Source organism: Lynx rufus, unplaced genomic scaffold (assembly GCF_022079265.1).
Source record: "Lynx rufus isolate CCGP_SWC_20201006 ecotype Redwood Valley unplaced genomic scaffold, mLynRuf1.p SCAF_3, whole genome shotgun sequence".
Taxonomy (NCBI): domain Eukaryota; kingdom Metazoa; phylum Chordata; class Mammalia; order Carnivora; family Felidae; genus Lynx; species Lynx rufus.
The window spans coordinates 93,239,723-93,311,811 of NW_025814845.1; the positions used below are offsets into that span (position 1 = coordinate 93,239,723).

General features: G+C 35.9%; 1 pseudogene; it reads left to right on the forward strand.

Moving 5' to 3' along the window:
- Positions 1–5,201: 5,201 nt before the first annotated feature.
- LOC124521126 (nucleolar protein 10-like) lies at positions 5,202–53,528 on the forward strand (annotated as a pseudogene).
- The last annotated feature ends 18,561 nt before the right edge of the window (positions 53,529–72,089 follow it).

Sequence of the window (72,089 nt, forward strand, 5' to 3'; positions counted from 1 at the left end):
TATACTGCTATGCATAAGCAATGCGGGGCATCATCCAAGCAGAATGCTGTCCCTAAAATATATGTATCATAAAGCTTTGAAAATGAAATTCAGGAGCACCTGGGCAGCTCAGTTGGTTAAGTGTCTGACTTTGGCTCAGGTCATGATCTCACAGTTCGTAAGTTCCAGCCCCAAATTGGGCTGTCTGCTGTCAGCACAGAGCCCACTTCAGATCCTCTGTCCTCCTCTCTCTCTCTCTGTCCCTCCCCTGCTCTCTCTCTCTCAAAAATAAATAAAAACATTAAAAGATGACATATTTAAAAAAAGGAAATGAAATTAAATTTAACAACTAAATTCTTGAGTGCTGTCTTCTTCCAAGAATAACTCTATGTTCTTAGTAAATAAAAAGGGATAAGCCACACTTTTATACATAAGAAGCCCAGTCTCATATAAGAAAATATGCATATATACTATTATTATACAAGTATATGCATATATACTATATTATACAAACTATGATTCATACTATAATTAAAGTTTTCAATTTACACATATAAATTATATGATATATATATATATATATACGTTCATTTATGATTCATATTTGAAGTTTAACATATTTCCAAGCCCAAAACCACTCTTATAAAAAATAGTAAGGGAATTCTAGGTCTAGATTAAGCAATAATGCAATTTACATATCATTAATGGCAGTGTATAATTGAGTAATAAAATTCTGGGTCACTCTCATTTTTTGATATTTTGATGAATGTTTCCTCGAAAGTGAGAAAGTTCTGTATGATAGGTCCTAGACTTTTTCTATTGGCTCATTGCCCAGACTGCTCAAAGATTTCAGGTAAAGTAGAAAATCTGGATGGAGACTGGGGTAAACATATGAAATGTGTAATTTTGCATAGAATTGAGAAGCATAGAGGGAAACATTCTTACAAAGTGAAGTAGACTTCTGGCAACCTGTTTGTTTTCTACAGAAAATGTCAAGTTTGGGCTAGTCAACAAGTCAACCACGACCTCATAGATAAAAGCATAGATGAGAAGAGCAGCTGTACCTGAATATGGTGCCATTTTCTTATTTAATTGTTTTTTCATGGTCATGATTGAAATATAGTCACACATTCTCCCAGCATGACTGTTAGTGGAAATGCCTTTCATTTTTTAATTCTGTTATATAAGATAGTTCTAAATGTCTATTTCTTTCTCCACCATATGTTGGTATTGTGTCTACCACAGCAAAACTTACATGTTTGTGAGAAACTCTGGAATCCTTCTATATATGGTGGTAGCAGAAAAGACATTCCATTCTCATTGCTTTGTACATGGGAAATGCCATTTTTAGAATTTTTTTAAAGTATGCCAAGAAACTGTGCTGTTTGGACTGAGAAAGCTCAGTGGCATGTATCTGCCAACTCCTGCTACTTTTGTGAGGTCATTACTAAGCTATCTTTTGAAATGTTTATGCCAACAGCTTTTACATGATGATGATTAATAGGCTTTTCCTGAGAAGTAAATTTAATACAGCTACTTTTCCATTTGATTTAGAATAAATTACATCTATAAACATAAATTAGTGTATTCTTTTAACCAAATATATATGGTTTATTTGTTCTAGACATTGCATAAACATAGAATTCAGACAGACTTTGAAAAATCATCTAGTATAATGCCTTTATTCAATAAAGCAACTAGTATGACCACTGCACACATTAGTACTATCTAGATTGGGGATGATTCAGGGCCCTAGGGTAGAAACCAAGGAACCAAAGTAATAGCGAAGCATTTGGGGAATTGTGAAGCCACTTTTTATCAGCCTGAATAGCTTGTACGTTTCACTATAGTTCCATATTTTATCAACTGGTACATACTAGCTGAATATCAGCCATGGTAATATGGAAACTGGAAAGCATGGAAAGCCTTACTCTTTTCTGAGACTCTAATACACATCTCTAATTGATCATGGCACCATTTCCTGCTGAGTCCAAATAAGGTCTCAAATTCTTTCTCAGATCTTCAGGGCCTAACTATCAATCAAAGCAAGTTGTCTATTTTGAGGGGGAAAAAAAACAACAACAATGACTCTTCATCTGTGATCTGCAAGAATTTTAAAGAGATGAGAATTCAAAACTTTAATTCCAGCTATTCTTCAAGATCAGTATTATCTTCCATATAATACTCCAATTCTATCCTCAAGGAAAAACCTTACCTAATTCCATGGGCTCACATTGATGTTCAAATATATCTTTCTCTGAAGTCTTACAGTATTTTCTGTGAATCACACATGTTAGTACTTGGTTACACAATAATTTCTATTACCTGCTAATTGTTTCATGTTTGGATGCCTTACTCCCTTTAGCAAAATGAGCAGCTACTATTTAATAAAAATATATGTAATAAAATATACATTTTATATATACAAATATATGGTTTGATATAAATATAATATATTATATATATTATATTATTTCTATTTCTTATATTTACCATAGATGTATCTACATATTATATATTGCTTATATTTGCTGTTACTACATATCTACTTTAATAGTTACTGTTAACTACAGTACTACAGCTACATGTAGCTGTTACTACATACTACTTTAATAAATTATCATGAACTTAGTGGCTTAAAGCAACACAATTATATTATTTACAGTCATATAGGCTTGAAATCCAACATGGATTTCACTGGCCCAAATCAAGGTGTTGGCAGGGCAGATTCCTTTTTTTTTAAATTTTTATAAGTTTATTAATTTTGAGAGAGACAGAGACAGCATGAGGAGGGGAGGGGAGGAGAGAAAAGGAGGGAGAGAAACCTAAGCAGGCACCACACTGCCAGCTCAGACCCTGATGTGGGGCCTGAACCCAGGAAACCATGAGATCATGACCTAAGCTGAAACCAAGAGTCAGATGCTCAACTAACTGAGCCACCCAGCCTCCTCCGCCCCCTCCTGGCAGATTCCTTTTTGGAAATTATAGCAGAGGTTTGTTTTTCTGCTTTTTCTAGCTTCTTGCTCTTATTAAAATTTAGGCAACAGATAAATCACTCTACTATTAAAAAAAAGGTTTCATTTTTTTTTTCATTTTGATTTCATAGACACTATGTTTTTGTGAGAATGATAGGACTTACTGTAAACATGTTGACTTTATATTGTTTTAGCCAATGAATATGGAAAGCAGCAAAAGAGGTGAACACTGCAGGCTCATGAGGAACTGCTATTGGCAAATTTATGTAAAATCTCTGATTATTTCATATGAAAACTAGATTTTTAAGATTATTCCCAATATTTTAAAAATAATTATTTAAAAACGCTTTGAATGTTTAGTAAATATAAAAGCCATTTTCAAAAAAAACATACAATACTGTGTGTATATATATATATAAGAGAGAAATAACATTCAGCCAGCAAATCAAACTTTGGAGTTTCTTTGGGTAACACATCACAGCTCTTGCATTCTCATTTTTGTGAATATTGTGTGAGAGGAGTATCAGTCTCAGTAGTATTTTACCATCACTTTGCACCTAAAAACAGTCTGTCAAATAAAAAAACAAAAACAAAAAACAGTTAACCACAGCATAATTCTTTAGGAAGACTTAATAATAATTGTCATTTCCTTCAATATTTGTTAATTATATAAATAATTGGGCCACCTTAATTCAAGTTTTACCAGTGGACTTTCACTGGGAATTTTGGACATCCTAAATTGTTCACATGTCAAAACTTTGGTCTTCTTACTAAAATTAGGAATCATTGCAGACCTGGCCAATTGGACTGATTCATCCTCACTGAGAAATGTGTTATACATGGCTATGAATTGAGCACTGTGGACATGACTCGCTGAGTTTCTACTGTGTAATTGGAAAGACCAGCATGATACCCTCTTTCTATAATGCTCACTGAGACCCTATTAATTAATGTTCTTTTTTTTTTTTTTTTGTCCTTTCCTGGGTTCCATTGATTTTAAAATTTTAAAAAAAAGAAAAAAGTAAGAGTTTTATAATTAAGCCAGTGTTCATAAGAAAGTGGCACAGACACAGCATTACACATACTATTGATGACATTTTGGTTTTTCTACAATATCAGAGACCAGTTTGCTACAGCTTAGGCCATTAAATTGACCATTGTGGGTATTTTTAACTAAGAGATAAACTTATGAGTACCTAATTTATTCCAGCACTTCGTTCAGGACTCAATAATACCTTTATTAATTTAATCCATTTCAGAAATTGTGCCCTTCTTCCCTAGTTTATTCTGTCTCCTTGTTGTATTATACTATATATGTCAATTTTTAAAAATACAAAGTAATTGATATTTACTGTATATTGCACTGCAAAAATAGTCAATGGATATATTTCACCTTTTCCTTGTTCTCTTGACTCTATCCTCAAACTGTTGCACACTAGATACAAAATGTGTATTTTCTTTCTGTGAAGCTAGGCAACATAGGAGTTTCATGGCATGCTACGCTTATGGTCATCCACTCTGCAGGTAAAACCCACAGACATTACAGCCCCTGCTGCCATGCTGCAGATGTAACGATTAAGTGTGTGTGAGAGTGTGGTTGGCAAACATATCTACCTTGTGATTTCCACAGTGAGGCAGCTGAGGTGCTTCCTGGTTAAAGTGTCACGAGAGTTTTGGTGTTTCCCAACGGCTTCCGGGCTTGAGGCACATGGGACAAAAGCTGTGTGGTGAACTTACTCAGGAGAACCGTCACATGCATTCCTTACCATTATCCCAGCACCTAGAAATCATGGCTTTCCCCAAAGTCATTTGTTTATGATGCCAGCTCCCTCACAAATGCTCCCTCACAAATGCTATTATTCCTGAGTGTAAAAAATTGACAAATTTCCTCATCATAAGCCTCTTGTCTTTCTGTTATCTTTTCCTTGTTTTTTTTTTTTTTTTGGTTCTCTCCTATTTTAGCAATAGTAACAACTACATTTATTGACTAACCCCCATGTGCCAAGCTTCAAGTTAAGCACTTGTGCATGATGATATTGAAGCAGCATCATAACTTCATAGTATAGATTATAGTGTCAACCCTCTGTTGTAGATGACAAAACTGAGGCTCAGAGAGGTTAAGTCACTTACTCCAGGTCTCACAGCTAGTAAGAGCTGTATCAAGGACTCTATGTTATAAGCAGTAATTATGTTACTTAAAGTGGACATTTTTTGATGATCAGTCTGGTGTGAACATGGAATAACACCATGGAGAGGCATAGGAAAATGAAAGAGATTTGTCCTAGAGCAGGAAAGTACCTGCATGCTGTGCAGGAGACCACACAGGAGGAGTACGATGAGAGTGGGGGCTCAGAGAAGCTGGTGGGAAACTGAGAGAGTGAAGATCTGTGGACAAGTACCTATATTGGAGGTCAGAGCGAAGTATACAAACAAAAGGGTGAGGGAATTTCACTGATGTATTTGAACACTAGGTCAGAGTCAGGGGAGGGCAAGAAGGGGAAGTGCGGCAGGGACCAACCTTACACTGCTGCACCTGGTCACTTAGGTGGGGTTCTCACAGCCTATTTGTGAGGATGCTGAGGCATCAGGAAAATATGAAGTTTTAAACATGTACCATTTAAGCTCTAACCCAAATGTGTCCAATTCCCAAGTGTCTCCTTAAAACCCTAAACTTTCCTGCTGCTTATTAAATTTCACTGGTCACAGATCTTTATAGTTATTTTTAAAATATATCGGGACACCTGGGTGGCTCAGTCGGTTAAGCGTCTAACTTCAGCTCAGGTCATGATCTCATGTCTCATGGGTTTGAGCCTTGTGTTGGGCTCTGTGCGGACAGCTCAGAGCCTGGGGCCTGCTTTGGATCCTGTGTCTCTTTCTCCCCCTCTGCCCCTCCCCCACTCATGTGCTCTCTCTCGCTCTCTCTCTCTCTCTCTCTCAAAAATAAGCGTGAAAAATTTTTTTAAAAATATATTAATATCTTCATTTCCATGATTTCTTGTCAGCTACTTCGGGTTAAATAATTCTAAAATCTTCAGGTGATATCTTTAAATACTGGTTGTTGTCTTACAATATGAATTTGAACAGATAAGTCATCACTAAATCTTTCCCAAATGACAAAAAATGTCTGATTGAACATGCACATTTTAGATAGCCTAAAATAGTTTTTAATCGAGAGAAAGGAAAGAAAGGTTTGTCTTTATTCATGGGAGAAATTTAAAGTGTTTCCAAATGTAAGTAACAAGGGTTATTAAAATAGCTCCCTCAGTTTTTACATCCAGTTTAGAATATGTAAATATGGATTTAAAAAGGCATTTTAACCAGGGTAACAAAATGTTCTTTGTGCATTATTGCACTCAAAGCAGAGAGCCCATTTTCCGTCAGGTATAATTTTATTACTATCACCCTTTTTCATTCTTAGTATCCCCCAAATTAAACCTTTTGTTTTCTCTCTTTCCTTTTCTTTCTTTTTTCTTTTCTTTTCTTTTTTCTTTTCTTTTCTTTCCTTTTCTTTTCTTTTCTTTTATTTTCTTTTCTTTTCCCTTCCTTTCCTTTCCTTCCTTCCTTCCTTCCTTCCTTCCTTCCTTCCTTCCTTCCTATCTATCTATCTATCTATCTATTTAAATTTAAATCCAAGTTAGTTAAATATAGTGTAATAATGATTTCAGGAATAGAATTGAGTGATTCATCACTTACATATAACACCCAGTGCTCATCCCAACAAGTGTCTTCCTTAATGCCCCTCAACCCTTTACCCTTATCCCCCCACCCAAAACCCCACCAGCAACCCTGTTTGTTCTCTGTATTTAAGAGTCTCTTATGGTTTGTCTCCCTGTCTGTTTTTATATTGTTTTTGCTTCCTTTTCCTTATGTTCATCTGTTTTGTTTCTTCGATTCCCCATAAGAGTGAAATCATATGATATTTGTCTTGCTCTAACTTATTTCACTTAGCATAATACACTCTAGTTCCATCCATGTTGTTGCAAGTGGCAGGATCTCATTCGTTTTCATTGTCAGGTAGTATTCCATTATATATATACACCACAGCTTCTTTATCCATTCATTCATCAGTTAATGGACATTTGGGCTTTTCCATAATTTGGTGATTGTCGATAGTGCTGCTTTGAACATTGGGGTGCTTATGCCCCTTTGAATCAGCATTTTCATATCCTTTGGATAAATACCTAGTAGTACAATTGCTGGGTCGTAGGGAAGTTCTATTTTTAATTTTTTGAGGAACCTCCATACTGTTTTCCAGAGTGGCTGAACCAGTTTGCATTCCAACTAAAAGTGCAAAGCGTTCCTCTTTCTCAGCATCCTTGCCAACATCTCTTGTTGCCTGAGTTGTCAATTTTAGCCATTCTGACAGGTGTGAGATGGTAACTCATGGTTTTGATTTGTATTTCCCTGATGATGAGTGATGTTGAGCATCTCTTTCTGTGTCTGTTAGCCATCTGGATGTCTTCTTTGAAAAAGTGTCTATTCTTGTATTTTGCCTATTTCTTCACTGGATTATTTGTTTTCTGGGTGTTGAGTTTGGTATGTTCTTTATAGATTTTTGATACTAACCCTTTATATTGATAGTTAATTTGCAAATATCTTCTCCCATTCTGTTGGTTGCCTTTTAGTTTTGCTGATTGTTTCCTTTGCTGTGCAGAAGCTTTTTATTTTGATGAGGTCCCAGTAGTTCATTTTTGCTTTTGTTTCCCTTGCCTCCGGAGACGTGAGTAAGAAGTTGCTGCGGGCAAGATCAAAGAGGTTTTTGCCTGCTTTCTCCTAGAGGATTTTGATGGCTTCCTGTCTTACATTGAGATCTTTCATCCATTTTGAGTTTATTTTTGTGTATGGCGTAAGAAAGTGGTCCAGGTTCATTCTTCTGCATGTCGCTGTCCAGTTTTCCAGCACCACTTGCAGAAGAGACTGTCTTTATTCCATTGGATATTCTTTCCTGCTTTGTCAAAGATTAGTTGGCCATACGTTTGTGGGTCCATTTCTGGGTTCTCTATTCTGTTCCATTGATCTGAGTGTCTGTTCTTGTGCCAGTACCATACTGTCTTGATGGTTACAGCTTTGTAGTGTAGCTTGAAGTCTGGGATTATGATGCCTCCTGCTTTGGTTTTCTTTTTCAAGATTGCTTTGGTTATTCATGGTCTTTTCTGGTTCCATACACATTTTAGGATTATTTGTTCTAGCTCTGTGAAGAATGCTGGTGTTATTTTGATAGGGATTGCATTGAATATGTAGATTGCTTTGGGTGGTATCAACATTTTAACAATATTTGTTCTTCCTATCCAGGAGCGTGGAATCTTTTTCTTTTTCTTTCTTGTGTGTGTGTGTGTGTGTGTCGTTTTCAATTTCTTTTATAAGGTTTCTATAGTTTTAAGCATATAGATTTTTCACCTCTTTGGTTAGATTTATTCCTAGGTATTTTATGGGTTTTTTGTGCAACTGTAAATGGGATCGATTCCTTGATTTCTCTTTCTGTCACTTCATTGTTGGTGTGTAGGAATGCAACCAATTCCTGTGCGTTGATTTTATATCCTGCAACTTTGCTGAATTCATGAATCAATTCTTTGGTGGAATCAAATTCTTTGGTGGAATTCTTTGGTGGAAGAATCAATTCTTTGGTGGAATTCTTTGGTGGAAGTTTTTTGGTGGAATCTTTTGGGTTTTCCATATAGAGTATCATGTCATCTGCGAAGAGTGAAAGTTTGACCTCCTCCTGGCCGATTTGGATGTCTTTTATTTCTTTGTGTTGTCTGATTGCTGAGGCTAAGACTTCCAATACTATGTTGAATAACTGTGGTGAGAGTGGACATCCCTGTCTTGTTCCTGACCTTAGGGGGAAAGCTTTTTATCTTGATGAGGTTCCAGTAGTTCACTTCTGCTTTTCTTTCCTTTGCCTTCTCCCTGTCAATGGTTTTGGGGAGCAGATTTCTTGTTAGTCCACTGAGAGTGTTTTCACTCTTTCTCTATCTTTCTCTCCAGCTACTTTAGGGAGGACTGCTTTTCTTACATGATTGCAGTACAACACTCTTCCCCTTTCCCTTTCTCTCTCTGTCTTCTCTCTGTGAAAATGGCTCCCTGCCCTCCGCCACTTTTCTCTTCCCCAGTTCACCTCTCCCTACCATGTACCTGCTGTGTTCTGTGGCTCAGGTAATGCAGATTGTTGTGTTAATCCTTAGATCAGTTTCCTAGGTGTTCAAAATGATTTGGTGCTGATCTAGCTGCGCTTCAGGGACGAGATAAGCTCAGGGTCTCCATGCTGCTCCATCATCTTTAATGTACTTTTGTTTCTGATTGAGTTAAAACACATAATATTAAATCTTGGGATAACATCAAGGTCATGAAACAAATCTCCTTTTTTTAGAGGTGAGAAAGGAAAGTCCCAATTCCACAATGATAAAATGTTTACATGTGCTTATGGTCACTCAGAATAATTTCTGGGGCTCCTTGTAGCTAAGTTATGTGTCATATGACTCCAGTCTTTGGAAGGGATGAAAACTGAAGTATATTATGATAGCTTCCAAAAACTTTCCCAAAGAGACAGCTGGAATGTCTCCTTTGCCCTCTTCTTTATTTTTTCCTATTTTACTACAGGAGCTTATAGGCACTCACTTAGGCCAAAAGAATGAAGGTTGTATCTCAGAAAGAGAGGAGAAAAGGAAACAAACTTTACCTTACTTAAACTGCTTCTATTTTTCTATAACTCACACAGACACTAATTCCAACTAGTATGCAACTGCATTGTCAGGAAGTAATCATAAATCTCTTCACTGTATACTCTACCATATCTACATCTGTACACAGAAGAACATGGAAATAAAGGAAATACATTATCCTCAAGCCAGTATAATCTATGCCCTGTGAATAGATTAGTGAATTGGTGACAGTAAACAAGAATATCTACAGCTTCACAACTGAAGAGTTTTTTAATTTTATTTTTAACAATTCCTTTGAGCTATACTTTATGTCAAATCAATGCATATATTTAAAGTATACAGTTTAATAGGTCTTGACACATGTATACATAAGGGCTGGTTGTATACTTAAATCTAGAGAGAGGTGAGTGAGGCACTCATCTTGGATGCATTATTTAAGGGAGCACCAAAACACACATTTATCAAGATAAATAATATTTTAAAAAATCAGTTGACAATCTATGACCTATGGGCTATCCATTTTGTAAGTAACGTTGTATTGAAACCAGAACTTGGAGTAGGGTGAGTTGAGTGAGATAGGGTCCTGCAACTTCAGTTGGATCTTGTCTTCATTTAAAATTTTGACGTTTGTTTTTCACATTAAAAAATAATTTGAATTTTAAGAAATGTATTATTTATCTTGATTACTGAGTGTTTGTCTTCTCTCACCCCCTCTTCTGATATCTTGCCAAGTATTAGGTGTAATCTAAGGAGAGTTTGCATTGCCTTAATAGAATGCTTACACTGGGAATCAGGTAGACCAGCTGTTTCTGACTGATCTTAGAGGAAGGTCACACTGCACAATAGTGTGCTAAACATTTTCCAGGGATGGCATGCTATTTATCACCAGCAGAAATTGTTTTGTACTATGATGTGTTGTAATATGGTTTCATTCTTATGTTGATGTTTATTAGGACTCAAGCAGAAAATTTACTGGAATTTGTACAAAACCACACATAGCCAAATCGTTAGTTAGAATTGCATCCTGGAGTTTTATAAAGTGTTAATTTTAAAATATGTTTGTGTAACAAGCATAAAACCAAGCTAAGTGAAGCAGATACAATGTAATCAGGAAATATCTGATTTAAGCTGCATATATAATAGACATAAATATGTATCAAAACCACACACAGATTTTCAGGCACTTCCTGACTTAGATTCATGAAGAATCATGTTTCTGAAATTCTTGGGCTGTTACTCATTTTAAAAAGAGTGTGTGTTGGAAAATGAGGGACATTAAGTTTGAATTACTGTTTTATATTAAGTGATATATTTGCTTTAAACATAATCATCTGAGAGTTAAACATTGATTTAAAGAGCTTAGTATCATGGGCTCTTCTGTTTCTGGAATAAATAGGGGTGTATTATGCTAACTGAAATAAATCAGACTCAGAAAGAAAAATACCATATGATTTGACTCATGTGGAATCTAAAAAACAAAACAAATGAATAAACAAACACACAAAAAGCAGAATCAGACCTATAAATAGAACAAACTGATAGTTGCCAGAGGAGAAGAGAGTGGGGGATGCAGGCAAAATGGGCAAAAGGAATGAGAGGTACAGGCTTCCAGTTATGGAATAAATAAGTCATGAGAATAAAAGCCATAGCATAAGAAACATAGTCAATGATATTGTAATAGGGTTGTATGCTGACAGGTAGTAGTCACACTTGTGGTGAGCATATCATAATGTATGGAGAAGTTGAACTATGTTGTACACCTGAAACTAATGAACATTGTGTGTTAACTATACTCAAATAAAAAAAAATTAAATATAAGTAGTAAATGCTAGGTTACATATTATTATATTAAGATTCATTTTCTTCAAAAATAAAGTTCAACAATCTTCAAAGATTGTGGAGAAGAATGTAAAGATGAGATTATTCCATTAATGTCTTATTTACTTGGAAAAATACATCAGCTTTGCTTTATAGCTATAACCTGTGTAGTGAGCTCCTTTTTCATTATTTCACTTAATTTTTTCATTAATGTTTTTTAATAAATGAAAATGGGTGGTAGAGAGGGTGAATAATCAGTTATGTCAGTTCCAGGGTTTAGTCATTGGTCTGGTCTTTTTTCTACCCTTCCCTTCTCTCTTTCCCTACCTTTCTTCCTTCCCATTTCTACCATTTGGTAGAAGAAGGCATCCAAAACCAAGGATAGAAAATAGGACAAAAGACACTGTTGTAGCTTTGACGTTGGTTACATCTCGTTTCGTTTTCTTTTGCTATTTTTTTGCAGCAAGAATTAATCTGCCAATAATCATCACTGAATCTGTATTGGTAAGATATATGTCACATGTGATCAATACTATGCAACCTACAGAACAATGGGGGAACAAATACTATTGCACCAGCCAAAATGAATCACTGCTTACTGACAGGTGAGCTGGACTTCCTCCCTAATCCTATACATGCCCTGAGGAGAGCCATCCAAGGTTAGTGACCCAGCAGTCAGAGGGTAGAGAGATGCCTGGAGCAAACAGCACAACTGCCTTGCATATAGATATCTCTCGCCATATTGCTTTTCCTCTCTCTACTCCAGATTGGACCTTATACAGAGGGGGGTTGTGGTGAAGCATCATCCTGGAAGCATTCTTTTTTTTTTTTTTTCAATATATGAAATTTATTGTTGGGGCGCCTGGGTGGCGCAGTCGGTTAAGCATCCGACTTCAGCCAGGTCACGATCTCGCGGTCCGTGAGTTCGAGCCCCGCGTCGGGCTCTGGGCTGATGGCTCAGAGCCTGGAGCCTGTTTCCAATTCTGTGTCTCCCTCTCTCTCTGCCCCTCCCCCGTTCATGCTTTGTCTCTCTGTGTCCCAAAAATAAATAAAAATGTTGAAAAAAAAATTTAAAAAAAAAAATTTATTGTCAAATTGGTTTCCATACAACACCCAGTGCTCATCCCAAAAGGTGCCCTCCTCAGTACCCATCACCCACCCTCCCCTCCCTCCCACCCCCCATCAACCCTCAGTTTGTTCTCAGTTTTTAACAGTCTCCTATGCTTTGGCTCTCTCCCACTCTAACCTCTTTCTTTTTTTTTTTTTTCCTTCCCCTCCCCCATGGGTTTCTGTTAAGTTTCTCATGATCCACATAAGAGTGAAACCATATGGTATCTGTCTTTCTCTGTATGGCTTATTTCACTTAGCATCACACTCTCCAGTTCCATCCACGTTGCTACAAAAGGCCATATTTCATTCTTTCTCATTGCCACGTAGTATTCCATTGTGTATATAAACCACAATTTCTTTTAGGCTCTACCTCTTGGTTGGCTCATTGCTCATCGAATTGTGTTTCTGTGTGTTAATTGCATCTTACTCAGGTTATTTTTATTTCTCAAAGAAGTCTCTGCCCAGGCTATCCTTATCCCTTGAAGATTGAGATGAGTACAGATGAATACTCATAATAATTTGATAGTTTCTTCAGGACTCATGGGTCTCTGTAAAGGCAATGGCCCTGGCAAGGCAAAACAATATGAATACGTCTATAAATATCTCTTCTTTTAGGCAGAGAATATCTGAAATCTTGGAAGAGAGAGGCATAGTAACTGCCTTGTATTTATAGTTCAGCCCACTGTGCTTTCACAAGTAATATCAATCTTAGCTAGTGTTTTATGATTCTAGACCTATCATCTGGTACTGGATCCAGAAAAAGAAGTAATATACATTCTCGTGTCTACTAACACTATGCTTTCTGTGCTTATCTTCCAGAACACTCATTCAGATTATACCTCCCAATATCTACCAATGAAACTGTGAACTCAAACAATAAGTGAAGTAAGTACAATAGCAGAAAAAAAAGTTAACATACAAAACCAATAGTCCATGAATATACAACAATAATGAGAAGATATAATGGAAAAGAAAACCATATTTACAAAAGCTGCAAAATAAAAGATTTACTACTTATGAATAAACTTAAGAAATATATGAAACCTATATGAGGAAAACTTTAAAACCCTCATGAAAAACGAAAAGTGGCCTACATCAAATGAAAAAAAAATCTGTTGTTCTAATTCAACATTATAAATATGCCCTGCATAATTATCTGCTTTAGATAATTTATAATTTATAAATGTCTGATCTCAATAAAAATGCCACCAGGTTATTTTTTACCTAGAACTAGACACGTTAACTCTACCGTACATTTGGATAATAAAGATACAATATTTATTTATAAAATCCTGAAGCAGAAGACCAATTGCAGTTGGTTATATTTATAGTTATTTAAATGTACTACAATTTTCCCATACTTAAAGCAGTGTGATACTGACCCATTAATAAACAGAAGACTAAAGGAAAAGAATATCAAAGTTAGACATACACTCACATTACATGGAAATTTAGTATATGATAAATATGGAACTTTAGACAGTGTTAAAAAACTGTTGGGAAAAATGATAGTCAGTGGGAAAAAGATTAAGCTTGAAACTCTACTTCACAGTGTTTAAAAAAATGAACTGCAAATAAACCAGAAAACTAATACAGATGCACTGGAAGAAAACATGCAAATGCCTTTATATTCTGGATATAAGGAATATCTTTGTATTATGCAAAATCAGAAGCAAAGGAAGAAAAGATAGGTAAATTCAACCACCTTTAAAAAAATACCTCTGCATGCCCTCTGCAACTCCAAACAACAACAAAAAAATTCAAAAGACAAATGATAAACTGGGAAGAAATATATGCAATACATGTCATAGAAAAGGACTAATATTATTAACAATAAACTTGAGAAAATTGATGCTAAAAAGGCTAAATATAAACGCTAGAAAAAGGGACAAAATACTCAAATAGATAATTTACAGAGATACAAAAGCCTAGAATACGTACAATTGAACTCCTTGAAGTAAAGGGAGGACCTAAAATATTTTTAAAGGTAAAAATGGCCACAAATATTCTGAATTTTATAAAAATTACAAAACCACATATCCAAGAAGCACAATAAAGCCCAAGAAAGGCACAACACAAAGAAAACCACACCAAAGTCCATTATACAAATTTCTGAAAATCAACGATGAGGAGAAAACATAAAAGTAACCAGGGGATGGGCTGGGAGAGGGAGTACATTACACATTGTTACAGGAAGATTATGTACTCCCCCACCCCCACCACCAAATTCATATGACAAAGATATAACCCCCAATGCCTAAGAATATGACTGTATTTGGAATTAGGGCCTTTAAAGAGGTAATTAAAATTAAATGAGGTCACATAGGTGGGCCCTAATGAAATCTGACTGGTGTCTTTGTAAGAAGAGGAAACTTGGACACAGAGAGACACCAAGGGCATGCACCTAGAGGAAAGACCATATAAGGACATAGCAAGAAGGTGGCCATCTGCAAGCCAAGGAGAGAGACCTCAAAAGAAATCAACCTGCCTACACCTTGATCTTGGAATTCTAACTTCTAGAACTATGAGAAATACATTACTTTTGTTTAAGTCACCCAGTCTGTGATATTTTGTTATGGCAGCTCTAGCAAACATAATACACACATTGTAAACAGAGAAACAAAGAAAGACTCCAGAACCAGCTCTTCATATTTACAAAGTATATAAAGGCACGTCTCAAACTTGTTGCTATTAATAGTATAGGACATTATGAGAACATGGAAAAAGATGAAAACAAATCATTGCTGGACCTTTTGGTATAAAAGAGATTTTTTAATCTTGCAACTGTAACTTGCCAGTATTTTCCACAGTATGATCCTCAGAATATTAATTCTATAGATCCCCATTCAGCTCTTGTTCTTTGTGAATAACTATTTGGAAATCAGATGGATTGATCATGAGTGATTGTCAGGGCAGGATTTGAGCTCCCTATGTTGTTTAGAGTTAATACCATCAAAAGGTATGAAAACATTACTTGATTTCTATGCTATTAACTTGCTTAATATTAATCAAGACTTTATTAAAGATTTGCAACAGAATGTGAATAGTTACATTTGTTTATCATCAGACTCTGGACCCCAGTTGAGTATGTAAAATATCTTAAAGTAGTTCTTGTGCTTGAGTATATGCATATTTTAAAGTGGCACAATGAAGGAATTCTTGATCATTTTCCATTCTCTATAGCTGTGCTTTACTTGTTAATTGATGCAAATCCAAAATATACCTCTTAATAAAAAAAAAATGCTATCTAATGCTCAGAGAGAAGGGTGCCTATTAGTGGCTCAAAGAACAGTTTATATGTTTGTAACATATATGTATGAGCCCATACAGTTTATATGGGCCAGAGATATAGTAAATGCTAAATGGAAAAGTAAACCAGGTAATTACAGCCTTTAGAGATTGGGACTTCTTGAATCTGCATGTTTCCTGGGTTTCAAACGTTTTAGATTGTACACAATTAACCAGGCTATATTATCCTTAAAAAATGAAATATGCTACATTACTGAAACTAATGGCATAAAGTTGGTGTCCATTGGTCAAAGACTACCTGTAACACAACTGTAGTCAAATGTGGGTTTATTTATGTTTGCTACAGCACAGGAGACATACCATGAGAACCATGGGGTGCCTCAGTAAGAAAGTAATAGGAAGGACTTTTTATAGTATTTGGGCTTATGGTAGGTGATTTAGGGGAGGGTTCAGACAGTCAGGAAGAAGTAATTCTATGATTGGATATCTTTTTTTTTTTTTAACTTTCTAACATTTATTTAGAGAGAGCGTGCGTGCATGTGTGCGTTCATGAGCAGGGGAGGGGCAGAGAGACAGAGAGAGGGAGTGAGATAGAATCTCAAGCAGACTTCACGCTGTCAGCACAGAGCCGGATTCAGGGCTGGAACCCACAAACCATGAGATCATGACCTGAGCTGAAATCAAGAGTCTGACACTTAATGGACTGAGCCACCCCGGTGCCCCCCATATCACTGATATGTTAATGAATTTCATCTCAAAAGCCAAAAGAATGAGGCTAAAGCTGTAATTAGTTTCACATTCAAAAAGTCACAGTCACTCATGTTAGCTGAGAAAGGGAGGGTATTTGGTCATTTTTAGGTTTTCACAGTGACCTAGTATATATCTGTGCTCAAACATGATTATAAACTGGTTTGGCTGTGTCTTGCTTTGCTGTGGTCACAGAGTGGACTTGTTGGATGTTGGTCATCTGTGGGATTATGTTCAACAGGAGAACATTGTGGCCTCATAAGTAGCAGGTCAGCTTTGGATAGCCTTTTGCCTTAGTCAGCTCAGGCTGTTGTAACAAAAACCTGTACAGGTAGCTTATACATAAGAGATTTTTTTTCATACTTCTTATGGCTTGAAGCTTGAGATCAGAGTGTCAGTGCTCAGGTGAGGGCCCTTGTCTGAGTTATAGACTGACATTTTAGTGTATCCTCACATGGCAGAGAGAGAGCTAGCTCTCGGACCTTCTCTTATAAGGGCTTTAATCTCATTCATGAGGGCTCCACCTTTATAACCTAGTTCCCTACCACAGGCTCTATTTCCAAATACCATTATATTGGGATTAGGATTTTGTTGTTGTTGTTGTTTTGTTTTATTTGAGAGAGAGACAGTGCAGGCACACACGGTGAGTGCATGAGTGGAGGTAGGGGCAGAGGGGGAGAGAGAGAGAATCTTAAGCAGGCTCCATGCTCAGCCCAGAGCATGATGAAGGGGCTGATATCACCCACAACCTTGGGATCATGACCTGAGCCAAAATCAAGAGGTGGATGCTTAACCAACTAAGCCACCCAGGCAACCTGGGATTAGGATTTTAACATAGGAATTTTGGAGGGATGCAAACATTCAGTCCTTTGTACCTTCATTCAAAGGATAGAGTAGAACAGGAGTCCAAATAGGAATAACTACTATTTCCTTCTAAGAAAAATATACTGAAGTTTGCTGTTTCTCCAGCTCAAGTTACAGGAAAATAAATGTTCTCTTTCAAAGTGGGAAAAGAGCTGCCGTGAATTCAATTTAACCAGGTTCTCAATAGAAAAGGCTGTTTTCTGTGGAATCCCTCCTCTTTTTTGTGAAACTACCTTTATAATCACTTTTTTCTACTCCTTAGACCAGGCAGTGTTCACAAACCGTAAGATCATTGTCTAAGGAAAATAATGGATATAATAGAGGTCTTCTGAAACATGTAAAAATACTCCATCTCATTAAGGTACTGTGGACTCAGTAATGTAATACACTAATATTCCCAAATCTTAGTAGATTTTTTTTGTAGTTTATTTTTAAATCTCTAAAACTGTAAGAATGAAATCAGTTTTGTCACATACAGTGTGTTTTACAATGCCTTCTGCTCTTTGTATTAGTTTGATACAAGCTCATGAATCCATGTAGATCAAGGTTTTATTTAGTTTAAGGACCAGTTTTTTCTGTCAAAATTCCATTTTTCAGGCTATTTGAAAAGTATTCTAATTTTTTTTTTTTTTTTTTTTTTTAGTTTTAAAAACCTTTAGCTAGAAATTCAAGAATAATAAAAAATAGGGGCACGTGGGTGGCTCAGTTGGTTACAAATCCAACTTCAGCTCAGGTCATGATTTCACAGTTCGTGGTTTCAAGCCCCACGTAGGGCTCTGTGCTGACAGCTTGGAGCCTGGAGCCTGCTTCTGATTCTGTTTCTCCCTCTCTCTCTCTGCCCCTTCCCTACTCATGATGTCTGTCTGCCTGTCTCTCTCTCTCTCTCTCTCTCTCTCTCTCTCTCTCTCTCAAAAATAAATAAAAACATTAAAAAAAAAGACTAATACAAAATGAAATGGTATTTTCCTGTATTTGGTTGAGCTGAATAGTGGACTGTTCTTTGTGACTTCAGATTACTTTTTTTAAGGGGCTCCTGGGTGGTTCAGTCAGTTAAGCATCAGATTTTGCTCAGGTCATGATCTTGTGGTTTGTGGGTTCAAGCCCTGCATCAGGCTCTGTGCTGACAGCTCAGAGCCTGGAATCTGCCTTGGATTCTATGTCTTCCTCTCTCTCTCTTCCCTTTCCCCGCTCGTGGTCTGTCTCTCTGTCTCTCTGTCTCTCAAAAATAAATAAACATTAAAAAAAATTTAACATTTTTTTTAAGATTTCCTTCACCCCAACCCCTTTATTTTAACAACTTAAAAAAAAATTTTAATGTTCATTTTTGAGAAAAAGAGAGATATGAGTGGGGGAGGGTCAGAGAGAGAGACACACAGAATCTGATGCAGGCCCCAGGCTCTGAGCTGTCAGCACACAGCCTGACAAGGGGCTGGAAGACATGGGCTCCTATTCACAAACCGTGAGATTATGACCTGAGCTGAAGTCAGACACTTAACCGACTGAGCCATCCAGGAGCCCCTATTTTAACAACTTTTAAGCAAGGTTTCATTCAAGTTGGTCAACTCCATTGTAGTACACCAGAATACCTTGTTCTTCCACTGAAATTTTGTTTAGATATCCATCTCTGATACTAGTCCTCCAATCTAAAAAACAAAATATTCTTTGCCATTATTTATAAAAGTAATATAAATGGTTTCTTAGCAATAGTCTATTTCACAACATGATTTGGAAAACTCTGACTACTATCATGTAATCATTTCACTGTGTTAAAGTTTTTCTTCTAATTATAGTTAATCTCTTTGCATGGTAGTAGGTAGAATTATTATCTGATTCATGCTAACCTAGTGGATTTACAGAGTCCAGATTCTGCAGATACAGAAAAATAATTTGTGTAAGGAAAATGAATTCTTCAGGTTCCTAGAGAGTCTGAGCTTTTTCTGAAACATTTCATTTTACTTTATGTTTGGTGTAATTTTTCACTTGATTATATAGTATTTTTCCCCCAATAGGAACACTAAATACTTAATAAAACTATTGAGTTTTAAGTTGCCCAAAGGGAGAGAGTATACCTAATATCTGCTAATTTGCTAGTGGTCTGAAAACACAACTATTCACTCACTGGTATATCATCAAAATGAATCTTTTAAGTTTCTTATAGGTAGTTTGTGCTATTTCTATTTCTACACTTGCATTTAACAAATTCAGATGATTGTGTGTGAAATTCAGCTTTAGTGAGCTTCAAGTATTTTCCAGACTTGGGAGTAATTTTATCTCATTCTATTCATGATTAACTGTGGAAAGTTTACATTTGGATACTTTCCAGTTTTTCCTTAGAACCATAATAGAATGATACGATCTTGATCACTTGCAGCTGCAATTATAAAGACATGCTGAGCTACTAGAGTCACAGATGACACAATTTTAAAAAAATTAAGAACCCTAAAATTCATCATAATTTATAGATATAACAACAGACCCAAGGAGAGAGTAAGCCATTTCTATTAGGTTTTAGGATAGGATTTAGAATGTGATCTAATTATCTCAGTTAAATTATGTTGTTTATTGATACAATGATCTTCATTACCTTTGACCCATTCTCCTTGAACAGGCAAAAAACATTATCTTTAAGGATTACTTGAAATAATCAAGTAATTATTAATGAAAGATACATCTATAACATTAGCATTACATTTTAACAATTAAAAGGATGTATTACAGGGACATAGTTTCTCATAAGTAATATTACCAGAGGCCAAAATGATAGTGGAAACAATGATATGCCGTACACACTGTAAAGGGCTTATGTAGTAAAATATAGACTGTAGTAATGAAAAAATAAAATATATCAGAAAATATGTATGGAATATCAGAGATAGTGAAATATTCACAACCACAAGAAAGGATATATAAAGGGTAAGTAGGAAAGATAAAGAAGGTGGACTGGCAGGAATCTACAAGTTAGTCCTTTGCTAGAGCAGAACAGATTTTATATGTGAGTGATGGGTCATTAAATTCTACTCCTGAAACCAATGCTACACTATATGTTAACTAACTTGAATTTAAAAAAAAAAAAAAAAAGAAAAGATATTCTATCACTATCAGTTACTTGAAGTAGACGTCTATTAGCTATAGGCCGGCCAGTCTCTGATTTATATTTCTGGTGTAATAGGAAGGTGGCTTCCTACTTACACCATTCAGGTATAGCCTCCCCGTACCTGGGGCTACTTAACCTCTACCTTCAGGTTCAGTTCTAACCCAACCTATTAGATGATTTGAGCGCATGGGCATAAAAAATATAAAGATCCATGGATTCATAGCTTGACAATTCAGTGTCAAATGGACTATATTGCTTTATTGCTAGAACCTAGCTCATTTTGCATCCCACTTCTGTTCAGTATATCTCTTTGCCTTGCTCTTTGTGGCTTGGCTTAGCCTTGTAACCTTTGTTCACTGATTGGTTTTGGTCTTACTGTTCATGAAATTAGCTTTCAGCTAAAAGTAACAGAAAATCCAACTGACACTATTTAAGCAGTAATGGGGATTTATTTGTTCCTGTTACTGAAAGATTTCAGGATAATTTGAGTTTCAGGAATTGTGTGCTTCAGCAGCTCAAAGATATCATCAGGGACCTAGTTGCTTTGCCATCTTTTCTATCTTCCTTGTGTCAGCTTAATTCCAAGGCAAGTAATTTAGTTAGCTGCTGCAGTTAGATAAATCTTGACTTCTTAGTGGCTTTACACAATAAAAATTAACTTTTGCTCACATCATCATCTAATGTGAGTGTTTCTGGTTGAGCTGCCTTCTATATTGCCATTTGGGGACCCAGACTGCTCCGAATTTTGTGGTTCCACTTTTTTCCAAATCCTCGGGGTTCTCTACAGTCAGTCAGAAGAAAACATGGGGGAGGCATACTTACTTCTTATGACTTTTCTCAGAAGCAACACAAACACTTCAGTATATGTTGCAGTGACCAGAATGTAGTCACATGGATATGTGATATCCTTAAGTTAGAGGGTGTAGAAAATGTGTCATAGCTCCAGGGAGGAATAGGAAACAGATTTTGGTGATCATATAGCATTCTCTGCTAGAATCAATTTCCCAATGGAAAGAAAAAATTGGGTGTAGTACTTCTAGGGTTCACATTCTATATACTACATCATCCCAAACTGGGAGAGTAGACTGATTTCTGGCAACCAAGTGAATGAGAATGAGAAAACTCTTTCCCCAAATCCCCAGCATGCCTCCACTTGCCTCTTACTAGCACAGATAGAGTCTTAAGTCAATTACTGAGATAGACACACTATGCTGGGAAAATGCCAGGTATTGCTTCATATTCATCAAGCAATGAAAAAAGAGATGGGACCACTTTAAGCTCCATCAATCCTATTTTAAGGAATGTGATTTTGAATTTGTTAGTATTCTCTATTTTTTATTTCATTTATTTCTGCCCTTGTCTTTATTTCCCACCCTCTTCTTTCCTTGAATTCACTTTTTTATTCTATTTGCAACTTCTTCAGTTGAATATTTAGTGCATTAGTCTTTCTTAACTCCTGATAAAAGTATTTAAGCATGTCAGTATTCTTAAAAGTATGGCTTTAGCTGTTTCCTAAAAATACTAACTTCATGTATCTTTTTCTGTAATGATAGTGTACCTATAGTAGTAGGCATACTACACCTACTTATCTATGTATCTATAATTTTTGCTTTATCAAGATTTAAATATATTTACATTTCCTTTACAATTTTCTAGCCTTGCCAAAAACTACTAAGCAACATGTTATTTAGCTTAGAAACAAACAGGTTTTTCTTAGCTTTTCTTTTTTATTTCTAATATTACTTCATTTTGGTAAAACAAAAAGGTCTATAAAATATTGTCTCTCTGGAATTTATTTAAACTTATTTTATGGCCTGATACATTATGTATTTTTTTTTAATGCTCTATGTGTTCTAGGAAACAATCTGTATTTAATGTCTGTTGAGTAAAGCAGGGTAGACAGATCGATGACAGATACAGATGCATACGAACTCAAAATTTTTCATTATGTTCTTTAAGTCTTTAATATCTATGTTTATTTTTGGCCCACCTATTCTGTCAGTTTCTGAGACAGGTGTTCCAAAAACCAACAACTGTAATGTTGATTTATACCTGTCTTCCTGCTGTTTAGCTATTGCTTTGATATATTTAGAGTTCATATTATTACATGGGCATATGTTTATGATAGATATGTCACCTTGTTCCATTATCCTCTTTTACAGGAACAATACCTTTATCATTATCTTTTTCTATTAAAGTTTTTTTTTTTCTCAGATATTGGTACTGTTTCCCTAGATTTCTTTTTAGTTATGTTTACCTGGTATATATCTTTCCATCCTTTTATTTTCACCATGTTTGGGTAGTTTTAATTAGATTACTTGTACAGAACATATTAGTGGATTCTGTTTCTGAATCCAATCTGAAAGTCTCAATTGCCAAATAATGTTTTTGCTCATTATCAGGCAAAGTTTCTGATCACAGTTTCATCTGTAAGCTGTAGAGAGAAATAAATCCCAACTTGGAGGTCTGGAATGGGAAGTAGTAAAAGAGCCTAGTAAAAGAGTAGTAGAAAGCCTAGACAATCTGTATGTGTTTCCATCACCTCAGCAGGGAATTTTCCCTCTGTGGTTATTATTCTATCAGAATCAACGTCAGCAGTGTAGAATGTTGCTGCCAATTTCCATTAATAAAAAGCAGGCAATAATTAGGCAAAGATAACAGAGGGAGAATAAAAAGCACCATTTTATAAATATGTTTCTTAATATTTTTCTTACCGCCATCATCAGTGGCTTATGCCATTTTAGCCATTTACCATCCAAATACAAACTAATTTAGGAATTACACTTTTACTATTGGATCTAAATATATATAAATAGACAACATAATTTAACTGAGATAATTAGATCCCATCCTAAATCCTATCTTAAAATCTAATAGAAATGGCTTACCCTCTCCTTGGGTCTGTTGTTATATCTATAAATTATGATTATAATATAAATTATAATTATGGATTCTGTAGATCTAAATTTTAGATCTCCTTCTTTCAAAAATAAACATTAAAAGGTTTTTTTTTTAAGTTGTTTCATTTTATACAATGGCATATCAGAAATATTCCACCACCCCTTTAGGTAATAATTTGGTCTATATATTGATTTCAATAAAATTTTAATTGTTTCTTCTCATCTTTACAGTATTAGCATTGAGTTATATGTCATCCATTGATGGATAGTATGATTCTATTACTTTTTTTCAAGATTTTTATAGCTTTCAATGTATTTTTCCTCAGAGATGAGTAGGATGGCTGATTACTCCTTAAAACTAAAGTGAATTTAAATAATATTTTACATCTGATAAAGTAAAAAGAGAAAATAGTCAAGGGAAGCACCCTGACTTAAGAAATTTTAAAATAGTTCTGGTATTTCTGAGACTTAACGTCATTGCTGAATGAATTAGTTAGCTGTTAGCTTTAAAAAAAATATTTAATTATCCTAGGTTATTTAGAAAAGAATACCATTATGAGATTAAGAGATAGGCTAAAAATGCCTTGCTGGAGCTTCTTGATTTTTAAATCTAATACTATACATCTACTAAATTGTAGATGAAAAAGGAAATTTGATTCCTGCAAAAAATTAATTGGTATCTGTAAATGAGTTTGGGTTTAAACAATGTAAGATACAAGCCAAATGATAATCTCCATAATAATTATATATTTTTATATAAACAAACAAATTTTAAGGCTTTACTACTGAAAACTTTTAAAGATTTTAGGTATATAAAAGAGTAGCTCATATAAGACAACAACCTGAATATTTTCTATAGATGCTTGTTAGAAATCTACCATGGGAATAAGGATGAATAGTTGTTAAAGTCTTTTTATCCTTTTCTGTGTAATTAGGTTTGTGACACAAGCCACTTTTGGCAGTTTTTGGCCCTGAACCGTGAATCTATCCTCAAATTTGCAGTGACCAATAATGATCAAATTGATGTGCACAAATCCAGGTTTTAGAGATGATGTATACTTCTGACATAAGAATTTATTCAAATCCTGGGAGATATTTCTAGTTGCATTTAGCTTCAAGCTGAGGTGAGGTGACCTCTCAGGAGACACCTATCCTTTGTAAAGGATGCTAGCCCAAGTCCCTCTGACTGTTTAGCCACAAAGTTCTGCATTTTATTTCCAGCATAAAAAAGTTGTTCTCTAAGTATTTTCCAGAGTCCTTAATCTTAAAGTCAGTGTTACACAATATCTATAGTAGAATAAAAAATAAACTTTTTTTAATGTTTATTTATTTTTGAAAGAGACAGAGACAGAATATGAGTGGGTTAGGGGCAGAGAGAGAGGGAGACACAGAATCTGAAGCAGGCTCCAGTCTGAGCTGTCAGCACAGAGCCCGATGCAGGGCTCGAACTCACGAGCTGTGAGATCATGACCTGAGCCCAAGTTGGTTGCTCAACCGACTGAGCCACCCAGCGCCCCTAAAAAAGAAACTTTATAAGAGAATTTCTCATAGAATATGCATCCAGTGTTATGGAACAAAGGATTTTTATGGAGTTTTTGCTGGATTTTTTTGCTTTGTTTTGCTTTAATTTTCTAATGAAAACAGTTTGAATACCTAAGGAGATTACAAATATGAATTCACATATGAAATATTGCCATAATTTTAGGGATTCATGGACTCTCCTAAAACCTAAGGCTGGCCCAGTAATTCCAGGCAAGGATACTTCCTACTCAAGGAACTTTCAAATATACTGCTAATTTATCAGAACTACACATGAATATTTTTAGTTCCCCATAATTTCCATTTGGTGAAAGTCATTAGCCTATATTCAGGTATTCTGTTTATTTCAGTAAGGATGCACTTAGGGACATTGCAATCAATCCTTTGCTCATCATCCTCTTCATAAATAACCAGGGCAGTACTTTCTGATCTAAGGAGAAATCCAGTGTTGTGTTTCCTCTAAACAGTAGGTACTTATCTTTTGGAATCTGAGTTGTGTAATTATGATTTTCTCTGGGAGTTTTTATCAGCAGCCCACTATTATCAAATAGATAAGCCTTAACAGCATTTATTTTGTGAATTTGCTTCATTGCTGACTTCATTTTACTTTGATTCTTGTTTTTCCTTTGTTATATTTTTCTCACTGCTTCTAAATTGAGTTATAGCACTGTATATTTAAACAATATACTAGATCTTTCCTAAAAATAAAAAAAATCATTTTTAATTAGAAGATGCTTTTGTACATTAAAGAAATTTGTTTTTAGTATTTACTTAATTTTGAGAGAGAGCACAAGCAGGGGAGGGGCAGAGAGGGAGGGAAACAGAATCTGAAGCAGGCTCCAACTCACTAATGGCAAGATCATGACCTGAGCTGAAGTCCAGTGCTTAACCAGCTGAACCACCCAGGCACCCCAGAAGTTGCTTTTGTACAGTCAAGGAAAATAAGTCAACTGATTAATTTTTCTCACTAAATTTCAAATGTAGTACTGACGTGGTGGCAGAAAATATGTAGGCTTTAGCATCAGACAGATCTGAGTTCAAATACTGGCTCTACTGCTTTCAATAATCTTGACAGCTTTTTGCAATTTCTATGGAGTAACGGTTTCCTAACCTTTAAATGGAGAAAATAAATATTGTTTTTCATACATCTTCCATATATCTTGTTTATATAAGATATATATTGTCAAGTTATTTTGACAACATAGGAGGAAGTTATTATTTACATCTTACAGTTGTAAATGTAAGTTGAAGCACAGAATGAGTAATACGCTTGCCCTAAATTAATACAGCTAGTAGATAGTACATCTTGAAATCCAGGTCCAATTAACTATAAAACCACATATACTCTTTCTTTTAAAGCATACAGAATTGTGAATACTAAACATGTAAAAATACATCCAGGGTAATAGAATATGCATCAGAATTAATGAGTAAAACTGACAACTGAGAATTTTATGTCTTAAGTTCAGAGACTCTCCAGCTGTTAAGGCCACCTCCTTCCTGGTACAATTACCACCACCATTTCTTATTGATACAAAACAAATATTAAGAGCAAAAAAAACATAGAACATTTTATAAAAATAAGCCTTTCCATCTGTCCATCTTCCTTTTGAATAGGTGACATGTTTTTTCTTCTGAAAACCAGTGTGGGAGGCCCAAAGAAAATCCCTTATAAATAGTTCAGGGTACCTGTGAAATGAGCGACCTACGTTTTGTTTTCTGGTTGCATATCTACTTAGCCATCAGATTTTCTGCTTCTTTGTTCTACAAATGCATGGGTGAAAACATTAGAGATGAGGTTTTGCTGGGATTTTGAGAGAAGAAAGAAAGAAAAACAGTGTATCTCAGTGTCTGATCCCACAGGTGTCTCTAGTCTGAGAACTCACAAGAGACTAGATAATACATGGAGCCATAGTTTTTTACAGGGGATTGTAAGAATATGGGTCAAATGTGTGTACTTTCCGGAGGAATGAAGTATGAAGCTGCTGGAAGGATGAAAGTGTGTGGCTTAATTTTGTGAGAGACTACCAATGCCCCTGTGAGTTGCATAGAAGTGAGCTTTTCACCTACAGGGTGAACAGATCAACATTAAGCCCACAGACAATAAGCAATTTGAGGAATTTGCACCGATTAAAGAGAGGACCATAGTTTTGTAATAGGAAGTCAAACAAGGAGACTGCCTTCCTACCCATTTACCCAACTCTAACTTTTATAGAAAGGCACAGAATAGAAAAAATGTGGGGCAGAGACTTGGAAACCAGAACATCCCTTCCCGCCCCCGCCACACACACTTCTAAACCTCCAAGCTGCTAGAGTTTAACCTTCTGGGGATGGGTTGAGTAGGAAAACCATAGTGATTGTTTAATAATAGAAAATTCTTGAAAATAAATTGTGCATGTGGATTGAGATAAAGTCATGGGAGAGGATTTCAAGATTAATGTGTTCCCTAGAGATGTTCAGTGATTAACCTGTCAACTGTGGGTGGAAGTGTACAACACAGCACACTTGAGGCGGCTGTGGAAAAAAAAAAACATATATATATATATATATATATATATATATATGTATATGTATATATATATATATGTATATGTTTATGTATATATATATTCATGTTCTTAATTAGCCTTGATGCTACTCTAGTGTTTAGTTAGTTCCCTGGGACATAAAAGATGATGATAAACAATACCTTCTTCTCTCCCAAACCACTGCCAATTCTCCAAGAGATTTTACAAATCAAAGTTTCAGGTGCAACTTTGTAAATTCAATATGTTCATTAAAAAGTAGGTATCAATAGTCTTCAGCATTTTTACTTATATGTATGGATCAAATAAATTCTCTTCAACAAATATATTTTGAGAGGTGCCTGGGTGGCTCAGTCCCTCGAGCATCTGACTTTGGCTCAGGTCATGATCTCACAGTTTGTGGGTTCGAGATCTGCGTTAGGCTATCCGCTGACAGCTTGCTTAGAGCCTGAAGCCTGCTTCAGATTCTGTGTCTCCTTCTCTCTCTCTCTGCCCCTCCCCCGCTCATGCTTTGTCTCTGTCTCTCAAAAATAAATAAATGTTAAAAAAAAATTTAAAAAACCAAATATATTTTAAGAGTCAAGTATGTACACATGGCCCCATTTGATAGTCTTTAGAAAGTAAAGTAGCCTTAAACTCCAGGTGAGTTCCTTGGGTTTCAAAAAGTTTTAAGATTATGGCGGGGGTGGGGGGGTGGTGAGTCTTGCTGTCTGCCACTATTACAATTAAATTCTGGCTAATTTAATTAATTAAGTTCAGATTTGAGATCTACCCATAAGTGTCCTAATACTTGACCACTAATAGAAGAGTACTCAATTTTTAAAGTTCTACTAAATGCCAACCAACATCCTTATAGAAATTAACTTTTAATTCTTACAACAACACAAAGGGTAGGGTTAAATGAGATGACAAATACTAAAATGAATTAGAGACTTAGAAAAGTTGATTTCTAAGAAAAGTTATTTAAGGTATAATTAGTAGTAATGATGGCAGTAATAGTAGTAATATAGTTGTGGCAATGTGTGGCTTGTCCACAGTAACAAAGGTGCTAAGCTGCTAAATGTTCAAGGTTAGATACATAGTTCCTTGTCTCTCTTCAAAGCTTTTGTTCTTTTCTCCATATCATACATCTTCTCACAGAAACTGAAATGTCTGGTTGGTTCACCTTTCCTCACATCTTCCTTAAGCTTCTGCAACCAAGTCTACCTTTCATAACTAGCCAAAACCCTATTCTTATTTAATTCCAAGTTCCAATTAGGTCTCAAAACTCCCTTTGTTATTAAAAACAGCTCATCATTCTTCACCTACCAAATGTGATCTGCAGGTCAAGGTCTTGACTTGTTAAAAATTCATCTGGAGTGGCTTGCTGATGCTAGTTAAATGTCTTGCCTCCAAGGAATATGTTCTCTATTGGCTCTCAAGCATATACAAAGGCAGAGAAGGTTTAGTAAAATATTTTTCTCCATCCCAGACTGATCTCAAAGGACCATTTTTAAAAATAATCATTAATCCTTTGGTGAACTGATGCACAGCTGAGCCAGAGAAATAAAACTTGTTAGCATTTGATGATCTAAGGGGAGCTTAAGGACAGAAAAAATATTTTTAGTCTGCAAGATTAGAAAGCACCCAGTAATGTAAAAGTATTCCTATCACTGCTTCAAGCAACTTTAGGTTCTTAAATGCATCATAAATACATTTGTTTCTAGCTTTGGAACAGATCATACAATACCAGTAAGAACAAAGTACAGTGTTAAATTTTGCCAGACATTGACAAATCATTTTGTAGATGGACCCCAAAAAATCTCATTTGTAAATGAATAATTATACACCCAACTAGACAGTTCTGGGTAAAAATAATTACGCCTAAAGAAGAGTGCCTATTCTTTAACTTGTCAAGTTCCAATGCTATTTTATAATTGATCACATAGATAATAGATGTAATAAATGAAAGAGTCTTCTGTGTTTGGGAATTAAAGCTTGCCTAGTGTGTTTGAAATCCTTATAGTGCAAAAGGTAGGCCTTTTATATTTGCTTACTCAAGTAGGAAAAGTCTTATTCCAGGTAATGGAATGTTTTGCTTATGATGGAATATTTTGCATTCTCTCATGTATGCACTTTTTAAATAAAGAACTTTTAAAACCTAAAGTTTATACAAGCCTAAAAGTTGTTTAGTTACTATAAACGCTTTATTCTTAGATACTATATTTAAACATAAATGTAGAAGAGGGAGTTTTGAGTAAAGTACAAAAAGAAAATTAAATAGGCCTATTAGTTGTTGTATTATAAATAACTCATATGATTATGACTAATCATAGATTAGGTTTTAGACTTATTATTTTACCTTTGGTATTTTTCTGGTGGACCACTCTTTTAAGCATAGTTTTTGTTTGTTTTCTTTTTTGGGTTTTTTTTTATTTTTTATTTTTTTAGCTTGAGTGAAAACCAGGCACTTATGTGCATGCATGGTGTTAACTGTAGAAACTACTTTGCTCAATTTGGACAACCTGGAGACTGGGAAATCAAAAACAGAAAAATCACTGTTCTTTTGTGAATGTTCATGTAAATTTTCGAATTGTAAATTATTATTATGAGATTAAATATTTGAGTGGTCAGAATACTAGGGAATACTAGGTCACCTCAGTCAACTGAGGTGACTGGGGACGAGAACATTCCTCAGTAGCAGCCAAGAAAACAATAAAAACAAGTAGTAAAAGTGTTTTCACTGTAAAAAATAAAGCAGAGAGTTCTTTCACTGATTCATTCAATCAAATGTGCAACCAATTTTATAACCACAATCCTACCAGCTGGAAATTAGTAAGAAATGAACAAAGTAATTATGAAAATGAAGAACTATTAAAATCTTAATGGATGACATCCTAGTAAGTGACACAGCTCCCCAGAAATATTTCAGTCTGCTCTAAATCAATAAAATTATAGTTATTTGGCAATAATTCTGATAATTTCTTATTTTATGTTATATATTTTTTTCTCTTTTAATCTCCCAATTTTCAGGTTTTTTTTCTCTAGAGACAGAGTGCAAGCTACTAGAGCAGTAATAGTGACAAACTAAGATTGAAACACAGCAAGTGAACAAAAAATATTAGTTGATGGTGCTGCTGATAGGGAATATAAAGAAAGCTCTTAGCAAAATAATGATGAACATAGGTTTTTGTTTGTTTTATTTTAGAAATTAAAGTAAAAACCATTTAACCAAGAGTTGATGACTCCACATGTACCCAAGCTGCTTTAAAATAGTCTGTGAGAAAGGGATTATTCTAAAGAAAAACTAGGCTGTGGTTAATACTATTTTCATGACTGTTTCAATGCCAAACATGTGTTATAATGCCCAGGTGGCATTTACTTGTGAAGAGCACTGTGTGGTTCGTTCATGCATCCTTTCAATTAATACTTGTTGAGAGCCTGCTATATGCCAGTCACCGCAATGCAAAGTGAGCAAAACAAAGTCCTTTTCTCATGGACTTTACAGTCCAGTGGAAGTTCACAAACTCAAAATAAATCTTAAGAAATACATAACATGTTTGACGTGCCTGGGTGGCTCAGTCAGTTAAGTGTCTGACTCAGGTCTGATTTTGGCTCAGGTCATGATCTCACAGTTCGTGAGTTAGAGACCCACGTCTGGCTCTATGCTGACGGAGCAGAGCCTGCTTGGGATTCTCTGTCTCTCCCTCTCTCTGCTCCTACCCCCACTTGTGCTCTCTCTCTCTCTCACTCTCTCTCTCTCAAAAATAAACAAAATTTTAAATTTTTTTTTAAAAAGAAATACATAGCATGTAGTAGTAATAAGTGCAATCCAAAGAAAAATGAGGCGGGATAAATGATTAGAGATTGGTGGTAGTGATGGGGTGGTATTTTACATAGTCAGGGAAGATCTCTCTGATAAGATGACATTTGAGAAGAAATCAAAGGAAATGACTAAGGGAGCCAGTGGATATGTGGGGTAGGGATTGCACACAGAGGGGAAGAGAAGCAAAGATCCTGAAACAGCATACTTGGCCTATTGGAGAAACCATGAGAAGTTCAGTGGGGCTGGGGTCAAGTGAGTGAGGAGACAGTACAGAAGGTGAGATAGAGCAGTGGGGGAGGGGTGGGCAGATCCAGGAGGAATGAATGTGGGCCTTTGCAAGGACCTTAGCTTTTACTATGCATGAGACATTAAAAGGTAATCATTGGATGGTTTTGAACAGGAGAGTGAAGTCATCTACCACTTCTTAGGAGAATTGCTGTACTTACTGTGTTGAAAATAAACTACAATTGCACAAAGACTAAAGGGAGGTGAGGAGACTTGCCTCAGGGGCGGGAGGAAGATCACTTGTTCTACAGGGTGGTTGTAGCAGTGGAGGTGATAAGTGATAAGATACTGAATAGATTTTGAAGGGTGAGCTGACAGGATTTGCTGATAGATTAAATGTGGGATATGAGAGAAGGAATCAAAGATGAGTCCGAGATTTTTTTGCCTCCAAATTGGAAGAAAGAAGTAGTCTTTCACTAAGAAAAGGAGGATTGGGCTTTAGGGGTAGAATTGGGGATCAGAATTCAGATTTGAGCTTATCAGGTTTGAGATGCTTTTTTAATATCTAAGAGGAAATGTTGAGTACACAGTGAGGTATAGATTAGGAATTAAACAGCAGTAATGGAGAAGACATTGTCAAATGGTTACTGGCTATTGGGAAGGCAAAAGACAAAAAAATAACTTAGAGGTTTTCTTTATGAAAAGATCTCCATGGCTTGTAAGAGAAACTTGTATCAAAAATGTAAAAGTTAACCTCCAAAAATTATGAAGGTTAAGAATCTCTAAGAAGGTAAAAAAATGAAAATCCTATGTTGTGCCTGAAATCATTAGTTTACTAGTTTCTCTAACTCCATATATATATAAAGTTTACATAAATGAATATAATGCTTTGTAAGTCAATGCACAAATCAAATTAAATCACCGTGTCAGAAATCATTTCCCTTTTTTTGGAACGTGTATAAGATTTTACCTGAACATTTTCACAAAGTGAAGAGAGCCAGTTTTACAAAGTAATCCAACTGAGGGCAATTGAAGGAAAATATTTTTCTTTTAAATATGAAAGAACCTAATGTTAGAACCACCACGATAGCCTGTCCAAAATTCTGTGAAGTAATATTTATAGAAGAGGGGATACCAATTTTTGCCTAAAAGAAGCATGGTAAAATAATTATGTGGATGTATCTGAGATTTCTTTGCTACTGAAAAGGAAGAGAAATTTAAGAAAGAAGTTTCAAGTTGCTGGCTCTCTGCACAAATAATCAAGTATGTCAGAAAGGTCCAAGAACATGGAAATATGATCTTTTTTTAAATGAAGCATTCTTTTTGGAGATAGGGTTAGAAAATAGTTTTAAATGGATTAAGAATGAGGGTTAAATAAAGCTTTAACATGTAGAATAAATAACATAAATTCTCTGTTAAAATTATGAGCAAGCCCTTCTCCTATAGCAACAAATGAAATCAAACATAAAAGAGACATCTCTGTTTCAATATGAATATTTTGTCTTAAACTGTCCAATGCAATTGCCAATACTTATTTAGCTACAAATACTGATGTAAGTAATTGTTAGTGTGTCTCTCATGTATGCTTGCATATATACATTCATCTTAGGCTGTATGTAATTTACCTGTAGAGAAAGATTTAGAAAGCATGTTAGCACTAACTAGGAACAAATCCTTACTGTTGGGCAAAATATGTATCTCATCCTATGCACAAAGAAGCAAGCATCCCAACATGTTATATACATAATGACTCATTTTAAGCTCACTTTACATAAATATCAGTGGGTGCTTCTGGAATATAAACATAGACATCTGTTGAATCAGAAGAATATAAATCATTTGAATAACCCAGTGACATTTTGTTGTTTCCAAAAGTCTATGAGTCCCCACTATTTACCAGGCAGGAATAAACATATATTTATATATCTAGTAGCTGAATATATTTCATAAGTTCTTTGGAGACCTATAAGAAAGTGCTGTTGAAAAATCTCTAAAAGTTCCAATTGTGAAAGACACATCCCCATCCTTTCCATCTTATCTTCATCAGGAGCTAATCCAAGCAAAGCTGTATAAGCAAGAATGCATTATGGTTTCCTGTAATTAGTACCTTATTCTGTCTCTATATTTGAGACATTTTTGCTAACTTGTAGCACATTCTGAATTCACTTTTCTGATCTCCTCTCTAATGGAGTAGCATCACTAGACCCATTCTAGATGGAAATGGTATTTTGTAGTTGCATCAGGTAAGGTACAGAATCCTTTTCATGTGTAAACATTTTGGTGCATCCCCACAATGTCCTGCAATCTGCAGATTGGCAGATGATACAAGTATGATGTATGGAACATAACTAGTTGGTAAATAATACCATTGAAAATTTTCAGGAAGACTGGACTTGAAGAGTTGGCTTCAAATTGAGGAAAATGCTTGTCTTTGCCAAATACTTTGATTGTGAAAAACAAAAAGGAAGGTGAGTGGGGGAACAGAACACAGGTATTTACTACCCCATTTTCTTCCATAATGAATCTTTTGTTGTAAGCATAATGATAAATTCAGCAAATTTTCCAATACTAAGTCACCGATCCAGCCGTTTTAAGTGGTTCTGAACTATTTGAAGAAAGGGATGATGGAATGTTAACCTGATTACAAGAAATTATTCTTCTTGGTAAAGAAAAAGAAATTATTCTTCTGGGTCGACATCATTAAAAAGCATACTTGAAAGAAACATATCTCGGCTTCAATGACATCACGCAAGACAAAGGAAGAAACTTCTTTTAACATTTTCAAAAGGCTTCTCTCCTTGCAACCACAGATGGCTTGTATCAGGATAAAGAAATCATTCTCTGCATGTTATATGCTATCATCACAGGTCAACAACACAGTCTGTTTTCATTCTTTTCTTTTGCTTACTTTACCTCGGTAGTCTTTTAATCCTCCTAATTTTGAAAATCAAAACAAAATAACCCATGGAATTGTTTTGTTTTCCAATGAGTATCAGGAATGAAGAACTTTCCTGCTGACTGAAGTAAAAGTGAAGGGCATGGAGAGGTGTAGTGTTCAGTGGTTTCAGTGGCCAGAAGAAGCTTGGAGGAAGGTGGGGAAATGGAGCATCTGGCAGGGAGAGCTGAGTGGCCCAGAAGGACAATAGACATGCAGGGATACTCAGATGTGAAATAATCCCCCCAGTCCTGAGAAAACAATCAGTCTCTTTGAAGTTAAAACTATCACTCTTGGCACTATTTGAAAACCTGGGCTTATCCTCTACCAATTGTCATCTGGCTTTTTAATGTTACAGAACAGAGCAGAGTTGTCCTTATATCTGATCTTTGCCCTTTTCACCTCTGTTTTTCCTCAATTCCTATTCGCAAGTGGAGCTCTCACACAGATGCTTTCCTTTCCCTTCCACTTTTAATTTGAAATCTATGAGTAATGCAGAGTTAAAATTTTTTTTTTTTAATATTTATTTCCTTTTCAGAGAGAGAGACAGAGAGACAGAGCATGAGCAGGGGAAGGGCAGAGAGAAAGGGAAACAGAATCCGAAGCAGGCTCCAGACTCTGAGCCATCATCACAGAGCCTGACGTGGGGCTTGAACTCACAAACCACGAGATCATGACCTGAGCCGAAGTCAGATGCTTAACCAATGGAGCCACTCAGGCGCCCCAATAGTGTATATTTTAAGGTATATAATTTATATCTTTCTCAGAAAGCAACTGAAGCAAAAGAAGCAGTGTCAATGGTTCCCATATGAACTATCACCTTGTAACTAGGCATAACAAATTTTGGGGAAAATATGGTAAAGCCAGTTTCTCCAGGGTGCATTTTTATCAACTATATCACCTGCATGGAAGACATACTTAACGGTTACCTTGGTTTTACAGTAATTTCTGTTTGCTGAATAAAACATCCACTTCTTCCACTTTTTTGAATGAAATCATGATTTTGATTGTGCTTGTACCAAGTGTTCTTATTTCCCTACTGCTGAATATAATAATATAAATATGAATAAAGAGAAAACATGATCCAAGGTTAACCTTTCATGTTTCCTTACCATAAACAAAAGTAAATGACATTAAACCCACACTAAATATGCAGATTTACCCAGAGCACTATCTGTTGAACACTTAGGATATTTCAGGTACTGTGCCAAGTGCTTTAAATGGGCTATCTTATTTAATCCTCACATTGTCCACAAGAGAGAGATGTCCTTGCCTCCATTTCACAGGTGGGGAGACTGACACCCAGCAAAGTTAAAGAACTTGTCAAAAGTCAACCACTGGAAAGTAGTGGAACTGAGATTTGAATAAAGGTCTATTTCAGAATGTTTGCTCTCAACAGCTGCGTTTAATTATTTTCAACAAAGTAGTTGAGGAAATTCTAAATGTCACAAAATCCTACTAAGTTGTATAAAATGAAACAGTCAGAAGGAACAATCTTATCTGCCTGGCTTGATCTCTAGCTTCTACTTTAAAAAGGATTTTTTCATTCATTTTGATATTTTACTGAATCTAAAACTACTTTCCAACTATAATAATGGAGATTTACTTATATGTAATCCTGTGTTGACCTTATATTATTCTTAGATTGGTAAAAATTCTCGATTTTTATTTACTCTTCTAATCCTGACTTTGTTAGTCATCTCCATCCCAGATTGAAGACCATTAATTTGCCTTAATCTCAGAAGATGATCCCTACCTATCCATTCCTGAATATTTAAAAAATATATTTTATTTTTTAAATGTAACATATTTGAACAGATTTCAAATATATTTAAATAGCAAAAATGTATTTTTATCCTTTACGTTTTCCACAATTCAATTACACAAGAAATCCCTGATATACAAATTGATTTTGTTCTAAAAAGTTTATTTGTAGGTCAGTTAGACACTTGGAACAAGTAATTAATCCTTATAAACAAAGTTAAAAACAGAGTTTAGGTTCCCAGGCCAGTCATAAAACCTTAAAAATCCATAATGAATGCTGAAGTACAGTACTTGTAATATTACCATAAGTTCCCAATCTTCAAAACAAGTCATTAGTGATTCAGAAAAGCTAACGTGGAGGAGAAAGATTCAATTTAACACAAATATTTAATAGAAACTCTCTATTTAAAATAATAAATAAAACATAAAAAAGCACCCTCTAAGAATATTTCAGGGTTTTTTTTTTGTTGTTGTGAAACACTGATTAATATGAAACTCTGATTAGTATGATAAAATGGTTGAGTAAATAAATGTAGACCTCTGCTTCTGATATAACACCTCTGAGACAGATGGATCAGAGAGGAGCTCAAGAATTGAGAAATGAATTTAGTGAGAAGACTGCCCCCTATTCTCACCTCCTGGCAACCTATAACCAGTATAATATGCATGCTCAGTTCCACAGATGCTTTATATATCCTAATGGTCTCCACAGTGGAGTGTGCACTTCCCAGGAAGTATGCGAAGCAATCCATTGAGGTAAAAGAAGAAATTCTCATTATGTTTTATGTGCATGTATATTTGGATATAAGATAGAAAGGAATTAAGCTCTCTTGATATTTCATACTCAGTTAAACCTGGAATCCTCATCTGGTTCAGATACTTTTCTGCCATGTTTAGTGTTTGAGGGTACTGAGGGAACAGTGGGAGTTAACAGTGATGGTGTTTTTCTTCTCCTTGTTTTTTTTTTTTTTTTAAAGTAACTCTTTGTGGAGATAACGTAAAGTACACAAATCATAAGCATACAGATTGGCGAATTTTTACAGAGTGAACACACGCAGATTGATAATGGAATATCACCGGCAGGTCAGAAACCTCTTCAGGTGCCTTCTCATTCATCTTTCCCCTCCTTTAAAACACTAATTCTGACTTCGATTACCATAGCTTAGTTTTGCCTGCTTTTGAATTTTATACACATGGAATCATGCAGTCCATACTTCTTTGTGTCTAATTTCTTTTGCTCAACATTATGTTTGTGAGATTTCTTCCAAGTTATTCAAAAGACTTTGTTCACTTTAGTGACTGTGTATTACTCCATTGTATAAATATGTCATTTGTTTTCATGTATTGCAATTTATTAATTTATTGTAATGCTAATGGAAATTTATAATATTTCAATTTTGGGTTTTTTAGAATGATGCTGTTCTAAACACTTTTGTAAGTATCTTTTGGTGAATATATGTACACATTTCTGGTAAGTGTATATCAAGAGATGGGATTGCTGGTTTATAGGACATGTTCTTTTGTTTTCCAAAGTGATCGTTGCAACTTTCACTCCTGCCTGCAGATCATGAATTGCTTCATATTCTCAACAAAATCATTGTTATTTTCTTTTATTTTAGCCATTTTGATGGATATTCAGCAATATATAACTGTGATTTTAAATTGTATTTCTTTGATTACAAATGAAATTGATAATTTCTTCATATATGTGTTGACCATTTGGGAACCATTTTTTTTAAACATCTTTTAGGTCTTTTTCCCATTTAGATTATCTTTTTTTCTCACTTTTTAATCATTCCTTATTTATTCTTGATATGAGGTCTTTGTCAGTCCTTTTTCAGATAAATATATTATAAATACCTTCTCCCACTCTGTGACTTGCCTTTTTCACTTTCTTACTGGAATCTTTTGATAAACAAGTTCTTAATATTAGTCAAGTCCAATTTATCAGTTTTTTCTTTTATGGTTAGTGCTTTTTGTGCGAATCTGTTTAATAAATTTTCGCCTATTTTCATGATGGTGAAGATACTCTCATGTTATCATCTAAAATATTTATGGTTTTATTTTCAGATTTATATCTACTTGAAATTAATTTTATATATGGTCATACTTTGTCTTTTTTCATGGGGCTATCTGGTAGACCCAGCATCATTGATTGAAAAGATCATTCATGTTCCCAAGGGATTTTCTTTTTTGTGGATTTGCTTTCACCATTTTGAGACAGATTACAGTTTACATGTTCCCAATAAAAAGAATTTATGGATTCATTTTTTAAAGAGTAGGATAGGCAATATTTCATCCTAAGATGTAGATGATCAGGAAGATCTTTGGTATTTATAGAAGTTTACTATTTCATGTCAAAGGACTTAAAGACGAGCCAAATCGACTTATTTTACAAAAAAAGATGAGTTGCAAATTTCTTTTACTTTTTCTTTCTTTCTTTCTTTCTTTCTTTCTTTCTTTCTTTCTTCTCTCTCTCTCTCTCTCTCTCTCTCTTTGTGTGTGTGTGTGTGTGAGAGAGAGAGAGAGAGAGAATCACTGACTAGCAGTGGTATACTCTAAGAAATTACTTTCAATTACAAACAATAAAAACTTAAAATTTCCCTTCAAAATTAAGATGAATTTAAACAGAGCAGACTAAGCAAATGCTCTTCAAGCAAAAGTACAGAGATAGCAAATGGATATGCATATTAAGAAATACTTAACATTATATAATTTTTGCTATTAAAAATGTCAGAGATTTTAAAAATGTAAAAAACTTGGCAAGAGAATTTTCTAAGCTGTTTAAAAATCTTATAAATGAAGAATTTTAGTTAATTTTGAACATATTTATTACAAATACAAGAAATATGATGTCTATTCATTAATTCAAGGATAACTGACTAACATTAGGAAATATAAAACTTGCTACCTGAATTTCAGCAAAAGCCTTTGCATAATGGATGGATTGGAGCAAAAAATAAGTATAATTATTTAGCAAGTTCAGCCAGAACTTATATATCTTTGTGAGATATCTTTATTATCTATTAAAGGCAAGTTTCAAAATAAACTAAACTCAACCAGATCTTCTAATCTTTAAAGGACAAAATGTGAAATCAAGTTTTAAAAAATAAAGTGGCATTCAATCACATTGTTCTAAAAATGTCATCAATATAGTTTCTTAATGAAAATGTATTAGTTATCTATTGATACACAGCAAATTACCACAATTTTAATGGCTTCAAACAACACTCATGTGTTAGCATTCAGTTGTGTAGGTCAGAAGTCCAGCACAGTGTGGCTGAGTTCTTCACTCAGAGTATCACAAGGCTGATATCAAGATGTTGGCAGAATTGAGTTCTCACCTGGAGACTGAGGAAAAATTGCTTCCAATTTCATTTTCTTGGAGGTGGGGGTTATTGGATGGAGGTCCTCATCTTCTTGTTTTCTGTCAGTTGGGGTTCTCACTCCAGAGGCAGCCTTCATTCCTTGTTATGTGGCCTCATCCATCTAGAAGTTGATAATGATACAAAAAATTCTTCTCATGCTTTGATTCTTTCTGACTTCCTCTTTCACCAGCCCTCAGCTTTTAAAGGAATCATATGATTATATCAGGTCCATGCAAATAATCTGCCTATTATCTGTCAGCTGATTTTGGGTCTTAATTACATTTGCAAAATCCCTTCCCAGCAATATTTCAATTAGTGTTTGTTTGAATGCAATAACTGGAAGCCACTGGTACATACACCAGGGGCTAAGAATTTAGGGGGCTTAGAATTCTGCCTACCACAGGGACAAAAATGTTACATGAATATCTTGATTATTACAGAATAGTGATTTTGCTGTATGTAAGACAAGAAATAAATTTTATGGGAAAAACATAACATCACTTACAAATTATTAACATTTCATTTATTACTCAAACATTGCTGTCTCATCAATAGAACAACAGTGAGAAATAATAATTGATTTAGTTATCTTTGATTTTTTTTGTGTGCCAACTTTCAGTAACAGAAAAGCAAGGATTTTATTGGTGCCTAAGTGGCTCAGTCAGTTAAGCATCCAACTTTGGCTCAGGTCATGATCTCGCGGTTCACGAGTTTGAGCTTCTTGTCAGGCTCTGTGCTGACAGCTTAGAGCCTGGAACCTGCTTCAGATTCTGTCTCCCTCTCTCTGCCCCTCCCCCACTCATGCTCTGTCTCTCTCTCTCTCTCTCTCTCTCTCTCTCTCTCTCAAAAATAACTAAACATTAAAAAAACAAGGATTTTACACATATTTTAATTTTTTAATTAAGAAGATATATTTATCTAGAGGGAAATATTTGTATTAATAGTTTATTATTCTAATGTATAACTTTTACATGTTTAAATATATTGTATATGAGATGGCCTTATATACACCGTATATGGCATATAAGGATGAGCCTACTCTTTTCCCAGTTAATAAGTCTTTCTTTTTTTTTGTTGTTAGGCTTAAGTGATTCAGGTGCTTACTAATATTTGCATGTGTGGGACTGTCATAGAGGACCAAGACAATTTGTTCATCAGTATTCCTTGATTCCCCTAGCTACTCACAGGGTCTTTGGGCCTGCCAAATCACAGATAAGGTATATAAGGAACAATCCTATAGCAACTCCTAGTCACTGTCTTCTGTTATACCACTGAACATCCCTATTCTGGACTGCAGAATAAATAAAATGCTCCTGAAGCAAACTAGTTTTCCAACTGATTTGATTTCCCACCCTTATGTTTAACAATCCCAGTGCTCCCATGGTTTAGATGATATGTGCAAGGTCTTTGTAAAAGGACAATTTAGTTAAAATAATTTCCACACTTATTGTACTGATCATTTTAGCCTTCTGAGAAGATTTCCTATGATGAAAAAGAAAAGTTTCTTTTTTTTAATTTTTTTTGATGTTTATTTATTTTTGAGAGAGAGACAGAATGTGAGTGGGTTGGGGCAGAGAGAGAGGGAGGCACAGAATCTGAAGAAGGCTGCAGACTCCGAGCTGTCAGCACAGAACCTGACGCGGGGCTGGAACTCACAAGCTGTGAGATCATGACCTGAGCCGAAGTCGGACGTTCAACCGACTGAGCCACCCAGGCACCCCAAGAAAAGTTTCTTTTGCCCACTAACGTTCTATTGGTAGTATCTCAAGCATTGTCATGAAGTGATGTGAATATATAAGGCTGTGAGAGGTAATTTGAGGCAGTGTTTCTGCCACAAATTTGCCTGAGGTAGCTTCCCTAAGCTAATTTTTTCCTCCCCAATAATCTATCAGCAGGAACAACAATTGGGATTTGTATGGATGGGTTCCTTATATGTTCTTGACCACATATAAGGAACTCATTCATACAACATCAAATCTTAACTGCTCAGTATTCAAGGTGAGTGCAACATGACATATATTCAATGATAGTCCTAGGATCTTTATGTGAGACACTGAAGTTGTGGTTTTGGGCCAACCAGACTTCTGAAAATAATTAGTGTAACATAAGATGACTAATGAGGAAACACACATGGAGGCCAAGGACTGGATCAGGGACACATGGTCACAGGAAAGTTCAATAGCTTGGCCGCTGCCTTCAAGACATACTGATAGTTCAAATTAGTGATTCTCAGATGGCATTGTTTTCCAATCTGGTTGGAAAACCTGGTTGCTGAGTACTTTAGGCACAAATAATCCACAGCTAAACCTCTGATGTATTTCTTTTTTTCAGCAGCTCCCTAGAATCTTGCAAAATCTTGGTTGTGTTTTATTTACTCTAGGACTCCAACTAGAGTTAGAGCTCAAACTAGAATCTGTACATCCACTGCTCATTACATTAGTGATAATGCCTCAACTCGATTAACAGAGTTCTCATCTCCAAATAGAGTATTTCTTACTTGGTTGTACTAAGTTTTCCTATTTAACTAAATCACATCTCTGAATGAAGGTAATTTCTAATCTTGATTGCATATTCAAAATGTAATTACCTGGGGAAGAGGAAGGAAATAATACAAACAAAGACCTTATATTTGTCCTAATGATGACATGGTGAGAAGCTGGGAGCTATTTAAATTTGATACCCATTGTGAATTCACAGAAGAGGACTGAAGGTTAGTACAAGGATCTCTAATTCATGGAACTATTTGATGCTTCCATGAGCAAGTATGGATATCTATGCACTCCTGTTCCTTAGAAGGCGATGGGGATGTACTTTTGTTATAACTGTGTTTTATTTCCCAAATTGGACATTATCATTCCCAAAGACTCTGTGAATCCAAGAAAAATATACCATATAAGCATGTACAACATATGTAAAGAATAAACAAGTGGATTTCCTTTTCTCAGGAGCACGGTCATAACCTGGCTATACATGAGGACTGAATGAACTCAGAAGGCATTTAAACTTTATTTTGTCTTAAGTCCAAGAAAGAAAATGAGGAAAAAATGTGTTTATATTACTAAACTGTTTTCCATTTTAGCTAGCCAGAATACTGGGATATGCCATTCCCAAATGTTGCAATAATGGCTTACATTTTAATGTGTACCTGGACAATGTAAAAGAAAAGGGAAAAAAGGAAAATCGTACTATACACTAGCACTATTCAATAGAATTTCCTGAGATGTTGGAAATGTTCTAAATCTGCACTGTTAAATATGTTAGCCCTTGGTCAAATGCAGCTGTTGAGAATTTGAAATATGGCTCATGTGACTAAGGAACATTTTAATTTTATTTAATCATAATTAATTTAAATTTATATTCAAATAACCATATATGGTTAGTGGCTGCCATATTAGACAGTTAGTACAGCAATAGACACAAAAATAACAGGTTCAGTTCCAAATAGAGACATACTCAAAGATACCAAGAATTTCAAACTCTTATTCTATTTTCTAATTCCTGGGAGAGAACTAATCCTTGTGTTGCAATTTTAGTACGGTCCTTCAATTTATTCTAGTTAATGATTAATAATACCTAGACTGCACTTCTCTAATAGATTGTAAAAGCTCCCAGAGAGAAATAATATGATCTCAAAATGTAACTCTAATGTACTGTAACCTACCTTAGACATTTAAATATTTATTACAACAATTTGCTTAGGAAGAGCACAATGAATGCCTTTAACAGATAAGGATAATTTAGACCAGTAAAATATCTAAATGTGCATATTATAAAAATAGGGCAATGATTTAGAGCACAGCCTGAATATTCTTTATGAAGTCCTTGTGTGTGTGTGTGTGTGTGTGTGTGTGTGTGTACATGCATGTGTGTGGTTAACTGTGTAAATCTCAAGCAGTAGACACTTTCCAGAGTACCCCAGATTGTTGTCTTTTGTCTAGTTTTTGGTAAAGCTATATGACTGTAAAGTGGCCACTAAAAAAAAGGGGGAGCTTTACAACAACCTCAGACTTCTGAAGTAATCTTGAACAAATCAGTAAAACACTTAAGTGAAGTTAATAAAATAAAGTGTGGTCATAAAGTCTATTTATTATAGCTCAGATTATAACATGTAACCTCATCTATAAGGGTCATCTTTATATGGTATAGTTGTCAGTAAAAAGGGTATATTTCATGTATTTCCTGAGTTAAAACAAGCAGCAATTGCTTTTCCACATAGCCTTTTGTTCCTTACCACTCTCAGCATGGCCTAGGGCCACCACTCACTTTCCTATAATTGCCCCCAGAACACTAGTGCCACTATCCTCCTTTTATCATACTGCAGTTGTCATATACGGAAAGTCCCACTTATCTTTACTGCCCTCCCATAATTTCTCATAACTCTACCAAGAACAGCAGGTTACAGATTCACTGAAGGTTTTATGATAACCAGAGAGAATTGTAATCTGGAATAATGATATGGGGATGGACAAGAAACCTAAGACCGGATGCTGATGTTCAAGATAAATCTTTATAACCTCTAAAAGATCCTGCATGGGGTGACTATCTTGTTAGTCTTATTTCCATCTCAAGTACAGTCCTCATCTCATCCTCTCAGAGAGTGGCTCCTTTAAACCTTCACCCCTAAACTCAGGACTTGCCTCATATATAAAGTCTGTTTTCTTCCCAAAATAGGGAACCCCCATGTTGTAATCTCCCACAAGGTCACATCTTTCCCCCAAATCCAAGATACTCAGAATAGTCCAGGATGGGTTTTTTAGGCCAAATCAGAGTCTCTCTGGCCTGGCTGACCATCCTTGGGGTGTATCCAGTTCTTTCATTGGGTTTTCTTCTCCCACTAGTTTCTTGGGTGAAAACGAATAAAGCAGATCTCTGTATTTGACAATATTTTTATGATAATTCTATGGCTTGGTTTTCTGAAATCTTGTAATCCTCAAGTCCATTCAAATTTACAGCAGGAAAGTAGAAAAAAGCCATGGGCTAACAAAGAAATAAAAAGTCTGATAGTAATAATGGGTGCCAGGTCATAAGAGAAAATGACATAGGAGCAATTAGAACAACATAGATTTCTGGTAGAAATTTTGGTAAAAAGGCAAGATATGCCTTACACATAGTATTAAGTCAAGGAAGGGGTAGGAGGAGAAGAAATGGTTCCATACTGTAGTCCACAAATGTAAAACGATTGTCCCAAGTTATCAAGTAAAGGCTCAATACATTTAATATATTGTCTTTATTAAGGCAAGGAAGGATATAATAAACTTTATGAGGAGGGGCGCCTGGGTGGCGCAGTCGGTTAAGTGTCCAACTTCAGCCAGGTCACGATCTCGCGGTCCGTGAGTTCGAGCCCCGCGTCGGGCTCTGGGCTGATGGCTCGGAGCCTGGAGCCTGTTTCCGATTCTGTGTCTCCCTCTCTCTCTGCCCCTCCCCCGTTCATGCTCTGTCTCTCTCTGTCCCAAAAATAAATAAACGTTGAAAAAAAATTTAAAAAAAAAAATAAACTTTATGAGGATATATGCACACACATACACACACACATATTCTTACCTATTAACTAAATTATGCATAATTTGGTTGTTTCTTTTTTTAATGTACATTTAAGTTGATTTTAATATTTTATAGTTTTTAACTTTTAATTTTGAAATAATATCAGACTAATCAAATTTACAAAGCTTCCATAAATTTTAGCATCTTACACAACCATAGTACAATAATCATAATTAGGAAATTAAATCAATATAATACCAACAACCCATCAAGAAATTTCACTCAAATGTTTCCAAATTGAATTTGAATTTGGATTTGGATTAGTGGAATTCCACAAATGCACTTTTTACTGATTCATACATAAATCTGAAATCACTCACTGTATTTAGTTGTCATGTATAAATTTGGTTTCTAAATTAATTTATGTGATTACTTCACAATATTATCCTAGTAACTTCTGAACTCAAAGTGTTTTTTTCTTCTGTGGTTCATGCCGACATTTAATTGTGGTGTATAAAAAATGACAGTAAGATTCACTTGTTTTTCTTGAAATATGTTTATTAAGTTACTATTTAGTAATTACTAAACATTTACTTAAATAATAAAATTACTAAATTACTATTGGTAATTTGTACATTTTTGCTAGTTTAATATATTTCTATCAAGTTGGTTTTACTTTAATTCTGTAGTGGAGTCCTCCAGTTCTGAACTTCAGTGGCATAACAAACCTGTCCTATTGCCTGTCATTCTCTCAGCATGCTGTAAATTAGACACATAATTGAAATGAAAATCAACTATTGGCTGTAAAGTATTCTGGTGTGTCAAGAAGCAGACTACTAGCTATCTTAATCTTGTCACTAATTACCTGACGTGGAAATTATTTAGCTTTCCCATACCGCAGTCTCTTCAACTGAAAGAACAGGAAATTTTTCTCCCTTAATTTCAATGCTGATGTGAAAATGTATATGAAAGAACTGTATTTGAAACTGACAAAAACCAGATCATTAAAAAAATTATTTTCAATGATCACAGGATAGTTCTTACCTAAAGAAAAAATAAGTCTTCTCCATGCTTATCCTATCCAATTTTTTCTCATAATAGAAATAGGTCAAAATGGCTTCAGAATCCCAATTGGTGACTTGGAACTTATTCTTTTATTGCAAAATTGGAGCAACTGATATGGCAGTAGATTATCTAGATTATCTAATCCACATGAACTTCTAATGGAAAAGAATTGCCCACATCCACTAGACAGTGAATTTTCCCTGATGCTTTCTTTTTTGTATGTGCTTAAAGTGAGGCACAGTAAACTCTTGAAGGACAGGAAATTATTATTTGATGATAATTACGTCACTTATATAATAATAAATTCAACAATTTTTATTGAGAGCCACATATTTCTAAATGCTGTGAGGGTTACTATTATGAATGAAGAAAGACATATTGATGTAAAACTTATAATCGCAAAATGTAAAATGGCAAAATGGGAAGAGTTATTAATTCTACTTGAGAGTATTAAAGAAGACTTTACATTTGAAGCAATAAGAGATCTGAGTCTGAAGACTGAGTTGGATTTTTAAAGAACAATGAATAGAGGGTTTCTACTTATACATAACAGAAGTGTATAGAACTACATAGAATATAGATTATGTATTCTAGTTGCATACATATGTAATACTGTATATATTCTAATACTGTATAGAATATGTATAATATATTCTGTATATTTATTCTGGTTATACATGTTTGTATTTATATGTATATACATATATACATATATATATAAGTGAAATAAATAGCATGTTTGTGGACTCATAAGAGATTCAGTGGGCTTGGAAATTCAGCAGACTTATGAAGAAAAGTTGTGGGAGACAGAATGGAAAGATGGACTGAAGGAGAAGATGAATTTGTAGAAGTATTCTTCTGAATGCCATATTTATTTTGGATTTTATTTTATGAGAACTATCGTCACCTCTTGATTGTGAGAGCAAGATTTGTGTGTGCAAAGCAGTTTATATTTTAGGAATGCAGTCAGTGCCTGACTGGGTGAGGCTAGAGAGAAGTACAATCATCTGTGAGGAGATAGAGACTAAACTGATTGCTCCTGGATAATAGGGTAAGGTGAAGATATGATTAAAGGTGTTACAGGAAAATGATCAGTAGAACTTGTTGGCATATTGTACATAAGGTAAAAGAGAAAAAATAATCAAAGATGGCTCTGATGCCTGATAGATTAGATAGCTGAGGTAAGTGGCGATGTCATTTAGTGGTATGAAAAATCCAGAGGGAAGAACACATTGGCAAGTGTTTTTGTGCTGTGTTCAAGTATATCTATCTAACATGAAGTTTGACTTTTTAAAAGTGAAGTTGTTCTGGGTGTTGGTAAAAGTTCATGTTGTGTCACTGTGTTTGGGTTTCTGGAGAATGGTAGTGATACACGTTTTCAGAAAAAAAGTTCAGGGTGTCAAATGCATCATAAATACTGAGTTCATGAATTTATTTATAAGATGATAGCAGGAGATAGGCTGGAAACTTTTTCCTAGGCAATGATTTTTGAAATTTCTACCTTTGAGTCATATCCTCTAAGTTCATATTTCTCAAAGCTTGGCCACTAGGGCAGCAAACACTGGCAATGTGGAACTTATTCAAGATACAACATCTTAGACCCCACCCATTACCATTAAGTCAGAAATGCTGGGCATCTGGAGGCCAGAATCTGTTTTAAGAATCCCACCACGTGATTTTGATTCACACTAAAGGATTTGAACCTTGGTTTCACATTGGGACCATCTGGGGATCTTTAAAATGTTCTGATGCCTTGGACCACCTTTAGTGATTCTGATATAGTCAGATGTAAGGCCTGGGCAAAGGGCTGGAGATTTTGTTTTTTTTTTTTTTTAATTTTTTTTTTCAACGTTTTTTATTTATTTTTGGGACAGAGAGAGACAGAGCATGAACGGGGGAGGGGCAGAGAGAGAGGGAGACACAGAATCGGAAACAGGCTCCAGGCTCCGAGCCATCAGCCCAGAGCCTGACGCGGGGCTCGAACTCACAGACCGCGAGATCGTGACCTGGCTGAAGTCGGACGCTTAACCGACTGCGCCACCCAGGCGCCCCAGGGCTGGAGATTTTGAAAGTCTCTCAGGTGATTCTACTGTGCAGCTTGGGCTAAAATCTATATTTTTAAAGAGTAACAATAAAGAAATACCAAGAGGAATGTTTCTCAGACTTTAAAAGTGCAAACCAATCATCTTCAAAATGCAGAATCTAATACAGTGGGTCTGAGTGCAGCCTGTAAGTACATTTCTAGTCAGCTTTTCTGTGAGCTTGACCACAGACCACACTTCAAAGAGCAAAGCACCAGAGCACAGTCATCAGGCATGTATGATACCTCTCCTACAGATATGAAAAAACAAGGGATTGGTAGCTGGGGATGATTTGTCTGGCCTGGGAATTGGTTGCTCAAGAAAAGAGATTGAAGGTGAGAGTAGGAACCAATCAAATTTATACACATACTTAATTTTTAAATTATTTTTAGATCAAGTTGTCCAAAAGCACAAGTGCTTCTTTAAAAGACTAATCCTTTAAATTAAAATATTGGACAAAGCTAACCTGAAGGGGTCAGAGTTAAATTTTTGCAGGTAGGCTCCAAGAGACTCATTGGATTATCTTGGATTATCTTATTCCCATTTTTTTCTTTTTTCTTTTCTTTTCTTTTCTTTTCTTTTCTTTTCTTTTCGAGAGAAAGAGAGCATGAGTGGGAGAGGGGCAAAGGAAGAGGGAGAGAGAGAATCTCAAGCAGGCTCCACACCTAGTGCAGAACCCAATGTGGGGCTCCATCTAATGACCATGAGATCATGACCTGAACTAAAATCAAGAGTCAAACACTTAACAGACTGAGCCACCTTCGTGTCCCTGGATTTTCTTATTTCTGCCATGTTTTTCTGGAGAGGACAAGAGTGTAATTTTCTGATATAACTTTGACAGTCCTGTTAACTATTATTCTGGAAGGATTAACCTACATGGGCTCATATCAATCCAGTCACATGTCAATGGGAAAGTAATTTCCATTTGTGTGTCCTATTAGTAAAAGTCAACCTCTAATTTTGGAATTTTAAAACCATGGGGGAAAAAGATCCCGAAAGGGAATTATGTAGTCTTCCTTTTGTTGTTTTTGCCATTTTTCAAATAAATGTGCCTTTATGGATTTAATGAAAATTCAGTTTAAAATGTGGTTGAAGAAACCAACTTAGCTGCCCCCTTTTACTAATGACAGCAGTCAAATCATTACTTGTCTAACTGGGCTCAGCAATGTCCTAATTAGCAAAGGGTTGATCTGAGCCTGAGGTGACAGCTTACCCTTTGGCTCTTGAATTCTAGCTGCTTCTTCATTAATCAAAAGTAAAAATAATCACAAAAGTTAGAATGATTAAATAAGACCTCTGCCTTTCCGTTGAATCTTTAGGCTTCTGGTGTTAGAAAAAAATGGACTGCATTCTAGACTTTTTAATTGATTAGTGAATGAGTGAAATTATCTTGGATGGGAAAAGTATGAGAGATTTAATAACAGTAGTTAGTCAATATTAAAGGGAAATGGGTCAGAATGGAGTTAGATACCATACATTCCTACTATGAATTAACCCCCATTTTCCCGAGGGGACGATTCAAAAGGAGTTTTTTAAATTATGTATATAAAATGATTAAATATCAACTTTTAATATTTAATTTGTTAAATAAGTTATGAAGTATAGTCAAAATCACATTATATAATTACATTTTAATATAGAAATATACTTTTTCACATTTCTTGAAAATATTTTAGTCAAGCTTTCCATGTGTATCTTCTAAAACAGTCTTATCATCATTAGAGTTCCTTGTTGAATCCTCTAATGCATTTGTTGAGTGCACATTATTTTATTGGTCCACATTTTTTTTTTTTTAGCTAAGACCCCTTTTGGATCTGTATATGATGTTCTCACTGGAAAATTTATCCTAAAAGTATACAATCAAAAAATATGAGTACATTTGGTTTTTATATTGTCCTATGTGTATATGCATTCATAATTTCTCCAACACAACCATTTTCTGCTTTGCTTTTTAAGTAAATTTTAAAAGGTTTATTTACAATCAAATTCTTGCAGTTGTGATGTCATACACACTAGAATAATGAAGAAATCTGTAGTATCAAAATTTTTCTCTTGCTTTCTCACCAACTAATTAATCACTGCATACTAGTACTGACCTGTGTGGTTTCAGACTAATGTGTCTTTTTCCTAAATAGTACTTGGTTAGTCAGAATTTAGGGAACTGAGAGAGGACCAGCAATAAGTAGACTTTGTGAGACTTGGATGTAAAGTAACTATATGCTGTTGTCTGAGGGTTAATATTTTAGGAGGAAAAAAAAAACCCTTTGTCTTATATTTGAACATACCCAGAAATAATGATGTTTAGTTCATAGAAATTGTTTTAAAGCAAATTCATACTAATTGTCATTTCTTCTGAATTCTACATTCAATTTTATTTTTTTATCTGAAACTGATTATGATTAATAAAATATTATACAACTTAATAAATTTTCCAAAGGTGTTCATGTATTATATAAAAAGTGAAATACACACTATATATTTTCTTTTATGAGATTGAAGTCTCTGTGGAATATATTTCTCCTTTTGCTAAAAGATCTTTTTCCTGGGAGAAACAAATTACTTGGGTTGGTATCTGGAAGCAAAATTCAGTACTAATTTAATCTTAGGAATTTTCCCTTTAAATTTGTGACTTCTAAATTTGATCCCACTTAAAAAAGTTGTGCTTACCTGTATATTAGCCAACTTTTGTGAATGTCAGCAACAAAATTGCACCACTTTCCACAATGCACATTTTTTTATTGTTGTGGGTATAATTTGAAGGTTGTTCTCTGCTGGGTTCTACTGGGTTCGGCCCAGGCCCATGAGTCCTCTCGTTCCTGGATCCCTTCTGAATGAGGAGCCACCATCTGTGACATGATGTTCTCATGGCAAAGAACAGCTTCTCAGGTGGGACAGAGCCAATCCAGACAAAACATGTAAAACTTCTACTTGGGAGTACTTGGGTGGCTGTGGCTTAGTTGGTTGAGCTCAGACTCTTGATCTCAGCTCAAGTCTTGATCTCAGGGTCCTGAGTTCAAACCCTGCATTGGGTTCTACTTAAAAAACAAAACAAAACAAACAAAAACAGTAAAAAAATAAAATAAAACTTTTACTTGAACAAATGTATATCACATCCCCTTACACTCCATAGACCAAAGCAAGTCATGTTACTAAACCAATGTCAGTGTGGCAAGAGGATATATTCCCTGCCAATGGGGAAGCATGACAAAGTTGGGGAGGGGACAAATAATTCTGAGCAAATAATGCAATCTACTACTGATAATCACTTTGGTGACTGTCTTGTAATTTGCAACACTTACTTAATCATCATTAGAACTAGAATCAATGTCAGCAAGTGTGAAGGACACATATTGCTTTTAGTTACCTACAATGGCCATGAAATTAGATGAAGATCAATCATGTGAAAGTTGAGAGAAGTTATTCACTATGTTTTCTAATGGACTTTTAGTTTCTAATGATGCTAATAATAATTTCCATTATGCTTTTTAAACTTCTCAGAATAATTTTCATTTTTAAGTCCTATTTGAGAGTTTTTTCCTCTCTGTACCATTCCTGTCAGTGCAGCATCCAAGTCTGGTTCTGTTCCAACTCTTCCAGAGATTCTAGGAGATATTTAATTTCCTTTAGTATTTCTGCTAAACTAGCTAGACTAAACTCTTTTCTATATATATCCTATGAAGTGGATATGTATCCTCAAGAAGTTAATATATAAGAAAGTACCTAGCGTATGGTATGCATTTAAAACAGTCACATTCCTTCTCAGTCCTATTTCATTTTGAAAATGTTGAAATATTTGCTAATTTAAAACATTATTGATTTTTTTTGTCCTGATACTCTCAAATTCTTAAGAACTGCTTACCCTAATTTTTCACATTGTTTCTGAAAGCCTGGGGGTGGTAATAAACATAAGATGAAAAGCAGTTTTTCCAGCATTTTCTGAAGATGCTTCTAAATCAATCATCTGTCCCAGACTATCAGAAGAAATGCAGATTTAAAATAAGCTGCTTCACTGTCGCCATAAGTTTGCTTTTATTTTTTTTTAATTTTTTTTCCCATAAGTATACTTTTATATATGACATCCATGTTTCATGTTTTGGTTCACAAAAACACGTTGTCCTTGGAGCTGTTGGGTTAGGAACATGTGGAGATTCAAGAAGTGTCATACTAGGAGGGGGCATGGAAGATCTGAGCCCCTTTGCTCTACAATGCCCTATGTATCTCTTTCATGTGGCTGTTCTTGAGTTATATCCTTTTATAATAAACTGGTCATCTAGTTTTAGGTCCTGCTACCAGGTGGTGTGTCTTTTTAGGAAACTTGACAGAAGAATTATAAGAATTTTGAAAGCACAGTTCATGATGATTACACATTTGTCATCAAGACAGACTTTGAAAATTTAGGGCTCATACATCTCATTAGATCACCTTTTCATGAAGCATATATGCATGGATTTTTCATGGATGTAAGACTGTCACAGGTAAAATTGATGGTAAAGCCATTTGCTTATGAAGAATATAGGAAAGGTAAGATCTGACAGAAGATAGACCATGTGCACAGAGTCCACTTAAGGAAATTGCCAAAAGTTAACAAAGAGCTGGCACTTAATAATTGAGGGAGAGGAAGAGAAGGAAAATCTACATGGAAAAAAAAATTAAGAGCCTTTCTAATATTCTCATCAATGACTGGCTTAAAATTGTTTGAGAACACTGACTTCAAAGCAGACACAAAGAGTAAAGAATTAAAGCTTTTGAATCCAGTTGTTTAAAAAATTAGTGAAGGAAGAAGACTCTTAGAGCAATAAATAATTTAATAAAAAGAAGAGGAGGAAGAACTGAAAGGAAAACTGAGTGAGGCAGAAAGTTCTAAGATCTCAGATGATAAAAAAAAAAATGGGTTGAAAAGGTCAGGAAACAACAGGCTTCTCCACCAGGAGGAGAAAGCAGCAGGAAGGACTTAGGGAGAACCAGCAGACAGTCCTCAAGCCCCAGTTTTATGATGTCAAAACAGGAGAACTCAGAAGCTTCAAAGATTCTGTCACAAAGCAGAAGCTGATGAATAAAACCCTTGAAGATCACTTGAAATTTGAGGCAAAAAATGGGACATTGAGTGTATCAGAAGCTAGGGCTGGCAGCAAACAATTGACATTCATGTTAAAAAGTTCTGAACAGTGGAATCAACAGGAGGCTGAGAAGGTGCACCAAGAGAGGGAAACATTTTGTCGTTCAGCAGTCACCTGAAGTCAAGACACAGAAGAGGACTGCTGTTTTCGCTGAATTTGGAAACAATCCTAATTCTGATTTGGAAGAAGCACTTCTACTCCAAATTGGTTATCATTAGAGTACCTTAAACCCAGACAGGGGAATGCACATTTTGAAAATTTTATGTAAATACCTTTTTTTTTTTTTTTTTGAGAGAGAGAGAGAGAGAAAGTGCAAGTGAGCAAGGGGCAGACAGAGAGAGAGAAAGAAAGAGAGAGAGAGAAGCTGGGCTCACCTAGGGCTCATGTGTTTACAGGAAACAGGGCTGGAACTCACCCAAAGCAGGGCACTGACTCACCCAATATGGGACTCAAACTCACCAATTGTGAGATCATGACCTGAGCCTAAGTCAGATGCTTAATGACTGAGCCACCCAGGCACCCTATGTAAATTCTTGATACATCTACACAGGAAAAGATTTGATAACTTGTCCCTGCAGGGGTAGGACTTTGAAACTAGGCCTCCACCAACTGGTCAATACATGGCCCCAGGGTGCTTTTCATACATTGTTGCTTCTCATTAACATTGGCCTTTTACCCCTGACTTTAATCAGGTAAACCAGGTTGTTTTAATATTGTGAAATGTGTACCATAAAACAAAAGGTTATCCTGTGCTAAAAATGAAGATTGATCTTCTTCTGGGAACTTTTTTTGCTTATAATACCTGCTGCCATTTATGATTAAAGCATTCAGAAATACCATTCCTGTCTTATATAGTATATATATTGCTATGTTTGTGTTTATAAATATATGTTGATAGATTTGTTACTTGTGTGTGTTAGGGATTTTTTAAAATGTATATGTTATACCAAGAGAATATAATTTAATGGCAATAACTGGAAGCAAGAAGTGGAAACTACTAGTTATTCTTCTAATTTTTCAAAAGATTAAATACGGATTTTTATCTGTTTCTTAAGTTTAATTAAAGACAACTGGCTGGAGAAGACATTACAAAAAAACCTTCATTTGAACAACAATACACTACCCTTAAATATCACTGCTTCAGTTGATTTAACTTCAAAATCTATCACCCTGTTAATTATCTGGATAGATTTGGCATTTGGCTTATCTGGTTGACATTATTTATGTCATTCCTGAAGCTGAATGTTTAAGAGGGCCATGGACACAAATACAGAAGAATTATTATGCAGCCAGGATATCTGTCCTCCCTGTGAGAGCCTCCAGACTAAGTGGGTTGTGTTAATTCAATGACCCAGGTTGGCTATGTGGAAGGGAAAGGAAGTAGGGAGAAATGACAGGATAACGGGATCTATAGGGATTCTGGTCCTCAGGTATTCTCTTTAGCGTGCAAATAATAGTCATTTATTTTTACAATTAAAAACTTGGGCACCTGGGTGGCTTAGTGAGTTGAGCATCCGACTCTTGATCTCAGCTCAGGTCATGAACTCTCAGTTTGTGAGATTGAGCACCTCATTGGGCTCTGCACTGACAGTGTGGAGCCTGCTTAGGTTTCTCTCTCCCTCTCTGCCCCTCCCCACAAGCACATGCTGTCTCTAAAAAAACTAAATAAATAAAAATTAAAAAACCTTATTTTATATAAAATATTACATATTTTGGAAAATGTATTTTTAATTAAAAAAGAAAGATCACTAGAGAAAACCCTGTTAGCGTTTTTGGTTACATATTTTGAGACTTTTTTCTTTTCTTTTTTTCAATGTTTATTTATTTTTGAGAGAGACAGACAGAGACAGAGTGCAAGTGGGGGAGGGGCAGAGAGAAGGAGACACAGAATCTGAAGCAGGCTCCAGGCTCTGCGCTGTCAGCACAGAGCCCAATGCGGGGCTCCAACTCACGAACTGCAAGATCATGACCTGAGCTGAAGTCAGACGCTTAACCGAATGAGCCATGCAGGCACCTCGACACTTTTTTCTATTTATACATATTTTCTTTATATGATTTCATAAATTACATATTAGTTATTATTTTGTTTTGTTATCTAAGACTCTAAATATATTTCTCAGTTTATAATATATTCTATTTTATCATTTGGCTGATTGCACACAGTATTGTACCATATAAAGATTACACAGCTCTTTAAACCAGCTTGTTTGTTTTTCTCTTCTGTTTCATTTTTCAGGCATAAATCCTTTTGAGACAAGCATGTTTATAGATCTACCTTGGGCAAATGCATTATTATTTCTTAAGATAAATTTCTAAAAATGTAAATCCTAGATCAAAGAACATATCTTTTAAAATTGAAAAGTTTTAAGAACATATTATGGAATTTTTCTCTAGAAAATTTTGTATCAATTTACATTCCATTCAGTAGTGTTCATGAGGGGATCTGTTTTCTCCCTTTCACTAATAATGGATATTATCATTCTTTGTAATCTTGACCAACATGACAGCAGTTAATAATGGGCTGAATTTTTTTTTTTTTAAGAAACATTTCAATACCCTTATTTACATTTCTGGCCAAGAGTCTGTGGAAGAAGAACTTAAAATTTCAGGGGCTCTTTCTACCCATTCAGTGGCCTGAGCAGTGGGCGTTGCAGACCAGTCTTTGGTGACAGGTTGAGTGCTTCAGTCTTCAGTAGGGAACTACTCAATAGGCACAAAAGGAACCTGTACACCTTCAGACTAGTCAGAGACTTTAGGTTGAATTAGCAGTAAATTTCGGGAGCTGGAGCAATCCATTCACCCTTAAATTCCTTCTTGGTTACAGCCTGTTCAATCTCCACCTGATTTTCCTTTTCACTCTCTTCAGGATCTTTATAAGTAGAGAACAGGCATGACCTCCTGTGGATATTCAAGGAAGATGGTGTCACATGTGCTCAGAGCTCCCTGGGCCAGCATTTACCATATCAGGCCTGCAGAATGAGCTCCCTTGTTGTTGCATGGCATGGCAGTGTCTTCATAGTGCAGAGCAAAGTCTGTGTTACCGAGAGCAATGGTAGGCAGATTAACACAACATACCCCTGTGAGAGGCTGCTGGTGGGCCCCAGGACCAGTAACCACTAGAAGTCGCAGCTCCCAAAAGGCTGCCTGAATGTGGCTGGGAAAGGTTCCATGAGTGGAGTGGCCAGCAATAGAAGTGGCTCCAGGGGCAAAGAGCGAACTTTAGTGCATCCCATCAGCCAGTATTCCTGGAGAATATGCCACAAATATCAGCTGAGCTTTCAATGATACAAGCTGCCAACAGAATCTTCTCCTAGGTTCTTTTCAGGTTTATGATATAGATGCTATCTCTTTTCATTTATAGATGTACTATTCCATTTGGAAGTCAAGTCTGTTGCTATCTTAGTGGGTTCCTTCTGCAACAGATTTGAGGACATCTTCCTTTTTTGTTTGTGGGACATCAAACTTATGAAACTTTCCCTTTAATTTATGAGAGGAACCCGAAACACCATATGGATCCCTCTCTGGGTAGTATAGAAAGGTAATGAGCTTTATTTTATTTTATTTTATTATTTTATTTTTTAATATTTTTTAATATTTTATTTTATTTTTTAATATTTTATTTCATTTTATTTTATTTTTATTTTATTTTTTAATGTTTCATTTCATTTCATTATTCCATTTCATTTTATGACAGAGAATGCACGCATCTGCAGGCAAGTGAGTGAGGCAAGAGGGCAGAGGGAGATGGAGAATGAGAATCCCAAGTAGGTCCGCACCCAGCAGCACAGACCCAATGCAAGACTTGGGGCTCAATCTTATGACTGTGAGATCATGACCTGAGCCAAAATTGAGTTGGATGGTTAATAGACTGAGCCTCCCAGGGGCCCCATGAGTTGTATTTTAATTTACATTTTCATAATTATCAACTTATAATTTCTTTTCTGTGCATTGTCTATTTATACTTCTTCATTTGCGAATGACCATTTCTGACATTTTCCTGTTTTTCTTTGGAGACTTTGTCTTTTGCTTCTAAGTTACAAGCCTCCTTTTTGAAATACCCAGCTTAAAAAGTAATCACTCAAACATGCTGTAAATAAACTTTCTCACTTTAGGGATTTCCTTCTAAACTTGTTTAAATTAAACAAACAATTAAACTTGTTTTGGGGCGCCTGGGTGGCGCAGTCGGTTAAGCGTCCGACTTCAGCCAGGTCACGATCTTGCGATGCGTGAGTTCGAGCCCCGCGTCAGGCTCTGGGCTGATGGCTCAGAGCCTGGAGCCTGTTTCCGATTCTGTGTCTCCCTCTCTCTCTGCCCCTCCCCCGTTCATGCTCTGTCTCTCTCTGTCCCAAAAATAAATAAACGTTAAAAAAAAAAAAATTTTTAAACTTGTTTAATTGACAAGAAGATTTTTATTTATGTATTTTATAATTTTGGGTCAAAAGTTTACTGCTGAAAATAGATTTTCAGAAAAACTCATCTTGCCAGGGTAGGCAGGCTTATTTAGAGAGGGAAAGCTCAATTAGAGCATTAGTTCATAATAAAAAAATTAAATAAGGGTCTGCAGTCAGAAACAAGAGATGAAAAGAAAGCATCATGAATAAATGTCAGAAGCCTCTTTAAGGGAAACATGATGAGCATTGCTTGAATGTAGGATCTGAAGAGATATAAAAGTCACAGATGATTACAAAGTTTGAGATTGAGAAAATGTTCCAGTGCTAAAAATATAAACATGGGCATGCCGTACCTCTGAGTCTCAAAGTTTGTTTTGTTTGGTTTTAAATAAATTGACTTTAAGGTAACAACATCTACCAAATGAACACTGAAGAGTTCTTAGAATTTTTTTTCCTTCTACATCTTTGATAAGCGTTTTGAAATAACTTACACAATTATTTTGTTCTGTTTAATTATTTAACCAGTATCTGTGTTGTCAGCTAGTAGCCACTAGGTAAAGAGGATTTTCTCAGTCTTCCAACTTCCTACTATGATTGTGCTAATCCTCCTATTCCATGTTGGTCAGGATCATAGGTGAGTGGTTGCAATTATCTGCTATGACATGAGACCCCAGTAGCCAATCTACTTCTGTCCCTGCCCCTATGTTTCAGAGTCACCCACTACTATATCTAAACTAAAGTTTAGTACATATGTGGCATCTTGGGAAATGGCAAATGGTTTGGCTCATCAGGGGCCTGGAAAGAGAAGTATTAAAAGATCTTGAGGGAGGTTGGAGGAGGTCTGGGATAGAGACATGTTGATAGACATATGAGGATGGGCATGAACTGTGGAGAACAAAAAGTACCACTGATGTGTTGCTGTCTCTGGGTATATGAATGTGACACCCTATTTATTGAAGGTTGTCATAGGAATCCCATAGAGAGGTTTCTCTGGATTTCTCTAACAATACCTTATCCACAATTCCAAAAATATAAACATCTCTGAAATTCAAGTTATTTTTCTTTTTGGCAAATTTATTTGACAACAGAAATTTACTTGAACTGACATAAGGACATTTATAGTTTTAATTATGTATTTTAGTTGATATATAATTGATCTGTAGCATATTATTTTTAGGTGAACAATGTAATTATTTAATATTTGTATATATTATGAAGTGATCATCACAATAACTGTAGGTAACATCATCACCACACATGATTAGTTTTTTTCGTTGTGATGAGAGCATTTGGAATCTACTCTCTTAGCAACTTTTCAATATAAAATATAGTATTATTAACACAGTCCCCATGCTGCACATTATATCCAAAGACATATTTATTTTATAGCTGAAAGTTTGTACTTTTTGGTTCCCTTCATCCATTTCACCTCTCCTACCCTCCACTTCTGGCACCCACCGAACTATTTTCTGTATCTATGAGTAGAGGTTTTTGTTTGTGTATGTGTTTTTTTGTTTTTAGATTTCACATATATATGGGATTATATGTTATATGCCTTTCTCTGTTTGACTTACTTAACTTAGCATAATTCCCTCAAGGTCCATCCATGCTGTTGCAAATGGCAGCATCTCATTCATTTTTTTTTTTCTTTGGCTGAATATTTTAGTATGTGTGTGTGTATCACATTTTCCTGATCCATTCATTCATCAGTGGACACTTAGGTTGCTTCCATGTCTTGGCTATTGGAAATAGTAGTACAGTGAATATGGGAGTGCATATATCTTTTTGAGATAGTGCTTCCATTTCCTTCAGACAAATATCCAGAAGTGGAATTGCTGGACCATTTGGTAGTTCTATTTTCAAGTTTTTGAGAAATTTCCATACTGTTTTCCATTATAATTGCACCAATTTACATTCCCATCAACAGTGCACAGGGTTCCCTTTTCTCTACATCATTGCCAATACTTGTTATTTCTTGTCTTTTTGGTAATAGCCATTCTAACAGCTTTTTTTTCTCATCCTATTTTGAGGTGATACCTCCTTGTGGTTTGATTTTCACTTCTCTGATGATCAGTGATGGTGAGCACCTTTTTATGTGTCTGTTGGCCATCTGTATGTCTTCTTTGGAAAAATGTCTATTCAGATGTTCCGCCCATTTTTAATTTTTAATTTTTTAAATATTTATTTATTTAAGTAATCTCTACACCCAACATGGGGATCAAACTCATGTCCCAGAGGTCAAGTGTTGCATGCTCTTCCAACTGAGCCATCCAGGCACCACTCTTTTCCCCATTTTTAAGTCAAATTATTTGTTTTTGCTATGGAATTGTATGAGTTCTTTATATATTTTGAATATTAACTCTTTGTCAGTTATATAATTTGCTAGTATTTTCTCCCATTCAATAAATTGCCTTTTCATTTTGCTGATGATTTCCTTTGGCATGCAAAGGATTTTTAATTTAATGTAGTCCCACTTTTTAACTTTTGTTTTTGCTGCCTTTGCTTTTAGTGTCAGATCATAAAAATTATTGAGAAGCTTACTGCCTGTGTTTTCTTCTAGGATTTTTATGTTTTCAGGACTTAAGTTCATGTCTTTAATCCATTTTGAGTTCATTTTTGTGTATGGTATATGATAGTGATCCAATTTCACTCCTTTGCTGTCAGGTTTTCCCAATACTATTAATGAAGGAACTGACCTTCCCCAGGAAGGAGTCTTGGCTCCTTTATCATAAATCAGTTGACCATGTATGTATGGGTTTAATTCTAGGCTCTCTATTCTGTTTCAGTTTTAACTATTATTAATAAAGCCAAAAAATTAAAGATCTCATATGATACATGATTTTCCAACACAGTAAGGATCAGATTAGTGAGAGGAGCACCAACATTACTAAGAATTTAGGTGATGGATTTCTTCTGCAGACTGGGGCAGGAGAGGGTGCTATAGGACTGAACTCACTAAAAATAATAAAAATGAATATCCCCAAAAGAATAGAGGCCAGTGGAATTGGTTAGCCGTCAGAAGCCTGGTGCACGTAACTGATTATAATGACCCTCATGTCATCTGCCACTGTTGTACTAGTGCCTCTTCCTCTGTTCATACCTATGGTTGCAACAGAGATCCCTCATAGCTAGTGATGGAAAGGTTTGGGTTCTTGAATGGATCTTCTTGGTATGTAGATACAAGACAGAAATAGATGACAACCACACTGTATCTTCATTGAGGGTAAGATAGTGGTGACAGAAGATCATCTCATTGAGCAGAGGTTCAGATAGTGTCCTGGTCATCTGCTTTATGTAGATAGAAAGGTGGCCCAAGCTTAGTATATGTATGGAATAATGGGAAATGGGAAATGGCTTGGCTGATCAGGGGCCTGGAAAGAGAAATGAAATGAAAGATCAGTTTCAAAGAGTTCTGGGTAGAGGCATGTAGATGGACATATGAAAATGGTTGTACACTGTGGAGATCCTTTATATCACACCATAATGGGCAACAGAAATCTAACACTATGGAAGAGTTAATAAACACCCTGATTAAAAAAAAAGCTGAATTGGCTAGTAATCAACCATCTCAGTGTTGACAAAATGGATACATAAAAGAAGTATCCATGGGGATGACAGAAATACAGGTTATGTGTGGGCCAATAGTATGGGCTGCTACTTGCCAAAGACATAGAATGTCCAACCTGTCAGCAGGAGAGACCATAGCTGAGCTCTCTATATGGCACCAACTAGCTACTTGGTGGTCAACTGAATACATTGGACCCCACCTTGGAAGAGATAATACTTCACTTTGATAAGAATAGATACAGATTATGGTTATGTAGTTGTGTTTCCTATGGATGGAACCCTAGCCAGCACCTCTGTCCCAGGGTCTATAAAACCTATGATCCATCACTACAAAACAAGATACAATATTGGGTCAAATCAAAGGACCCATTTTATAGAACAGGGGGTTTGCAGCTGGTCCATAACGTATGGTCCACTACTCATATAGCCTATCATGCCATTTGGAAGGTGCTGGCCAGATAGAGCAGTTGAATAACCTGCTGAAGGCAAAGTTAAAGTGCTAGCTTCCAGAAGATGCTTTACAATGACACTGTTTTCTTCAAGACATGGTGTCCCTTTAATTCAAATACCTTTATATGATGCTGTGTCCCCAGTAAGAAGAATATTTGGGTCCATGAACCAAAGTGTAGACGCAGGATTAGCTCCACTTATTATCACTCTCAGTGAATCCCTTGGCAAATTTGTGCTTCTCATCCCTATCATTCTGCATGATCTTCTCTCATTCCATACAAATTTTAGGATTATTTGTTCTAGCTCTGTGAAGAATGCTGGTGTTATTTTGATAGGGATTGCATTGAATATGTAGATTGCTTTGGTAGTATCGAATATGTAGATTGCTTTGAAGATATTTGTTCTTCCTATCAAGAAGCATGGAATCTTTTTCCATTTTTTTTTTTTGTGTGTGTGTCTTCTTCAGTTTCTTTCATAAGCTTTCTATACTTTTCAGTGTATAGATTTTTCACCTCTTTGGTTAGATTTATTCCTAGGTATTTTATGGGGTTTGGTGCAATTATAAATGGGATTGATTCCCTGATTTCTTTTTCTGTTGCTTCATTGTCTGTGTGATCTTCTCTCAAAGCGAGAACATTTCCACCAAGACACACAGCAAGAGCCCTATTAAACTATATGCTAATGAGGGGCACCTGGGTGGCTCAGTCGGTTGAGCGTCCGACTTCGGCTCAGGTCATGATCTCGAGGTCTGTGAGTTCGAGCCCCACATCAGGCTCTGTGCTGACAGCTCAGAGCCTGGAGCCTGCTTCTGATTCTGTGCCTCCCTCTCTCCCTGCTCCTCCCCTGCTCACACTCTCTCTCTCAAAAATAAATAAAGATTAATTTAAAAAAAATAAAGAAAAAAAATAAACTATATGCTAATGATTGCCACCTAGATATTCCATGTTTACCTTGCAAGTGACCAGAATGCAAATGGTAGTATATTAGTAAGAGAAATTAAGACTTTTCATCAATAGCAGTAATACAAAGAAGGCAGGGAACAATATTTTTAATACTCAAATAATCATTGGGTACCCTTGGTGCCCCTTGACAAGTTTTGGTGGTTAGTGGAAGAATTCAAAAACCTTTTCCTGAGAAGGGCTTGGTGATCTGGGGTTCAGAAATCTTGGCAATGGTGGTCTGGGCCATAGCACTGGAATGAAGGATTTATTCTCTCAGTTCCTAGGGGGTTTCCAGAAAAAAAGGCCTCCAAATGTCAGCCCTCTTTGGTCTCAAGAAAACAGCAACACCCAAAATTATCCTTTTTTTCCATCAGCAGCCTATAATCAATGATTGATCAACACAGGGGTCATGCAGACTCATCCTCCCTACTCCAAGTTGAGACAACTCTAGAGGACTGTATCAAATCAAGAACTTCCTATATGGTTGCCTAAAGCCTGCGTTGGAACTGAATTAACATTCCCCTCTGCCTAGTCCTGCCTCCTTCTCTTCTCTAGGTTTTGGTCCCAAGAGCATAGCCTAGTGTATATCCTTCCCTGGACCTCTGTCTCAAAATCTGATTCTTACAAAAACAAGCCTGAGACAACATATTTATTTAAGGGGCGCTACCTCAGATATTGCTGAAAATGTCATGTACTATATGATATAAATACCATATTTCTTTTTTTATATCTAAAAAGTTGTGAATTATAAAGCACAGTTGGCTCCAAAATTTTTAGATAAGGGATCTGGGACCTGTGTTTAGCAAATATAATGGTTCTAATAAGGAATGGGGGCTACAAGGATGAGACTATGAATCTTTTTTTTTTTAATTTTTTTTTTTAACATTTATTTATTTTTGAGACAGAGAGAGACAGAGCATGAACGGGGGAGGGGCAGAGACAGAGGGAGACACAGAATCTGAAGCAGGCTCCAGGCTCTGAGCCATCAGCCCAGAGCCCGAAGCGGGACTCGAACTCACGGACCGCGAGATCGTGACCTGAGCCGAAGTCGGACGCTCAACCGACTGAGCCACCCAGGCGCCCCGACTATGAATCTTTTATGTTTGTCTGTGAGCAACACTTCCACCTTTTGGGTCTTTTTTCCTTGAAAAAATATCAGTTTTCCTCTATCACTGCTTGACTCAAGTATCTTTCTGTAAGCCTTGCTCTCCAGGAAGGTTCACATTTCCTTCTCATAATATCAAAACATTGATATTTAGAAGCCTTAATATTCATCTTTATATTTTGTTACATTATATCTTTCCCAGTATAAATATATATTTCCCAAGGAATAACCGTTCTTAAATTTTCTAGATTAAAAATAAAAATTAGCAAATTACTCTCCATGAACAGTTCAGGATTACTATGTGCAGTTTTTTCTTTGATATGTTATAGAAATTTCTTGATGAGAGTGGAAAGTAATCACTAGAATGATCCCAACTAATACTTAGAATTATACATTTTATCCACATTTGTCATAAAGATTTCCCCCAGGTAAACATGATGGTTTTTGAAGTGTTCTCTTGCATTATGGCTCCATCAAGTGGCAAAATTGACATGAAGCTTTCAGTTTCATTTACATACTAGAATTTGTGTGAAGGCTGTATTTATAACTAAGTATCTCTTTGTTTCCAGGCACAGACAGACACTTTTAACTTTGAAACTCCAATGATTTTGTTTATGAACAGAGATGGATTATTCTTAAATTTTTGGTATAGAAACTAAAGAATCACATTTTCCCTACTATTTACAATTTGATTCTTTGAATATCTTTCAATTACTGTTTGCTACTGGAAACGGGCATTGTGAGGCCTCAGGTCCGCACTGACTTTTTGCCAAAGACATCAGTTTCTTACCATATGGGTCTCTCCGTGAGGCTGCTCCCAACATGCATCTTGCTTCTCTCTTTGAGCAGTGGATCTAAGAGAGGGGAAATAGTAAGGAAAAAAGAGCAAAAGGGAAGTCACAGGCTTTCTGTGACCTAATCTCAGAAGTGAAATTCTATCACTTTTTTTTTGCATTATAAATGAGTCACTAAGTCCAGCCCACATTGAAGGGGAGAGGGTTGCATGCACTGTGGCCTAAACACCAGGAGGCAAGGATCACTGGTGGCCATCTTAGAGGCTGCTTTCCTGAAATAAATGTGCAACCTCTAAAATGCTCATACTTTATGAAAGTTTAAATATATTATCTTTCACTTGCAGAAATTAGTGATGTTATTATTTTTTTTCTCTTAAGTTCTTTTTTATTGAAATATAGTTGACAAATAAACTTGTGTGATTTTAAGGTATACAGTGTGTTTTTTTTCAATATATGAAGTTTATTGTCAAATTGGTTTCCATACAACACCCAGTGCTCATTCCAACAGGTGCCCTCCTCAATACCCATCAGTCACCCTCCCCGCCCTCCCACCCCCCATCAACCCTCAGTTTGTTCTCAGTTTTTAAGAGTCTCTTATGCTCTGGCTCTCTTCCACTCTAGCCTCTTTTTTTTTTTTTCCTTCCCCTCCCCCATGGCTTTCTGTTAAGTTTCTCAGGATCCACATGAGAGTGAAACCATATGATATCCGTCTTTCTCTGTATGGCTTATTTCACTTAGCATAACACTCTCCAGTAATTTTATTATTAATAATAGGGTTTCCTATGCTTCAGGTATCATTCTAAATGTTACCCACATATATACTCATTAATTGTTACAACCCTATATGGTAGGTACTATCGTTATTACCATCTACCAGATAAGAAAACTGAGGCACAGAAAAATTAAGTAATTTGGCAAGATTTGAAATTAGGCCATCTGTCTCCAAAGGAGAATATGAAGTTGAACACAATTTTTATTTGTTATAAACAGAAAGTGTAAACTGAAGATTGGAACATCATTGAAAATAGAAATACAAAATACAGAATTTTAAGAATAATTCCCAGGTTTCCACTATTCCAGTTGATACATTTTTGTAATATAAATATCATGACCAACTGCTGTTTTGCCTGCAATAGCCCTGATTTAGGCTGGTCTCCTGATATAATTGTTAATAATGATTCTTCACCCTCAAAGTGTACAGGTTTGGGTGATAAATCATTAACCCTAAGTATAAGGCTATCAATATGTGTCAACACATCTGAATAATATGATATATTTCATTATTAGACAAAATTTAGCCATCCCACCATACCTCCAAGTGATTCTGACATGGTCCTAAGGGCTAATAATTACTGTTTAAGATGGTCAAAACTGTAAGAAAATTAATGGCAAAATAGTATCTCAGTATAGTTTGTCTCAATTAGTGAGCAGCACCAATCATTTAGCTAGTTTGCACACACAGAGTCAGAAAATCAAATATACTGAAAAAAATTGTAACAATACCAAGCTGTTTTAGAACTTGGAAAAAAGGCTGCCTATGTTTATTAAACTAAGTTAGGCCGGTGAATGCCTATATCATCAATAAAACACATTCATTTTTATAACTGATAAGAAATAACTAGGTTTAAAATTGTTGAAACATACACTACAAAGTAAATGTATGGAAAAGAACATGTAAATTTCCAGATAATGCTGGAACAAGGAGAAAGGTTGTGCTTTGGTCTTTAGCCAGAAGAGGGCATTGCATGACTGCCATATTATGGCGTGTTACTATACACTTTTAAAAATTAGAAAGATTAGACGGTGGCGGGGGGGGGGGGGGGGGAGTAGTGATGAATCATAGCATCCAAACACTATTCACTGAAATCATTTAATGCAAATGAATTTTCAAATGATACTACATAAAGTATTCAGCTTTCTTTTGAGAATTTAATAAACCTTATATCAATATACACATAGGTGCTATGCTTTATTACAGTCAAGGGTTTAAAATGGAGGAAGACGGTTCATTGTTAAAACTTAAAGGAAACTATGAGCCCCCTATTCTAAGTTCTTCATTCTACCAATGATACAACTGAAGTTCAGAGAAGTTCTGTGGCATGTCTGAGCTCTCTCAGGTCTGGTACTGTCATCTGAGACTGAGGTCTCTTCTAACTACCCTTCTCAGACTGGCCCCTCTATAGTCTTCAGCTCACCATCACATCAGGGCATTGCCCTGAACACTGACATAGGGACTTACTGATTCAGGTCAGAACCTGAGGCAGTGGGAAGCACCAGAAGTACCAATTCATTCCTAAATATAGATGTTAATACAGTTTGAATGTAAAAATTTTTATCATGCTTATACTTAAGAAATGTTTTTAATGAAACACAATTTCCCCTTTTCAAAATGAAATCAAAATGCTCCCCAGTGAAAGGGGGACCCCACAAGAGAAGAGAGAAAAACCTTGCTGGCCCATGTAATGCTAGTCTCGGGTCACAAAATGGTAGCATTACAGAACTAGAAAATTAGCAATCAGATTATCTCTCTTATTTATAAATAATTTATACATAAAGAATCTCAGGCACCTGGAGGTTAAACGATTGGCTCAAGGACTCAAACCTGGCAAGTGCCTGAGTAATGGATCACTTAAGGTCTGTGGAAGGCAAAATTCTATGATGACCATCTTCCCTGGTGTTGTTCCCATGACTGAATTACCTTAGAAGGCAAAAGAAGTCTTGCAGTGCAGTTAATGTTACTAATCTGTTGACCTTAAAATAGAGATTATCCAGGTGGGTTTCACTTAATAACATGAACCCTTTGAAGGAGATAATTCTCTCCTGCTGTGGTCAGAAGAGGCTATCAGAGATGTTCAAAGCATGAGAGGGGTTGGACATGAGGAACAAATGATCTCTATTGCTGAGTTGGAGGAGCTAGGTGGTGTGAGAAGTAGAGACTGAGAGCAGCCCCTAGCTGACAGCAGGCAAGGAAATGAAGACCTGTAACGTGAGTAACTGAATTCTGCCAACAATGTGAATGAATTTGGAAGCAGATTCTTCCTGAGAGCATCCAGATAAGAGCACAGCCTTGGCCGGCCGCTTGATTTCAGCCTTGTGAGACCCTAAGCAGGAAATCAGGTGGAGTCCATGTGGAATTTTACCTATAACTATGAGATAATAAATGAATCTTCTTAAAAGCTGTTAAATTTGAGTAATTTGGTCTATAGCAACAGAAAACTAATACTAGGTCTAATCTGAAAGCAGAAAGCATTTGAGATTTTAAGAAAGAGGAAATTTCAACATAAGCATTTCATTACCCAAATGATAGAAGAGCAAAGACACTACATGGAAGACAAGAGGCAACTCTGAGTAAGAGCTGCAGGAAGCTACTTCCCCCCCACACCCTCCCAATCAGAGGAACAATGGGAAGTGAGTTACCAGAGTCCAGGAGTCAAGTCACACAGTAGAAGGTGGACTACAGCAGCCTGTCCAGGGTGCGCTGAGCCATTACATGAGCTGTGGTAGCTTCTAGACACTTAGCCTGAGGCACGGAGAGGTATGTGTCTTCCTTCTTGTCACCTTCCCATCCTCCACTGGGCAGACCCCTCTAGACACTGGGTGACAGAGGAGACTGCAGAGTCAGCCAGCCTTCTGCCCCACAGAGCAGAGCAAGGAAATTACAAGAAGTGTATCTTAAGGCAAATAGGCCCAAGACAGGCACAGATGGCATCAAAATCTTCAAGAAGACAAGGCAGTTGGAGTTCAGGCACTGTGCCAAATGATTTATTTACGTTATCTGTCTTAGTTCATAGTTGGCATTAATATCTTTTTCTTGTTTTGTATTCCTTGTTTACTGACTAGGAAATCGAGGTCCAGGCTGGTTAAAAAAAATGTTCCTCAAATTATTTTGCCTTAAATAATAGACGTGTTTTTTTTTTAATTCTTTTAATGTTTATTTATTTTTGAGAGACAGAGAATGAGCAGAGGGAGAGGGAGACACAGAACCCAAAACAGGCATCAGGTTCTGAGCTGTCAGCACAGAGCCCAATGCAGGGCTCGATCCCACAAACCACAAGTTCATGACCTGAGCCAAAGTCAGATGCTTAACCAACTGTGCCACCCAGGCACCTCATAATTTACCTGGTTTTAAACACAGATTTATATAACAATCACTAGCTAATTTACAGGAGTAACTATGAAGCCCTACAGATGCTTCCTATACTTTTCTATGTACAACAAATCTGTCTAGTATCTTTAAGGAGACTGATGTCCTGAAGCCAAAGATGGACTCACCGGATGGCAAATAGATTGAATAAACAGGAGTTTATCATCCACTGTTTCTAAGAGAGTCACCAAAAGAGGGTTACTCTTAATTGCCAGATCAAGGATGCGCTTTCATCATTTCAATAGGCAATAGTCATTGTGATGTGAAAGACTACAGCTAAACAAGGCCAGATAGGATACAGAGAATGGCTTTTCATACTGCAACACAATGTGGAATAGTTATTTTAGCATCAATACATAAGAAAATATTCATACAGGATTTAATCTTGCCAGGGTAAAAAGTATTAATACCTTTTATATATAGACGCTGAGGATAGATCACCATCAGACTTTCCCCACCTCCCCAGCTCCACTACAGGATGTAATTGTTTCCCTCGGTGCTATTCTAACTTTCACTGACACACATGCACATGCACACACACTTTAGACCCTATCCAATAACAGAACTAGACAGAAACACAAAACACAAACCAAATAAAAAATCTACTGGGAAGAAGCAAAGGTTAAATGAGTGAGGAGTTGTGGGAGAGAGTCTGTGATGAAAGTGACTGCTAACAGGCAGTGAGTGGTCATATGAGATGCTCCAAGCATTTAAAACTAAAGAGGGACAGGGCGCCTGGGTGGCTCAGTCAGTTGGGCATCCGACTTCAGCTCAGGTCATGATCTCATGGTTCATGAGTTCGAGCCCCCTGTTGGGCTCTGTGCTGACAGCTCAGAGCCTGGAGCCTGCTTTGGATTCTGTGTCTCCCTCTTTCTCTGCCCCTCTCCCGCTCACGCTCTGTCTCTCAAAAATAAATAAATGTTTTTAAAAAATCAAATTAAAGAGGGTTGATGGAGGGAGGTAGGTGGGGGGGATGGGTTAGATGGGGGATGGGCACTAAGGAGGGCACTTACTGTAATGAGCACTGGGTATTGTATGTAAGTGATAAATCACTGAATTCTCCTAAAACTAATATTGCACAGCATGTTAACTAAAATATAAATAATAAAAATAAACTAAAACTATATATATATTGAATATAATTTAATAGAATAGAAAAACCTCTTCCACATTTCTACCACTTTGTGCAAACTAATACAAAGTAAAGGCCTATGTATATGTGTCTGTTTTCCTGGCTGATTTGATTCCTGCAATTATGGATTTCAGTTCTCTTCTTTCCTTAGTAGAAGCAAAAATGCTAGAATGACATTAGCAGGGAAGCAGATGATACTATCAAGATAGTTGAACATGGCATATGTGTAAATCTAAATTTATATCTAAATCAAAGTATCCATTATTCTGAAAGAAAGAATGTTTCATTATATTGTTTAAACTGTTAACAGAATGTGCCAATGAGGAAAAATGGACTTAGCACAAATTATAATTTAGTTTACAAAATCCCTTCAAGTAAAGTACACAGTATGGATAGTAACAATTGAGATAAATTCTTTAACCAGAGAAACAGAAGTATGCTATACTGGAAATTTACCTTGGTTTTCTTCCAAAACCTCCCATAGGACATGTCACCTGTACAGTGTTTTTGGAAGTACAAGTTGTTTGGCAAGGATTCTTAAAAATTCTTGCAAGATAAATTACTTTTGTTAAAAATAAAAGGCATATCCACGAGTGATATGGCGGAGAGATAAATAAGCCAGACCAGATGTGGTTAGAAGGCCACCATTTTATGCCTTAGGAAGATCACTTGAAACCACCAGTCATAAATTAGTTTGAAAACTCTGTGTTCTTTGTTATCCTACATACTAAAATCCAAAGTGTTTTTGAGTTTTTAAGGAGAGGCAAAAGTCTGGGGATAATAATTTTGAACCATGAAAAATGTATCAGGCAAATGTTTTAAGTATGAACATTGAAAAATAAAACATAAGTTTATAGGGAAGGAAAAATAATTTTCCCTCCCTTCTGAGTTCTTGGCTGAGACCCCTGTAATAAAAGACAGACTGACAAGAGAAAAAACAAACAGAAGCTTATTAACATGTCTACTTCATGTATACATGGGAGATGCCCAGGGAAAATGAGTAATTCAAACTCATGGTGGCTTAGTAATCAGGCTTAAATACCATCTTCATAGGGAAAAGAAAAGGGGCCTCTTAAGGGAGAATAAATGAACTTTAGAAAGATGAATGGCCCCTTAGAAGAATCAATGGGAGGTATGATGGTTTGTGACAAAGTTTGGGGGATGTGTTGACTTCTAGTCCCCTCTCCTTGATAAGGGTCAATATTCTCTGGTTGATGGAATAGCCAAGGAAGAAATTTGTGAAAATTACATTTCTTTTGGAGAATCTGAAGATCTGTCTTTAGGCAGATAAGGGAAATTTAAGGGAAACCTCTTCCTGCATCTGCTGTTTTTCAAGTGATTACAGCTCAAAATAATATACAAAAGTGGCATATTTTAGGGTGGCATGTCCTGATCTTCTATAACCATATGCTGAGGTGACATAGTCTGCTACCCTTAGAATTTTAGGGAATTCCCAAGACATTTCTCTTAGAGTTGTCTATGAGTTCAAAGTCAAGGGTGTGTCAATCTTGGTGCATGCTTTGTAACCAATTTTCAAGTACATTTTTGGAAGAGTAGAATGCAGTAAGGACACAAATGCCAAGTTTTTAATCACTCATTCTGGTAGAGGGCCTAAAGATTTTAAATTAAGTAAGGGGTTTATAAAAAATGTTTACAATGCAGAAGGGACCACAGAACTTAACCAGAAAATCAATATAGCTGAAAGGACTATTGCCAGGATCTTTAAATAAAAATCGGGGGAAAAATTAACTTGAATGCCTTCTTAAATTTCTCACATAATGCAATTAACTTTGGTGGAAGAGAAGCTGAGAACACAGCAAATTTTTGAAGCCAAATAGGTGGCTCAGCACCAAGCTTGTGCCTTAGTATGTGGTGAAAAAGTGTTAGAGACAAGTCCGTGGGACTTGAGACCCTTCAAGCTCCACCTTTGGGTAGAGAGGTAAGGCATCAAGACAAAAGACTACCTTTAAGTTCCAGGCAACCTAGCACAGGTATCACTTCCAGGATTATACTAGAGAGATTCTTCTTGATGGCTTGATGAAATAAACAGCCATTTTGGAAAAGCCCAAATGTCAGGAAAACTGTGAGCAGCCTCTAGAACTGTGGGAGATGGCTGACAGTCAGCAAGAAGCTAGGGACCTGGATCCTACAACCACAAGGAAATGAATTCTAACAACCTGAGTGAGTGTTACTGGTTGAATTGTCCTCTCAAAAGGATATGTTGAAGTCCTAATCCCCAGTACTTCAGAATATGATGTAATTTGG